Here is a 71,603-nt window from a genome sequence, read left to right on the forward strand (position 1 = left end):
TGATCCATTGTGCATTAATAGCATTTAGGAGCTGCACAAGCGGAATTAAGTGATTTTCTTATTTTTCGTGTGTTAGCCTATGAATATTTTTGTGAACTAACTTCCAGTAAAAAAAAATTCTAAAATCTTCATGGGACCCTCCGTAATTACCCAAGGAATCATTATGTATAGCCTCAGCACGATCCACGGAGCATTCGTAGCATTCAGAGACTGCACAAGCAAGATTAGGCGATTTTCTCATTTTTCGTGCATATTAGGGCATGAATATTTTAATGAACTGACATCCGGTCAATTTTTTTCTGAAATATTTATGGGACCCTTTGTAAGTACCCGATAGATCAGTACATGTAGCCTCGACACAATCCACAGCATTTTGGGGCCACACAAGCATAATTAGATGATTTTTTCATTTTTCGTGTATGTTAAACTATGAATATTTTGGTGAACTGGTTTTAGGTCAATTTTTTTTTAATCATTTATAGGACCCTCTGTAAGTACCTAAATGATCAGTATGTATAGCCTCGGCACGATTCACGATGCATCCACAACAGAATTATGCGATTTTCTCATTTTTCATATGTTAGGCTATAAATACTTTGGTGAAGTGATTTGAGATCAATTTTTTTTGAAATCTATATGAGACCCTTCGTAAATATCTAGGGGATCAATATGTGCAGCCTTGACATGATCCATGGTGCATTCATAGAATTTAGGGTCGCACAAGCAAAATTTTCTCATTTTTCTCGTATGTGTTAGTTCATTAATATTTTGGTGAACTGGTTTTCTGTCAATTTTTTTTCTAAATCCTATGTGGGATCCTCCATAAGTACTCGAGGGGTCAATATGTGTATTTTTGGGATGATCCACAACGCATTCATGGCATTTAGTGACCGCACAAGCGGAATTAGGCGATTTTCTAATATTTCGTATGTGTTAACCTATTAATATTTAGGTGAACTGACTTCTTCTCAATTTTTTCCTGAAACCTTAATGGGACCCTCTGTAATTACTCGGATGATCAGTACATGTAGCTTCGATATGATCTATAGTGCATTTATAATATTTAGGGACGGTATAAGTGAAATTAGCCGGCTTTCTCATTTTTCGTGTGTATCCGATGAATATTTTGGTGAACTGACTTCGAATTAATTTTTTTCAAAATTTTTATGGGAACCTCCTAAGTAACTAGGGTATTAGTACGTGTAGCTTCGACATGATCCACGATGCATTCATAGCGTTTAGGGGCCGCACAAGCGGAATTAGGCAATTTTTCTCATTTTTCGTGTGTATTAGCCTATTAATATTTTGATGAATTAGCTTCCGATCAAATTATTTTCAAAAACTTTATGGTACCCTCTATAAATATCCGACGGATCAGTACATGTACTATCGACACGATCAACGATGTATTCATAATATTTAGGGCCACATAAGCGAAATTTGACGATTTTCTCATTTTTCGTGTGTGTTAGCTCATGAATATTTTGGTAAATTAGATTTCGGTCAATTTTTTTAAATCTTTATGAGACCCTCTGTAAGTATCCGGGGGATCACTATGTGTAGCCTCGGCACTATCCATGGTGCATTCATAGCATTTAGGGGGCTCATAAACATAATTAGGCGATTTTCTCATTTTTCATGTGTGTTAGCCTATGAATACTTTGGTAAACTGACTTTCGATCAATTATTTTCGAAAACCTTTATAGGACTCTTTGTATGTATCCGAGGGATAAATATGTGTTGTCTCGTATGATCCACAACGAATTCATAGTATTTAGGGGTCGCACATGCAAAATTACGCAATTTTCTTCTTTTTTTGTGTGTGTTAGCCAATGAATATTTTTGTGTACTAGCTTTCGATCAATTTTTTTTGAAACATTTATGAGACCCTTCGTAAGTACCCTAGGTATCAATAAATATAACATCAGCACGATCCACGATGCGTTTATACCATTTAGGGGCCGCAGAATCAGAATTAAATTATTTTCTCATTTTTCGTGTGTGTTAGCCAATGAATATTTTTGTGATTTTGCTTTTATTCAATTTTTTTCCAAAACCTTTATGAAACCTTCCGTAAGTAACCGAAAGATCAGTACGTGTAGTCTCGACACTATTTACGGTGCATTCATATCATTTAGGGACCGCACAAGCGAAATTATGCGTTTTCTCTTTTTTTTTGTGTGTGTGTGTTAGCCCATTATAATTTTGGTGAAGCGATTTTCGATTAATTTTTTCTGAAATCTTTATGGGACACTCCGTGAATATTCGGGGGACCAGTCCTTGTTGCCTCGGCACGATCCACGACGCATTCATAGCATTTAGGGGTCGCACAAGCGGAATTAGGTAATTTTTTTATTTTTCGTGTCTGTTAGCCCATGAATATTTTAGTGAGTTGGCTTCTGATGGGACTCTCCGTAAGTATCCGGAAAATCAATACGTGTTGCCTCAGCACGATCCATGGTGCATTCATACATTTAGTGGCCGCATGAGCGGATCTAGACGATTTTCTCATTTTTCATGTGTGTTAGCCCATGAATATTTCGGTGAACTGGCTTCCGGTCAATTTTTTTCGAACATTTTTTATATAACTCTTTTTGGTTTTAGCCCAGTAGTGTTTCTGACTAACAATATTACACGTTTAATGAATTGAATTGCAAACTATTCCTTTCTTTATTTGTGAATATTCACAAATTTACCATATAATCATTAATGATTCTACTACTTAAAACTACAGAGAAATTAAAGTCATTTTATCCTTTCTTTTTTACATCACAAAATGTATTTGAATTATTGCACTGAAATAAACAGGGAAAAAAAAAACTAAGTTGGTTAAGATGTAAAATCAAAAGGCAGAAAAAGAAGCAATAAAAACATCATGGGTCCTAAAGTTGTGAAAGTTGAAAAGATTGGTCTATGTCTACTATAATTCGACATATTCATCAAAAATATTCTCCAATCTTATTTGCTATTAAGAGTAACCCATTTTGATTTTATTTTTTCATATTTTTTTTTTGTAGGTTTGATGTGAAAATGCATTATTAATATGTGGAAGAACTATACAACATAGTACAATCCACAATAATACATTGCATCTAGAGAGCCAAATTTTAAAGTTTCTAGCACATAAAGGCTATTTTCTTAGAACAATGTTTAAAAACTCGATTTGCAATATTATACATTTAATATACAACATTATACAAATTAATATGTGTAAAACATAGAATAGCTAGCAGTGTTTCTGAAGAGGTGCACATGATATTTTAGATTAATCACATATCGGAATGAGAGAAAAAAATAAAGAATTTAATAAAATCGTTAAACATAATTCCATATGATACACGAGGTCACATAGGCCAAACGATAATATGTGCCATGGGCTTAGGCTTGAGTTGTGACTAGAGCGGAGGTAGAAGCATAGATACGGATTTGGCCAAACCTTATAGCTTTGACAAGTATTTCTATCTTTCAACAACACGATTGACAAATTTTATATGCGATAATATTAAGAATAAAGTTTGATATATTTTCAAAATTAAAATATTTAAAAGTAAAAAAGCGTTTTAAAGTATATATTAAAAATATTTAAAAACATGGCATGTTGATGATCTAGCATGATCTTTTTTTTTCTTTTGCTTTGTGGTTTGGCGGATTGAGACGTTATCCCAACTTTCATATGGAATTTTTTTTTAAAAAAAAAATCTCTTTTTCTTTTTCTTCTGAAAAAAGGAATAAAGTTAAATTCTTTTGGTTATATTCCTCTAGAGAATAATTACGTAATACTGTTTTCTTTGGTAGTATCAAATAATCAACTATATAGTAAGAAGGCTTCTAAGTAATCCTTGTCACCAAAAATAAATAAATAAAAAATTAACCTAAATATCCATCCCTGATCCACCCAACTAAAATTAAAAATAGTCTACAAATGTATTATGTATAATATGTGTGTGATCGTGTATAATCAATACAACAACAACAACGATTCAGTGAAATCCCACAACGTGGGGTTTGGGGAGGGTATAGTATACGCAGACCTGACTCCTACCAAGGTAGGACGGCTGTTTACGAGAGACCCTCGGCTCAATCGTGTATAATCAATACCGACTAAAAAATAAAGGAAAAATTACCAGGGATAAAACTTTTTAATAAATAATTACTGATTTTACCGATATTTTTTATTTATTACAATCTATGGCAGTACATACCAATATTACGGTATATCTGTCATGTATTAAAAGTGAATTATGCATGCAATATAAATGTATTATAAGTGTATTAAAGTCTGTGATAAATTTATTCTCCATTAATAAACTTGTATTATATGAGTTTTATAAATTATTCTCGCTAATATGTATTAAAATTATATTAAAATTGTATTATAAGTGTCCAGTAAAAAAATATATTATTGTTATAAATGATAAATATTTTCTTAATATAATATATTTATGTAAGTTTTCCAAAAATAAATAGTAAATGTGCTCGACTATTTGTGTGAAAATCCCCGACCGGAAAAAAGGCCCAAACCAAAACATGAAATTAAGTCTATGTTTTTCATGGGCCATGTTTATATTGGCCCATTATTGGAAGTCTAAGAAGTGGTTTTTGAACGAGAATTTTTTCCATTGAATTCTTTTGGTTAAACTCGTAACAAACTATTCGAATTGTGACATGTTGATTATTGCGTCATTTTTCAAATAATAGAATCTGAGTATGTATCTTGATAACCCCAAAGACATTTATATATTGTACAAGCCTAACTAGATCATGACTATTATACCATATGTTATTTATCCTTTGAGCTATGCCATCATCGAATCTAAAAGTTCATGTACCATAAAAACTTCTTTTTTGATTTATACAATTCTTTACTTTCCTCTCTCATGAGATTCGTCTATGTGTCTCACATATATCCGTTCTTCAAAAAGATTATCAGCCTATAAGAATGTCAGTCCTTTTTCCGTAAGCCCACTCTTATCAACCTGCGATTCGCCGACATGGGCATCACCCTAACTAAATAGAAAAAACAAAAGGTTGATACTTATATTCAAGTGGCATCAAGTTTCACACATGACAAATTCCTTTAATTTGGAAAATGTCCTTCATTGTTGAATAAAGGAGGCAATTTTTGCAGAAGAGTTTTCTTGAATAAAGTAGACAACACCTAAAACAAACTCAACTTTTTTTTTTTACCTTTTCTCTGTTATTTTTCAGTTTTTGTTCCCCCAACATTCTCAATGCTCTCTGACTATATAACAACTCCAAAATTTTGTCACTTGCCACAACAATAATTGCTCCTTCATGCTCCTTTGGATGTGTAGAGTCTAAACTCAAATTTAATTTATATATACTCATTGATAGATGTCGTTTGATACATGGGATAGTGATAATAATTTCGAAATAAAATTTGGAGTTAAGTTTATTCCAATAATTTCTCCTTCATGCTCCCTTTGGATGTGTAAAGTCTAAATTCAATTTGAGTTTAAATTATATATACTGATAGAAGTCGTTTGATATGTGGCATAGTGATAATAATTTCAAAATAAAATTTGGAGTTAAGTTTTTTCCATGTTTAATTTGAGTATTAGCTTTAATTCCGGAATTCTTATTTCACTATTTGTAATAAAATGATAGAATTACTATCCTATATAGAAGATGAGATAAAATAATCTCGTGATATATCCCAACTCGTGGTACATCTATGAGCATCTCATCCGGCATATCAAACAAATTGATAAAATATGCATTGTATATACATAGTATATATCCCTAAAATATATTATATCGATAAGCATGAGTCATAAATAAACATAGATAACTCTTGCTCGCCATAACATATATATATATATGTATATCATATTTTATATGGAACAGACAATTTCATAATTATGGTATTATCCTAAATTTTACTAATATCCTCAATAAAACACGGAATAGATATAATCCTAAATTCTATACCCAAATAACCTACTTAATCCCATTTTATGTCAAGTGTATATAAACTAAACATAAATTCTTGGATTTGGCATGAAACATAGATGAGTAAATTTCACAAATAACTACTATAAAAATCTTAATAGGTCGAAATAATTATAGTTTAGGTAATTACATTCCGTAACTATAATTATAGCTTCGCGTACCCATATGTATAATTCAATGCGAATATACAAATCTATTTGTATAATTCGCTCAAATAGGGTTAATATATACAAATTATGTATTTATATATTTTAATTTTTTTAGAACTTATACAAATCAAAGGTATCAATATTATAATTATATACATGGTATGGTAAGCATATAAAAAATATGAATTTATTCAATTAGGAAATTCTGAATTTATACAATTGGAAACTTCATTATACAAATTATAGATAACTATAGCTATGTATATTAATTACTATAAAAGATTTGCTGCGATTGAAAATTAACTTAAACTATAGCTATGTATATTAATAAACTAATATATATTTGTTAATTCGTGTCATTTTCCCAACATAGAAAGACTCATTGATTAATTGGCCCAATATTTAAGCCCAAAAGAAATTCATTTCATCCAAGAAGCACTTTACATTTGTTGAAGGATTAATTTCACAGTAAAGCAACAGGTGGTAATACAACACAGAGAACAAAATGAACAACGCTATTACTAAATAATACTATTAATAAGGACTAAGGAGAAGCATAGAGGAGGCTATCCTTCTGCCTCTCCCTAACAAAGTACAACAACACCCGACTACCTACTAACGTTTCTAGACTAATCCTCAACATCTACCCTTTCGTATTTAGGATCATGTTCTCGGTAAGCTGGAGTTGTGTCATCTCATGTCTAATCATCTCCCCAATTCTTTTTCTGCCCCAACGTCTACCTCTCCTAACTACTATTACAACCAACCTCTCACACCTCTTCTCCACATGTTCAAATCATCTTTATCTTGCTTCCCTCATCTAATTATACGTCACGGGGGCCCTAGCTCCAACCTGGCCCCGCGGCGGATCGGACAAGGTGGGGGTGCTAAACCTCAACCGAGTTTAACCGAATCTTACACCATTAAGACAATAATCGGACAAACTTCAACGAAGATATCAAGTGTCGAATTAAAGAGAGCGTACATGTACATGCGTGACATCCTATGCAAAATCCGAAAGCTTAGTCTTATGCCTGATTCAAAGCGGACAATATCACATATGATTTGAAACTGTTACATATGTTGCTATCTCAGTCAATTCAATTGAACATTTGCATTGACTCTGTGCCATGAGAAAATGACACTACTTACTTCAACGAAGATATCAAATGTCTAATTAAGGAGAGAGCGTACATGTACATGCGTGACATCCTATGCAAAATCCGAAAGCTTAGTCTTATGCCTGATTCAAAGTGGACAATATCACATATGATTTGAAACTGTTACATATGTTGCTATCTCAGTCAATTCAATTGAACATTTGCATTGACTCTGTGCCATGAGAAAATGACACTACATGTACGTACCCTAAGGCAAAGTTATTAGGACTATAATGTAGAAGTCATATTATAAGTTCAAATTCAGACCTAACTTTAATTGGACAAACTAAAATACATAGTATCTGTATTCTATAACTAGACAGCTAATAATTAATACATCAATATTTTCAAAGATAACAACTTTTTTTTTTTTTATAGTTTGATGTTGCTTATAATATCCTCTCCCCCCCCCCCCCCCCAATCATTATGAAAGATGTGTATTCGTACAAAAATAATCTAAAAGAATTGGGTCTTTAAAATTGGGTGTGAGTCATTTGATCGTGCAGTGGCGGAGCCACCTTAATTTCAGGGGTTCAGTCAAATTCCTGCGGCGGAAAATTATACTATTTATTCATAGTTAAAATAATTTTTTATATATATATAGTAAATGTCGAACCCGTTCGATTAGTTTGTATGCCTACTCTTTAGATTTTGAACTCCCTTAATAAAAAATCTGGCTCTTCTACTGGTCACGTGTCCCTTTATCAAAATTAAGGATAAATTTGTGTCAAAGTATAATAAGAGGTTATATTTAAACTAAAAGTATAATGAAAGGGTATATATTTCAACCAAAAATATAATTATAGATATATTTAAACTATTTTTAATAGTACAAAAATATATTTAATCCTTTCCCGATTAATAAATAAGACAGGAATCGCCAGTGAATATTACTTTGATGAATACTTTAAGGGATTCCCTACTTTTAAATATCTCTTAGATAATCAGTAATAGTATCAATCTTATCTTCTTCTTTTTTATTTGGGTCCAATTAAATTCACATCCGTGCATTGAAATTCACATTTTTAGATGGCACTTTCAAAAAAAATTCATTCTTAAAAGTTCTTCGAACTCAAAACATCTAATTAAGGGTAGAGAAATCTCAAATTATTCCACCATAACCCGTAATAATTTATCATCAACAATTCTAACATGGATTAGACTAAGAATTATGTTGCATTGACTCTAAAGCCTAATTAAAGGAGAAGTCGTAAACCAACAGCTAGCTCAAAAAGGGCATTCCGCCCTTTGTTTTTTGGTTATTGATGACGGTTATGGTGGAACAGATAAAAAAAAATTATTTTTAATTAAAAATTTTAGATTTGAACCTTGTGAATACAAAAATATTTTGGATCAAAGAGCGTTTTTTTTATTTAATTGGTGCTATGTTATGCAGATCAGATTAGTTATAGCTCCAAAGCGTATATTGAAACCAAATAAAAATAAGATGGCTACTACCAAGTGTTGCACTTGACATAAGCGGATATATGATTTAAAGTTTATAAATTCTTAAAATGATTTCACGTGAATATACAATAAGAACATGATATGTGGTTAAGTATTCACAAATATTTAATAAATTTATTAATACAAATATAGAATTAAGCAAAAGTTAATGAATTCATGTGAATCTAATGCTTTAAAGGTAGATCCGCTTCTAAAGTCTACAATAGATATAATGCAATCACCCTTAATCAAAGATCTCGAGTTTATCACAATAAATATCAAACACCAAATGACGAAAACTTTCAACCATGCTTTTGGGAAAAGGAAAAAAATTGCGGAATACTTTTAGGTATATGTAATGATTATTTAACTCCACGTTATCATTTTTTATAAGTTATCATAATTGAACTTCAAAAATAATATTTTTGAGTTTTACTTGTCAAAGTTACATTCTTCTTTTGAGTTTACCTATTCTGCGTGTGGAATCTACTGATCTAATTAATTATATCTGCATCTCATAAAATTTATCAAAGGAAAAAAAATACTATTTACCAAGAGATCTTCACTTCTAGAATTTGAATTCGATATTTGATTAATGATAGAGAAATCTCATTCATCTACTATTATATTCATGTGGCAATAATATATGTGTAGTTGCTAATATTCAACTTAATTAGATGGTCTCTCATAATATAAAATTAGACTAGCACTATCAAAAAAAATCCTATAAATACAAAAAAAATTATTTGATTTACAATAAGCACCTTTTGACCTTTTTAAATCCACTAGAGAAGACATTCTTAGAAAAAAACTTTTTTCCCATAAAGATTACTTAAGTCACATAATATTTCTTTAATAAAATAATTTAACTTTTCTCATAGCTGGCAACTTCCAATAAATTATTCTCCTTTTTATATTATTATGCACACAAGAAAACAAAAATGGGTGAAGAAGTCAATGCATTCACCTCTCAAGAATCAAGATCTCCCCCCAAAAAATTATCCTTATTTTAATTATATATTATATTTAAAGATTTTTTTCCACTTTTGATTTAGTAGTATTAGAATATAAAGGAGTAAATTCACGAAAAAATAAAAAAATAAAAATAATTTTCTGATAAATGGTTATCAATCGATTGACACTTTTTAAATACATGCGACTCCACTAATACTGATCAATAAATTTAAATAATATTTATTGTTTATCTCAAGCCTTGGAAACGGTCTTTGGCAGAAATGCAAGCTAAGACTGCGTACAATAGACCTTTATGGTCAGGCCCTTCCTCGGACTCCGTTGCATAACGAGAGTTTTAATGCACCGAACTGCTTTTTTTTTATTGTTTACCTATAATTATCTAATTATATAAAATCAATTAAATAGTCAGGACATAATGAACCTAAATTATTCAACTTGTTTTCTAACATAAACAACAAAGACATCACAACTTTTTTGGATTTTCTTGGATTGTTTCCTTATGAGGATTCTCTTTACATCTTGCCTGCAAAACATGACTTGATTTCCACTTTTTATAATTATGTCTTTTGTTCCCCACTAGTGGCATATTTATTTAATCACAAATAAATTATTCATCATTTAGTACTAATTAATCAAGACTAAATATTTACATTTGTCCTTATCAATTGGAGTAATCGGTGATAGAAATATGAGGTAAATTAGAGGCGGATTTAAAATTGAAAATCTCTAAGTTAATGTGCAATATAATTGAATTCACAGTTAATTAATATTTATAATCTAGATAAAAATTAGAAAATTCTTGCGAAATCATATATTGTATTCTAAATTTGCCTATAGATGGTTATAAATTTTAGGCAAAATTGTTAATATAATTATTAATTTTTTAGAAATAATCTATTTATCTCTAGGAGGTCATTCAAGGCAAGGTTAAGATTTACATACACGTCATTTTTTTTCAGATTTGAGATTATAAAAAAATCGATGACGCTATTAAATATTAATTTTATTTTTAAATTGATCGATGCAAATTGTGCTTATTTTCTAATCAAATGTCCTAATCAGTAGGGTCTGACAAATTTAATTTGTAGGAAAAAACTCGTGATTTGAATCACAACTTTCCTTTCATTATTAATAATGTTTTCAAATCTTCTAGTAAAGAAAAAAGATATTTACATTTATTGCTTAGATTTAATTATCTTTTTTTCCAATTTAGGAGCCTTTCAATTCATTGATCAAGACATTTTTAAAAAAAATAATTAGACCATAAAAATCCAAGATTATATATACTCGACCAATTTCAGATTTTTCTTATAAAAAAGGAGAAGGATACAACACATGACAACACAAGAAGTTATATTTTAATAAATAAATTATTAAAAAAAACAAAAACAAAGAAGAAGAAATAAATTAAACTGTGCATGTTTCATCATTGAAGTTTGAAAACATAATGGCTCCTCTAGTTTCCAAGAGACTAGTAAGATATTTACAGAGAAAAAAATATAGTTTATATATATCAACAATAATAATATTATGAATTTTATGAGTTCAATATAATTTAATCTATTATAACATGTTATTTGGGTTACTAACTAACATTACTAAATAGAATTTAATTATTTGCAGTAATTTTTGAACGATTTAATTGAATAAAATACTTTTTATATCATCGATACTATACGTAAATTCATATCTGAATAATTTTAGCTAAGATGACTAATAGATAAAGATTATATAACAATCACGATCCAAACTTTAACATTTACATAAAATATTGCAGTAAGTGAGTTTTTTTCTAATCTATTATAAGTTTGGATAGACAAATTATTCAGTATTTATCTTGTTGAAAAGTAATCATGTCCATGGACGATGAAATAATTAATGTACGATCAAATCATTACATGAAAAAATTATCAATAATCGCCATGATGTGATTAATAAAATGGATGAAAAAGATACAAGGATCACGATCCAAATTTTAAAGATATATAAAATATTCTAGTAAATTAAGTCTTTGATGAATAAAATTATCCAATATCTATCTTGTTGAAAAGTAATATATATGGAGTGATGAAATAGTCAAATGTGCAAATTTAAACATAACCTTTATATATTTTAAAAAAAGGAAAGTACTAACACATTTTTTCCCAAAAAGAAATGCACCAAGGAAACTTTTTACTTTTTCCAATTGTACTTTAAAAAAAAAACTACTTTTCCCAAATTGAAAATTATCCTGATATTTGTACATCAATAGTACATCATGACTTCTTCTTTCTTGATCTCGTGATCAAGCAAAAAGCTATTGTTATTACAAGAAACGTGATTAGTGCTAATTAGATCCTTAATCTCCTCCAAGCTACTATAATCTAATGGGTTTTGTTGTTCATCAACATAACAACCACCATCATTACTTCCACTAATTAATTTTCCTCTTCCGCCTTCGTTAATCAAGAACTTTGAATTACTGATGTGGTCTTCTTCTCCTTCACCAATAACACTGTTGTTATATATATAGCTATGAAAATCCAAATTTGAAACGCCATAACTCTCGTCAGAAGAAGTAGCGGGACCCACAAAATTACCTTCTTGGAAAGTACTAGCGGTAATGCCTGAGGTACAACTAGTCGATGCACCCGTGCTTAAGAAACTTGTACTTGATGGGATTGTACTAGGAATACTGGTTTCATAGCATGGGAAAGTTGTGGTGTTGTTATAATTTGATGAGAGTAATAAAGACGAAGCTTGAAGAAGTGAAATTTGTGAGGAATAATCATTGTAACAATTAGTGGGAATTTGGTGTTGATAATTATGATGATTAAGAGTCCTAATCTTGTGAGATGAAGAGACAAATCCCATTAATTTCTTTTTGAGCTTTGTGTTCCAATAGTTCTTGATATCATTATCCGTCCTTCCTGGTAATTGAGCTGCTATTATTGACCACCTACATTTATTTTTTTGATATTGAGATTAGTTTAAATTAATTTCCATGACCATAAACATAAAATTTACTACTAATTAACTAGAATTAAATTCTTGAAAGTAATACTCATGCATGCAAAGTATATTTCTAGGATAATGCTAGCTCAGTGAGAAGCAGAAGTTGATTCAAGATTTAAACTTTACCAGTTCAAATTTGAAATTTTACCGCATTTCATCTAGGTATGGAGTTGGAGGGGCGAAAAAGGGTTCATTTGAATTTTCTTTTGCTAAAATTACACTAGATAAACAAATGATGAATCTCTTGATGAAAATTCTATCTCGACCTCATTTAATTTATTCAGTCTGAGGTAAAACTATCTATAACTTGTTCTCAAAATCCGCATCTACTCAAAAGTCAATACATAATTTAAAGTTAATGTGTTTGAATTTTTAAGATTCTTAAAAGCGAACCCATCGTATTTTTAAAATTATGTAACAATTTAAAAATAATTGAAATCTTAGTAGAAGAAATATGTATGTACCTGCTTCCAATGTTAGCATAAAGGTTGCAAATGACTCTATCTTCTTCATCTGAAAATTCTCCATGTTTAATATTAGGCCTAAGATAATTTAGCCATCTTAATCTGCAGCTTTTCCCACATCTTCTTAGCCCTAATCACAAATAAATAATTCAACAAAATCAGAATTAACTAACAAAAATCAATTAAAAAGAAACAAAACAAGAAAAAGACCAACAAATCCAAGTATCTTGACTATACAACAAATTAGAGAGCAAAAAAATGAAACAAAACTAGAAAAAGACCAACATATCAAAAGAGGGGCGGAGCTACAGTTCTACTTATAAATTCGACAAAACTCAATAAAAAGACCAACAAATCAAGTATGTGAGTTAAATAATTTGTCTAGAATCTTGACTATACAACAAATTAGAGAGCAGAGGGGCGGAACTACAGTTCTGCTTACAAATTCAACAAAACTCAATACTTTCAATTCAAGCAATTATATTAATACAAAATTGAGAACACGTAAACTCAAAATCCCAACTCTACAATACAAGATACTCAATTAAATAAAACATACCAGCTTTTTGTGGCAGAGCAATCCAATTTCCACCAGTGCCAAATTTGTCAATATACTCTTTTAATTTTGCATCTTCTTCTGGCGACCATGGTCCTTTCTTCACATTTGCTTTATCACAACATGGAGCTCTTCCCATAATTCTTGATCTTAATAATAATTAAAAAATAATAATCTCTTTCAAGGATTTTGAAATACTGGACTAAGAAGGTGGCATAGAAAGAGTGAATTTGGACACCAATATATACATATAAATATTTATTGAGATAGAAAGATATCTTACACAAGTCAAAGAACACACATTAATTTTCAATTTTTATAAAGTTGTCCAACACTAGTTGAGTGATTAGATGATAGACTTAATTAATTATACATAAGGAGACACAAGTTTCCACCATAAAATATTTTACTATACTATACTCTTCATATTTCAATTTATTTATTTAATTTTAATTAGACAGAGAGTTTAAAATAATAAAGACGATATCTGAATCTTGTGGTCTTAAAATAAAGATATGTCCTAGTTTTGTGATATGTAATATGTCACGTGGAAAATTAGAATCAAAGAAATGAACTGATCTTTATTTATCAATATATGTTGTGGTGGGATGGTACCTTTGTGATTACTATACTCTTAATCAGCGATCTTAAATTCGAGGCCCTCGGAATAGAAAAAAGCTTGTTGGAATCGTCACTCTCAAAAATGAATTCTACAAGCACAAATTCAAATTTAGTCGGATTTCATTATGAATATTGAAAAATAATAATAATCACTGTATTTACTTGGTCTTTTTTCTAATTTTATATTAATGTTACAGTAAAAGGATCCAAAGTCTGCCTAAATAATGGCGTACAATTCAGCAATTGATTATGATTGGTCGTAGCCATATATAGGCTAATTATAAAATTTTGAACCACCAAAAACAAGTACAACAAAATTTCAAAATAGAAGTAAGATTCGATTTTAACTTTATGAGTAATTCAGAGTTTTATTGCAACTTGCTTTTTTCGTTTCAAATTAACTATTATTTTAGCTTAAAAAAATTATGCCAAATAATGGTCACACTAGAAATTTAAGATTAAAATTAATAGTTATTTTTAACTATATTCTTAATGACTTACTATTTAAGAAAAGAAATTAATTGACTTTTATTAAATCAAAATAATTTTGTAAATTATATCACATAAAATGGGATGAAGGAAATATCTGATTTAGTTAATAGCTGTAATACATGTGGGTGAACTTGCTAATCCAAGATTTGTGGCAGAATTTGATATAGATTAGACATACTATATTTATATAATTGAATTAAGATATAATTTTTTTTCTAAAATTAGTATCTTATCTATATAATAACTCATGTTTCTATGGAAATTTTTTTGCTACGAACGCCACCTCCGAATGAACTCTACAGTGTATGATCTGGAATTAGTCAGATTCTGCGTATTTTCGACACCGCACAAAAAAAAGAAACTCATGTTTCTTAATTATAGACCTTCCTCAAAATAATGAAACAAAGACCCTAGCTAGTTGGGTTTATTGACAACATGTTAATCATTACAAGTAATTAACTAGTACTTTGATCCTATCCAATAAAGGTTGTTTCATATTTGAATGACTATTAGATTGACTGTTCAAATAACAGTAGCAACAAGATTTACAAAAATAAATGAAGTTGATAAAGTAATTGAATTTTACTCATTTTCTATCAGTAATAATGTCACAGAATAATATAGTTGGTCATACAAATTAATTGAACTTTATCCACTATATATATACATAACAATGAAGTCACATTTTTATCTACTCTATTATAGCAAAATTACTTTTATGGATAGGTTTTGTTGTTATAATGTGTGAAGTTCAATTATAAATGAGAGAAAATAATTTTGTGGCTTTACTATATAAAGAGTAAAATATAATATATATTTTTTATCGTGAAAAAACTTTAATTGATCAAAAATACTTTTGTGACTATAACATGGAGTAAATACTAAATAAAATTGGTCAAAAATATGCTAATAGGGTAGAAATTATTTAAAAATAAGTCAAGTCCTACAAATATTATTGGCTAAATTTTCTTGTAGAGATAGTGACGTACAAAGATAGGTAGCCACGTGCTAATTAATTGTTCCTCTTATCTCAAAAGCCATTTATGATGATGTTGAATTTATCTCCAATAGTAACAACCCCCCCCCCCCCCCCCCCAAAAAAAAAAATGTCAATTACCCAACAAAAGAAATGAGAAAAAATAGTGTAATTATTGTTAATTAATGAGTTGTGAATTTATCATAAATAATTTTTCAATTCAAATATACTATTCTTAATTTTAAAATGTCAAAATTGAACCAAGAAAAATTCATGATGTTCCACACTAATTAGAAGTTTTATTGTGTATGCCAAATCATGTGAATATATAGTAGTAGCATGGTACAAAAACCTAGCAGCTTAAAAATATTAACAACAATCATTAATCATCTTCTAATTATTTCTTTAATTTTTAGTAAGTCAATATATAGCTAAAGAGGATGTTAAATTCCTATTTCATTTTTTTTTCAAAAAAGGGAAATTGGTGTAATTATTGTTAATTAATGATACAAGAATCAGTCAAAATTGAACCAAGAAAAAGTCACAATGGTCCACATTAGAAGTTTTATTGTGTACCACAAATCATGTGAATATATAGTACAAAAAACCTAGCCTCTTATATAATATTAATTAATTATCTTCGAATGGTCTTTTTTTCCTTCTTGTATAATCAATGTACAATAGGAAATGAAAGGATTAAACGTCAACAAAAAATAATTAAACATCTTCAATTTTGAATTAATTAAAATGTGCAATTTTGATCAAAGGTGCTAGCTACAATCAACGTACAGTAGGAAACGAACTGACCAAACGTGAATACTAAAAGAATATGATTAGCTACGAAACTTCGTCGCTATTGTTTGTAGCTAACAAAAATTTATCGTTAAATAATAACTGTGAATTTTTTTATTATTTAGCTACAAAATTTATCATAATGTAATTTTTTTAGTAGTGTAAAAAGCATTTTCTATTTGGACATCTGTGACAGACAAGATGAGAGAAGCGAAACTGAGATAATTTGGGCATGAACAAAAAAGGTGTGTCGACGCCGTAGTTAGAATGTGTGAGTGGTTGGATTTAGGGGTTACGCGGAGGGGTAGGGTAGACCGAAAAAGTATTGGGAAGAGGTGATTAGACAGGATATGGCGCAACTTCATATCACCGAGGACATAATCTTAGATAGAAAGGAGTGGAGGTCGCGTATTAGGATAGAAGGCTAGTAGAGAGAATGTTGTCTTGCCTCGTGACAGTTTAAGATTGGTCATAGGTCCAGTCATGCCATTAGGTCTAGTCGTGCCATTATAGATGTGTTGTTATTGCTTTTTGATTATCACATTATTTTGTTATTGATATTGTTTTTGTCTTGTAGATTTTACATTGCTCTTCATCTTAGCCGCTATGCTATATTTATTATTTTTTTCTCTTACTTAGGATTGATACATTTGAGTTGAGGGTCTTTTCGAAGCAACATCTCTATCTCAATGAGATAGTGATAAGTTCAATGTACACTCTACCTTCCACAGACCCATATATGGAACGCTAAATATGAAATTAACAATATAAGATTTGAATTAATTGATGTCTCATTTTTCCACCCTCCCCCACTATATAGTGTGTAATTATAGAAACGTTGATGACTTTTCCTCCCTATAGTCAAAGACTTCAAATAAAAAGTAAAACAAACACAAGTGAAAATTTAAAAAATAATTTGATTAGTCTAATTTGAATATTTTATTAAAATGTGTTATAATGTAGCCATCAATCAATTTATAATATGTCATAATATTATAAACCTCAAGGTTCTATAATACGTTTACTATAGTATAATTACAATAATATTTTTTTTATTTAACTTCTTATGAGCCATATTAGAATAGCTCTATCTATAAGATTCGAATCATTCAATTAAAACCATAGATTAAAGTTAATGTCGTTATTATGTGATTAATTTTAATTAAAAAAGTAAAGTATGTCGTGTATTTATTAATTTGATATGCATTAAACTATATTTCATATTATATTGACTTGGTAATTTATTTTTTTGAGATATGCGTAAATTTGATTTTTATTGACTTAGATGAGACTATTAAGAAGATGATTGTCATTATGGGACCATTAGATTTGAATTATAAACCAATTAAGATTATATTAAAATAAAATAATGTCAATGATATTTTTATGAATACTCAAAACCAATAAAATATGCATGATTGCCAGATTAAAAAAAAGGAGGATGATATTAGCACTTTTAGCCCTTAAATATTAACAAATTCTAATTTTATTCATTATAATTAATTTCTGGTTAAACACGTTTAATTTTCAATTAATTCATATGTGGACTTTTGGTTCCTCTAACTATGAATCTTAACAAATTTAACGAATTAGTAAATATTAAATCATTTAATTATTGATGTATTATGTTAAATTTGTTCTGTTACGTTATATTTTAGGGTGATATAGTTCTAAGAATATCATATATTTACTATTTAAAGAGATTAAAAATATCGCACATTAAAATTTTGAAATTTGAAGGATAAATGTGCTTTCAAATATTATAGGGCTTAAAATTAAAATTCATCAATAACAGAGGTATCAAAGTTATAATTATCCCTAAAGAAAATTTAAAATTGTTTCCAGAGTAATGACTTTTTCTATATTATAGTGTGGTCCAACTATAATATGAGTAGATCACAAATTTAGAAAAACAAGCTTATTTGGGAGGGGTCCATCTATAATATAAGTAATAAAAATAACCATCAGAAAGATGTGGTGCGGTGGAATTGGGGCGACGCTTGACTTAATTTTGTATTTTGTTTTTTTTTTAATTAAAAATCTCGAATTCAAGTTCTGAATATGAAAAAAAATTAATAGGAAGTGTTCTCTTCTGAGTGGGGCCCTATACGACACAATTTCGAAATAGTATGACTCCAATATGAGTAACGGACATCAGATTAAAAGAAAAGAAGAAGATATTTATAACTATTGGAGCTTAATTTTGACCTCCACCTTTTGTACTACTAATATTTTTTATTAGCTGTTGCTACTATTATTGGACCATTATGAAAAGCTTCCTAAACATGATTTATTTTTTAATTAATCAAACCTTTCATGTGATAAAGATAGATTGATAATATAAAATAGTCAATAATTAATCGGTGGAGGAGGTCAAAATATTTTGGTCTGTTTTGTCTTTTTCTTTCCAAATATTTTTTTAAAAAAATATTTCGAGTAAAATTAAATATATTTTGGTTTGATTAAGAAAGGACAAATTTATTAAGCAACGATGTTTTTTCTAGAGTAATAGATGGTTATAGTTACTACTCTACTATGATAAATTATTCATTTCATTATTTATTTTTTTTCAAAATGTTTGAAATAATTTTTAGATTATTCTTTTTTGGGGGGTTGTTAGTAAATGACCTTTTTTCAATTTTTTTTAAATTATTGACTTTTTAGATTACCGTCAAAAAAAAAATTAAGTAAATTGAATTTTTTATGAGAAAATATTAGACCATGATCTAAAATTTTATAAACATTAGAAAATATTCTAATGCTTTATTTTAGATGTCTTTTTTTTTTTTTTTTTTTTTGCTTTTCATCTAATGTCTGGTGCCCAAATTAGGATCCAATGAAATTCGAATTTGCGATCAAAATCTCACATCATGATTAAACACTCTCTCTAATAGAAGTGACTCCATACCTAACCGAAGCGACTCCATACCCGAGGCAATCTGTTAATGATATGTAATTAATTTAATGAGAATGCATGAAAAAATTTGCTCAATGACAGGGAATTTCTTTTTGTTCATACAAGATTTCATATTATTCTTAATTATATTAACTTCAAATAGGGTGGTTGAAAGTTATATATCCAAAACCACCTATAATTGCAGCTAATTATAACGATTAACAGAATAAAAGACAAAAAACTATTAAAATATTTATAAATATATTCCTTGATAATAATTGGACTTTGAACATGTTAGTTAAAGTTACTTTACCTAACAAAATATTTATAGTGTATTTGTTTAAAAAAAAATCTGATGATTGTTTTGCACTCCTAAATTAAACCAACTTACACCAACTTTTAGTTTACGTACATCTTTTTCATTCATAACGGATCTTATGAACTACTCAATTTTTTTATGAATTTTTTTGCCACTTATGAATCTTTAAGATAGCAGTTTAAAGATTATATTTGAACAAATTGAAAATTTTTATGAGAAACGCTTGACCATTGTCTAAAATTTTACAAACACTAAAGGATAGTCAAATGTTTTATCTATAACGTTGAGCAATATTTCAGAAAATAATATTAAATACGTGAATATAACGTTGTCTGAAAGGATAATTTTGTTGACATATTTGTATGTGTATGGGTTTTTTTAGTAAAAAATGGTAAAAGAATACTCCATTGGAAAATTAAGGTTAATTTTTTTTAATTAAGTTGAGAGACATTGGTCAAATTAAAAATTTATAAACAATGAAGCTAATTAGCTCATAAAAATCTTGGTGATGAATGCAAAATCATGGTGTTATCTATCACACACGCATAATACACGTAAATCAGAGATGAATATAGTGTTACAATATTGGATTCATCTGAATCTAATATAAATTTATTAAAATAGCAATGAATAGCAGACCTCGAACGCATAATTTTTTTTTGAAAAAGAACAATGAATTCAATTATTAGAACCTTAAAAAGACTGAACTCGTTATACTTAAATCTTGAATTTATCTCTGTTTGCAACCCAAGTTCAACCACAATAATAATTAAAAATCTTGAATTCGTATCTGATTTATTGTCTCCGATTCAAACATAATTCATATTATATCTAAATCTTAGATTTTATGTCATGAAAATCAAAATCATGTAAAAATTCTTATTAGTGAAGTTGGACAAGTTTGGTTTTCATGAATGTGACTCTTTCTTTTCTTATTATCATGGGGGTGGGGTGGGGGTGGGTGGAATGGGGTGGGGTGGGGTGGGGGTGTCTTTCTTCTTTGGCTATGGAATCTTGAATTGAAAAATGATGAATGAAACAAAAAACAACAAACTACATGTTACGTGTGGAGGTACGTTAAGATTAACATATACTATACAATATAACTAATGTTTGAAGTATATCAAATTTGACTTTGGTTCTTTTACTTTATTGATCATTTTATGACTAATTTTTTTAATGTGTCAATCATATTATTTATGCACTTAGGTTATATTAATTGGTTGTGTTCATAGGTATTAACTAAATATATATTTTAAACCATAGAAAAATTTGTAGGACAAATTTTGGTGGAAGGTAGTTGACATTTAGATATAGGAGAAAACTATATGTGAATTAAATAAATAATATTACCAAATTGAATAAATGTGTGAATTCTAGCTACTTATGCTTGAAAATTGTGTCCTTAGAAGAAGAAAAAAAATTGCGCAAATACACACATAGGAGAAAATATCTATAGTGAAGTCAGAAATTTTGTTAAAATTGTTCGATATTGTTCAAGATTTAATATGTATGTAAAAAAATCGTTAAAGGTCCCAAATTTGAGTCCTAATAAAGAGCATTTTTTATTTAATAAATTTATGTGGCACGAATTCAGATTAATCAGACTATTCAGACAATTACGTTCATCAAACAAAAGTCTTCTCTTCGGAAAATTACGTTAATCTTTCAATATTATTTATTACTTTTGGTTTCATTCAAAATTCAAAGGACATTGACTTTATATTTAGTTTCTAGAACATTTTCCATAATTGTGTGTAAATAATATTTTATTAGACCAACAACTTTTAGGTATATTTTTTATAAATATGAGCTAAAGATTGAATATAATTGTTCAAACCAATATCTTATCTTTAAGCAAATATTTTGTTTCTAGAGATTCAAATTACGTAAACTTTAATCTATATTTTTTATCGTATTGATATAAAAATAAACATAACTTATAATACTTTTTATATAATTTTTAAATATTTATATTTTAATTTTAAAATATTAAATTGATCTAATTAATTTAACTTTGAAAATTAGTTAAATTGAGGATAAATGCTGAAGCTTTATGCACAAACTAGCCCAATTGCATATCGGCCCAATATATCTGACCTATATCTGGGCCCGGGCTATTACCAGCTTGTGTTTAAAGGGAAGTTACACAAAATGGACCATTTAATCAAACTATTTACCCTCCATACCCCTTCCCTAAATAATTCCTTTATATACCCCTTCGGCCAAATTAATTACCTCTATACTCTTTTTAAATATTTTTAAATTCGCATGCTGATGTCATGCTGACATTAGCGTCCACCCTTCATGATACCGATAAGGTATCATATACCGATGGAGTATCACAGAGGATTAAGCTAAGTTCTATATGATATCGATATGGTATCAACATACCGACGAAGTATCACAAATAATATATTTACTAATTAGTTTAATAAATAAGATTGTGATTTTAATAATTTTTTCTTAATTGTTTTATTTTTATTTCTTAAAAAAATAGTTCAATCATATATGATACCGATAAGGTATCAATATATTGTTATGGTATCATTAAAGATTTTAAAAGTATCTCACTAAGAATTTTCAATATCATTATAATATACGAATAAACTGTGGTAGTATCATTCACATAAATATCGAATGACTTAGAAAAATCTTTATGATACCATCACAGTATATATATACTTCGATAGTATCATTCAACATTTATATGAAACGATCCTTAATGATTATATGAAATGATCCTTAATGATACCATGCCAGTATATGATGGTTTTCATGGAGATATAGATAAAGGATTGAAGTAGACATCAATGATACCATGACAATATATAGATATACTGTGGTGGTATCGTTAAGGACTGAAGCAGCCTTAATGATACCATGTCAGTATATTGATACTGCGATGGTATCTTGCTCGCGAATCTCATTCCGTATGAATTGTAAAGAAACATTTATTTATAATTACTTTATTTTTATGGTGCATGAGGTTAGTTTTCCCTTCTTTAAACGTAGCTAAAATTAAGTTGGTAGCCAGTATCGCCCCTACTATTTAATATATAGCCAATTCGTTTTGAAATTATCTAACTTGTGGCCAATATAAGTAGAACAAAGAAAGGATACTAATATTACGGGTGAAGTGCACGGATAATCGATTTTGAAATCACAATTTAAGTCATATTTTTTTAACGTGTAAAAATTTACAAGTTTATCACTTCAAAATAACTTCAGATATGCGATATTTAAAATTTTATATGACTGAAATTTAGACAATATATATAATTAAATTCGGTTATTTTTTCCTAAAATTCAGGTGCATATGGATGAAATTTAGTTATTTTTGCTTGACTTTTCATATGTGGCTAAATTTAATCGATGTGACTGAATTCAAGTAGGTATGATTAAAGTTTAGTTAAACATTTTTGCTTAACTTTAGCAATATGTGGTTTAAGTCAGTTATTTTGGCTTGAATAACTGAACTTCAATAACAATCAATTTAGTCATTTTCTACTACATCCTCGATTTAAGGTAAAAATAATCTAAAACGATCTTAAAAAAAGAAGTAATAGAAGTAGAAGAAATAGCATAATAAACAATAACTAGTATTAGAACAGTATATACAACAAAATAATATGATAATTGAAGTACAAATCGAATGACAGAAGCCATACTACAACTACTAGTATGAGAATATAACTTATGAAATATTATGATACAAAAACATAAACTTGCTACTAACACGAAATAGAAACAAAAGTACAAATGACCCTTCAAATTTAGTAGCATCTCAATACGAGTAGCGGACTGCGGAAAGGATAACAAAACCATTTTCACACAATTGACAACCACATTCTTTGGGGGAAAAAAATGCAGCATTCCAAAGAGGAAAATAACTTATCTTCTTCTAACAATTTTGTTGTTCTTGAATAGTGAAGCTTCTTCTTCAATTTTGCTTGACTTTTGGTTAATCGGCCTTATGGTGAACAATCCCTTTTCCAATACCCAACCTTTGATCATCGCCTGAGAATTCACTGCCTCGTCGGTAGGCACAAGATGCCCTGCGTTCATTACCACAACATGGGTCAAATTCTCCCACTTCTGCATATATCCAACAAGTTCTTTTCCTTTTCATATGCTGACTTGTTTGGTCATGCCCAGTGGCGGAGCCACATGCATGCATTTCAACGGGTGTATATTATGCATATTATATCATATATTGACTCCCCTTGGCTTCTTCTTGGGTTTATTCCTTTATATTTTGACGAATATTCTAGCTTCACCACTAGTCATGGCTATCACAAAACTTGGAAAATCTTATCCTTGTTACGTGCAAAACTCAAACCCAACCCCCCCAAAAAAGGACATCATATCAATGTATCCACAATGTGATGGCATGATCGAGTTGTCTTCTCTTATCTTAGGTATAGTATAACTACATGAAGAAAGGTTTAAACAGGGAAATAACAAATAAACAAAAGAACCACCGAGAAAAATTGCCAACAAACCTGAGGATATTTTTCAGCTGCTTCTTTCAAATCTGCAATAGCTCCCTCCCAATCTTCTGTTAGAAGCTTGGATTCATCCCTCTGTAAAAAAATATGTCCGACTCAATGATTCAAGATATTTTTATAGTGTAAACTAGGTATTGCTAAGAAACAACTTAGTCTAATAGAATTCGGTCATCCTAATGTCATCGACTGTATCTGTTTAAAGGTTGAAAACAGTAGAAAGCGGATAAAGTTAGAACCTGCACAAGAGCATCAATAAGCTCTCCATCAAGCTCAAGGGCTTCTGAACAGCTTGATATAGCATCCTTCCCCCTACCAAGCTTCACCAAGACTTTACACAAACCAAGATGAAGATTTACATTATGTGCAGAATGGTTGGGGTCCAACGACAGGGCTGCTTTGTACTCCTCCATAGCAAGACGAAACTTACCCTTACATTAGCTTCTGCCTTCACAAAAGTTAATGGTTTGAGAAGCTCACATTGTAACATACTTTGGTGATATAGCAACAGGATCCGGTTGTTACCTATTGTATTGTATTGTTAGTATAAATACAACATTTTAGTTCAAAGACAACTCCATATCTAGGAGTTGACTCTGATCGAGGTCTCTAATTAAGAATTAAAGAATACTTACCACTCGATCAATAATCGTTTTTGGTTAATTTGTCTATTGTGATTTCTGCTAGGGTGCAATCCTCAACAAGAATCTTTCTAGTTGGAATATGAAGTCAAGCACTAAAGAATTATAGGAGGATAATCATAAATGATACAAATGGTGAAACAAGAGGGCTAATTTAGCTGCAACATCATTGGTCACAATCAAAAATATATTAGAACAGCAACTGATAATGTAAATGCAATATAACAGAGATTATATATCAACTAGTTGGTTATTAGGATTAGGTATGGCTTTTGCAATAACAATGCATGATAAGATAGCACAACCAAAATTTAGCAGCTAAAGGTGGAAATATTCAGAAGTTTGTCACTCTGACAGTGAGACATTACAACTACGGCTCGATTCCAAACAAATTCCTACTCTGCTACTGCCAGAATTCCCGCCTGAAGCCCCATCAGTGTTACAACATATCCCAAGGATCAACTGGGAGATTGAGTCCATTGCACTTTTGTGTACCTCAACCTTGGCACATAGGACTCGAGGAAACATTGACATCTTTCCGGATTGTAGGCATATCATTAAGCATAGGAGGAAATCTCAAGTTAAGGAGATTACAGAGAGTAGAATTAACCTATAAAATGATGCGTTGTGCAAAACATGTTAATAAACTGTATTGAAAAATATTAAAACAGTAGCAACAACTAAAAGTAATAAAACACAGAATCTGGAAAATTAATGCAAGAACAAAATCGAGCCCACTGACTGCACAGTGTGTCCTTAAGGAAATTATTCCACTCAAAGTACCCGAGGTTTTGGAATCTTTCCTCCCAAGATAGAACGATTTACTCACCAAAGTAGAGGTACTGCAAATTTTTGGTGACTGCGAACTACTCGAAAGCTGTATATCACACGAATTTAGGAAGTGCAGAAAGAAGAAGAAAAAGATGTTGTTTCAGAATTTTCGTATGGAATATTCAGGTCAGGATTTTCACTTAATTAATTAAATAAATAAATAATATTAATTAATTAAAATTTAAAGGAAATTTGATCCAAAAAAATTATCAATCAATCATATCAATTGTCCAAATCCAAATCGAGCCAAGCGAGCGACGACGACGACGGCGCGAGGGGAGACCCTCTTCTTGACCATTTAGCAACATGAAGGAGTCCTTCTACTTTTAAGTAGGAGACTTTTCATTTCCACCACCTATGTGGGACCAAAACTTATTTAATAAAGCAAGAGAAAACATATTATTTTCCTCTCCACTTCTTTTTCCCTCAATTTCCCATTCAAACTATCAATTAAACCCAACAATCCCCCATATGAATGGGGAATGTCTACAAGATAAAGGAATGCACGGATAAGTGTGTGATATACAAACGAAGATTAATTGCATCTGGATAAGTAGGTTTCCCTTTGAACTTTCCATAGTGAACTTATATAGGATATACTCGATCAATCGGTAGATGCGATATCTTTGAACCGTCGAACTTTATTGTATAACTAGACAACATAAGTCACACAATTAATCATCAACCATCTATGGTTCTCACGGTTGTGTTCGTTTCAGCCATGAACACCGCCTGATTTCGTGAATGCATAGAGAATGGGCCTTTACCGTCATTCCCCTTGAAGCGGCTTATACTTCACATTCATATAGGTAATTTCTAAATGTGTAGTCCTATAGACACACTATCTAGTCATTTTCCGCCAAATTTAGATAATCATTAAAAAACCTTTAATGCTTTATTAACTCATTAAAAAGCCTTAAGATTTTATCATTTATTTATGAACATTGTCATCATCATGAGAATGGGTTGTGTTATTTGACAATGTTGAACCGCTAATCATAACTTTGTTTGATCTCTTTGAACCTAGTTCATGGGATCTCCAGTCTACTAGGTAGAGTTACCGCCATGATGACTTGTCCTAGGCCTTAACCCCATTCCCCTCGATGATCTTTCAATAGTCTCTCTAGATAAGCCTTTTGTTAGTGGATCCGATACATTATCTCTTGACTTTACGTAGTCAATAGTGATAACACCACTAGAGAGTAGTTGTCTAACAGTATTGTGTCGCCGTCGAATGTGACGCGATTTTCCATTATACATAACGCTTCCTGCCCTCCCTATTGCCACTTGGCTATCACAATGTATACATATGGGTGCCAAAGGTTTGGGCCAAAATGGAATATCTTCCAAAAAATTTCGAAGCCATTCAGCTTCTTCACCAGCCTTGTCTAAAGCTATAAATTCAGACTCCATTGTAGAGCGGGCGATGTATGTCTGTTTTGATGATTTCCAAGACACTGCTCCTCCACCAAAGGTGAAAACATATCCACTTGTGGATTTAACTTCAGATGATCCGGTGATCCAGTTTGCATCACTATATCCCTCAATTACTAAGGGATATTTATTATAATGCAAAGCATAGTTTTGGGTGTGTTTCAAATACCCCAAGACTCGTTTTTATTGCCATCCAATGAGTTTGAATGGGATTATTCGTGAATCGACTCAACTTGCTAATAGCACATGCTATATCTGGTGGTGTACAATTCATAATATACATCAAACTTCCCAAAACTCATGCATAGTCCAATTGTGACTCACTTTTACCTTCATTCTTTTGAAGTGCAAAACTTACATCAATTGGAGTTTTTGCAACATTAAAATTTAAATACTTGAACTTATCAAGAATGGTTTCAATATAATGTGACTGTGATCATGCTAGACCTTGTGGAGTTTTATGGATCCTAATTCCTAAAATTAAGTCAGCAACCCCTAAGTCTTTCATGTCAAATTTGCTAGCAAGCATACGCTTCGTAGCATTTACATCGGCAATGTCTTTACTCATTATCAATATGTCATCAACATATAAACAAACAATGACTTCATGATTTGGAGTATTTTTAATGTAAACACATTTGTCACACTCATTAATCCTAAATCCATTTGTCAACATTGTTTGGTCAAATTTTGCATGCCATTGTTTAGGTGCTTGTTTAAGTCCATAAAGTGACTTAACAAGTTTGCACACTTTCCTTTCTTTACTTGGAACTACGAAACCCTCAGGTTGTTCCATGTAAATTTCTTCCTCCAATTCTCCATTTAAGAAAGCCGTCTTAACATCCATTTGATGAATTTCAAGACCATATACAGCTGCAAGTGCCACTAACACCCGAATAGATGTTATTCTTGTTACCGGCGAGTATGTGTCAAAGTAATCAAGACCTTCTTTTTGTCTATAACCTTTGACCACAAGTCTTGCCTTATATTTATCAATAGTGCCATCAGCTTTCATTTTCCTTTTAAATATCCATTTTGATCCTAAAGATTTATTTCCAGGAGGAAGATCAACCAATTCCCATGTGTGGTTATTCAAAATTGATTGAATCTCACTATTGATTGCCTCTTTCCAAAATGCTGAATCAGAAGAAGACATTGCAGCTTTAAATGTTTGAGGCTCATTTTCAAGCAAGAAAGTCACAAAATCTGGTCCAAAGGAAGTAGATATCCTTTGACGTTTGCTACGCCTTGGATCCTCTTCAGTTGATTTACTTTCCTTTGGTTCTTCTCGTGGTCGTTTAGATCTTTCACTTGAGGACTCACATTTAGTTTTATACGGATAAATATTTTCAAAGAATTCAGCATTATCTGATTCAATTACCGTATTAATATTAATTTCAGGATTGTCCGATTTATGAACCAAAAATCGACAAGCTTTGCTGTTTGTAGCATAGCCAATAAAAATACAATCCACGGTCTTTGGTCAGATTTTTACCCTTTTGGGCAAAGGAACTTGGACCTTTGCTAAACACCCCCACACTTTGAAATATTTCAAGTTGGGTTTTCTTCCTTTCCATAATTCATACGGAATAGTTTGTGTTTTGCTGTGGGACACTCTGTTGAGCATTCGATTAGCTGTAAGGATAGCTTCCCCCCACAAGTTCTGCGGTAAACCGGAACTTATTAATAAAGCATTCATTATTTCTTTTAATGTTCGGTTTTTCCTTTCCGCAATTCCATTTGATTGTGGTGTGTAGGAGGCAGTAGTTTGATGAATAATTCCATATTCTAAACATATCTTTTCAAAAGGAGATTCGTATTCTCCACCCCTATCACTTCTAATCATTTTTATCTTTTTATTCAATTGATTTTTCACTTAGTTCTTGTATTGCTTAAATGCATCAATTGCTTCATCCTTACTATTAAGCAAATATACATAACAATATCGAATGCAATCGTCAATAAAAGTTATAAAATACTTCTTTTCACCACGAGTTGGTATAGACTTCATATCACAAATGTCTGTGTGAATCAATTCTAAGGGACTAGAATTCCTTTCAATAGATTTATAAGGATGCTTAGCATACTTAGATTCAACACATACTTGACATTTTGATTTATTGCAATTAAAGTTAGGCAATATATTTAAGTTAATTAGTTTTCGCAAGGTTTTATGATTGACATGTCCTAAACGTGAATGCCATAAATTATTTGACTCAAGTAAGTAAGAAGAAGCTTGAACTTTATTATCATCAACAACCATTACATTTAGTTTGAAAAGACCCTCAGTGAGGTAGCCTTTTCCTAGATACATTTCATTCTTACTAACAACTACTTTGTCTAAAACTAGAACACACTTGAATCCATTTTTGATAAGAAGGCCGGCAGACACCAAATTCTTTCGCATTTCTGGAACATGATACACTTTGTTCAGCGTCACCACCTTGTCGGATGTCATTTTCAGAAATACTCTCCCATATCCTTCAATCTTAGCAGTTGCAGAATTTCTCATATAGATCGTTGCATCAGGTGCTGCAGGGGAATAAGTAGAGAAGGCTTCTCGGACTGCACACACATGCGAAGTAGCTCCCGAATCAAGCCACCATTCTTTGGGATTACCTACTAGGTTGCATTCTGATAGCATTGCACACAGATCATCAATACCTTCTTTATTTTCCACCATATTGGCTTGTCCCTTTCTCTTGTCCTTTTTTGGAAGACGACAATCTGGAGCTTTGTGTCCAACTTTCCCACAATTATAACAATTGCCCTTGAACTTTTTCTTGTTCTGCTCCTGATTCTTTCCAAAAGGTTGCTTCCTTTTCTTATTCTTTGGAGCAGCATCTTCAACGATGTTCGCTCCCATAATTGTTGAATTTCCACGCAACTTCTTTTCTGCTGTTTTGTTATCTTCCTCAATCTTGAGACGAATCACAAGATCTTCCAACTTCATTTCCTTACGCTTGTGCTTTAGCTAATTTTTGAAATCTCTACACGAAGGAGGCAACTTTTCTATCATCGCATCCACTTGAAATGCTTCATTAACTACCATACCTTCAGCAATAAGGTCATAAAAAATAAGTTGTAGTTCTTGAACTTGGGTTCCAACAGTTCTTCTATCTATCATTTTATAGTCTAGGAACTTAGCAACCACAAATTTTTTCAAGCATGCGTCTTCAGTCTTGTACTTCTTCTCAAGTGCATCCCATAATTCTTTAGAAGTTTTCACAGCACTGTAGACATTGTACAAATCATCATCTAAAGCACTTAGGATGTAACCCTTGCATAGAAAATCTGCCTGTGTGTATGCCTCAGCAATCATAAATTTTTCATTGGCCGGCATATCAGCAGCGGGCATAGGAGGATCTTTGTTAGTGAACTTCTGCATACCAAGAGTGGTAAGCCAAAAGAACACCCTTTGCTGCCATCCTTTGAAGTTGGCTCCAGAATCGTTGTACAAGTATGAACTTTTCAAATCGTTGTACAAGTATGAACTTTAATATTCCAACAAAGTTTTTATACTCTTCAAGTCAGAATATTTATTTCATACGGAGTAGAAAACCACACAGGTTTTAGTCTCCAAAAACAGAATACAGTTTAATAAAAAAAAACAAAATAACAATAATTTCCTTAAGATTGTTAATAAACTGTATTGGAAAATATTAAAACAGTAACAACAACTAAAAGTAATAAAACACAGAATCTGGAAAATTAATGCAAGAACAAAATCGAGCCCACTGACTGCACAGTGTGTCCTTAAGGAAATTATTCCCCTCAAAGTACCCGAGGTTTTGGAATCTTTCCTCTCAGGATAGAACGATTTACTCACCAAAGTAGAGGTACTGCAAATTTTTGGTGACTGCGAACCACTCGAAGGCTGTATATCACACGAATTTAAGAAGTGCAGAAAGAAGAAGAAGAAGATGTTGTTTCAGAATTTTCGTATGGAACATTCGGGTCAGGATTTTCACTTAATTAATTAAATAAATAAATAATATTAATTAATTAAAATTTAAAGGAAATTTGGTCCAAAAAGATTATCAATCAATCAAATCAATTGACCGAAGCCGAAGCCGAAGCCGAGCGAGTGACGACGACGACGGCGCGAGGGGAGACCCTCTTCTTGACCCTTTAGCAACATGAAGGAGTCCTTCTACTTTTAAGTAGGAGACTTTTCATTTCCACCACCTATGTGAGACCAAAACTTATTTAATAAAGCAAGAGAAAACATATTATTTTCCTCTCCACTTCTTTTTCCCTCAATTTCCCATTCAAACTATCAATTAAACCCAACAAAACAATCATCTGGACCAGCTCACATAAATCAAGCTAGGAGTCGTTCCACCGATCTACAGCTGAAGAATAAACAGTGCACTAGTTGTAGGCTTGTCGTAGTTGCTATGTACGATTAGACGAACAACAATAGGTAATCAATCAGTTGTTAGCAAAGAAATGGCTCCAGTTGGACATGAAATAAATAAACTGACAGCTTTGATAAATACATTCATGGTATCACATTGAGGGCATAATACAGATGGTCCTCTAGATGTCGTGAATTTAGAACTAACACATCCGATACGTTTGCAGTGTAGTAACACTTCACAATCCGCAAACATATATTTTGGTCTGGCTGAATAAAAAAGATCAGTATCTCGTAATTTAATCAATTTAGTCCAAGATTCCCTGACACCATAGTCTTTCATTACCAACAACTTAAAAGTGCCCTCCATCCCATAATTACATGTAGAATAAAAGCAAAGCATTCCTCTCAATACTGAAACACCATGGTCTATGAAGACAGAGAGGGTGAATACATCATACATTTGCTCCAATAACGGTACCTCTCCATACTCCTCATTTGAAATATTAAACGAAACGGTAGTATAATAACCAGAGACTGACATAACAAGCCAATGAAATGCTCCATGTATAAATGCCAAATAATACATACCACAATCCCTAAAATCCCTAACACGCTGAATGCTAGTAGGATAACCAATTTTTCTCCAAGAACCACTTTTTAGAGAGAGGAGTTCAATCGAATCATCGAAACTACTACCTGCATTCAGGTTAATTGCAAGGATCTTATAGTCTTCACTAGTTGCATCATATCCCAATCCACATACACAATGTATCACTCGAAAGTCTGGATAGGGAAGTAGTATTGATTCTCTTGTGGACGGGTTCCACAACAAAATTTCCTCATAGTTTCTTCCAGAAGAAACAAGAATAAGAACCAATCCATCACAAGTAGAGTTAGTTAATTGAACTGACAAGTCACCTGATCAATCTCCCTCTGGTCTGTATTATAATTTGACGGGCTCTTCCCTGAAATTCGGCCATTAAAAAAATCAAAACACACACATTGCAGAAAGAAAGAAAGAAAAAGGGGATACCTTTGCAAATTTGATAGGGAAGTACTGATTTCTTCTTCTTCTTGTGTTGGCATCTGGAAAAATTGAATTTTTGGGTAGCTTCTTCCTCTTCTCCATTGCTAATCTGATCAACATTTTCTGTGTTGCTGATAATAATTTGGTTGGAAAGATTAGCTTCTTTTTTTTTTACAATGGATTTCTTCTTCTCTACCTTTGAAGCTTTTGTAATTGCTAAATTTCCATGCACACTTCTTTTTCTTTTGTGCCATCTTTGGAAAATGCTAGGATTTTTAAGTGTTAAAGTTTGTTTTTAGTGACTTTGACTTAATTAAAGGGATTAAATCAAAACTACATTTGATTAAAATAATTTAAAATTTTGGGTATATATTAATATTTCGAAAATTTAGAAAAAAAATTCTTCATTATTTTTTAAATATTTCCTACTCTTTCCCTTTTTTTTTCTTTTTTAGATTTATCTCTTCCTCATCTTTATTTTTTTTCTTTTCCTCTATTTTTTATGGTCTTTTGTTGCCGTTATCATTATCACCGATATTAATTATTTTTTTATTACTCTCTTCTTCTTTTTAGAGATAATTATTCATGATAGTGTCATGAAGAGAAAAGCATTGCTCAATTATTTCTTGATACTATCATCGTATATATATACTCTGACAGTATCATGAATGTATCAAGATCTGAATAACACTGCAGTGAAAATGCTTAACTGTCCTTGATACCTTCTGAATATATATATACTGTGTTGTTATCAAAGAGCAAAAAATAACTAATCACTGAATAAACTGTCCAATTACTTTTTGATACTATCAGAGTATATATGAATGCATATATAATTTGATAGTATCATAAAGAGAAAACAAAACACTATAGTAAAAACATTGCTTAATTATTTTTTGATACCATTAGAGTATATATATACTCTAATAGTATCATGAAGGTCACGCTAAAACAGACATGAGCCTGTTCAAGCGAAGAAGGGGTAGGGCAGTGCTGTAATTTCTTTGGGTCTTTGATTCAATCGGGATAAATAAGTTGGGATAGGTCTAGTTTAAGTAAATAGTTTACTCTCTTGATTTATTTTGCGTAGTTTTCCCTTATTTTCATAACCTGTTGCAACATATATGTAATATGTTGCAATAGTTGCTTGTTGGCCCAATTTGCTTATGGGCCCAATATATATGACCTATATCCGGGCCCGGGCTATACTATCTTTGTGTTTGCACGTAGGAAAAATTGAGTTGGTGGCTAGTTTTCTCCCTACTATTTAAGATATAACCAATTCTTTTTAAAATTATCTAACTTGAGGTCAATATAAGTAAAACAAAGAAAGATAATATTAATATCATAGACGAAGTGCACGAATAAAAGATTTGGAAACCTTAAGTTAAGTATTTATTTTTAGTGAGTAAAATTTACAAGTCTATTCACTTCACAACTTCATATGGGATGTTTAAAGTTTATGTTTAAAGTTTTTGTATGACTGAAATTAAAACAATATATATGATTAAGTTCATTTATTCTTTCCTAAAATTCAGGTGCATATAAATGAAATTTAACTATTTTTCTTGACTTTTTCATAAATGGTTTAATTTAGAGCCCGTTTGGATTGACTTATAAGTTATTTATACGTTGTTTTCAGTTTTTTTGAGTATTTGATTGGTTAATTTAAAATTATTTTGATGGACTTAAAATAAGACCCAATAAATAGTTGTTTTTGTTTGGATGAACTTACTTTAAATAACTTATAAGTTAAAAACAGTTTATAAGTTAAAAAATATAAGTTGGGCAGCACCTACTTATTTTTTTAACTTATAAATAATTTTCAACTTATAAATTATTTAAAATAAATTCATTCAAACAAGCTCTTTGTCAATGAGACTAATTCAAGAAGGTATGATTAAAATTAAGTTAAACATTTTTACCTTTAGCAATATGTGGTTACTTTTGCATGAATAACTTATCTCCAGTAACAATCAATCTAGTCATTTTCTAATGAATCTTAGACTCAAAGAAAATATAATCTAAAAAATGAAATAGCAGAAGTATGAGAAATAGCATAATAAATAATAACTAATATTAGAATAATATCTACAATAAAATAATATAATAATTGAATTACAGAAGTAATACTACAACTAATAGTATAAAAATATAAGATATTATGATACAAAAATATAAATATACTACTAACACGAAATAGAAACAAAATTACAAATCACTCATTTAAATTTAATCGCGTGTCAATACGAGTAACAAACCATTTTCACACAATTGGCAACCACATTCTTTGGAAAAAAGAAGAGTAAAAATGCAGCATTCCAAAAGAGGAAAAAACACTTGTCTTCTTCTCATAATTTTGTTCTTCTTGAATAGTGAAGCTTCTTCTTCAATTTTGCTTCAAAAAAAATCCCCCAAATTCTCAAATGCTGCAAAACCCATCTCGACAATTGCTTTCTCTGCTCTCCAATGGCGTCTCTTTTCCATTTTCCCACTTCCCATAAACTCTTTTTTTCTTCTCCGACTCCTAGCCCTTCTATCTGTACACGCCACAATCATCATTTCTTTCTAATTTGTCGTTCAAAATCACAAATTTGTGCTTCGATTAAAAAACCAAGGTTCGTTTTCGTTACCCTTTTGGGTTTATTATGGTTTTATCTACGTTTTTGTACTATATTTGTGGTCCTTGATACTGAATTGCTTGTAAGTTTTGTTCTTGATACTGATATTTTTTAGCTATGATTGTCTTTTAATGTGCTAATGTGAGTGTTTTTTTCCTTCAATTTTGTTTTTTTTAATGTTTCAATAGGAAATAGAGAATGTATTAAAATCCCCCCTGAACCATCCATGTTTTGCCGCTTTGTGCTCAAACTATTGAGTGCTGTGATTACCCTTGAGCTACAATACAATGTTTGTGGTTCTTGATACTGAATTTTTAGCTGTAAGAGTCTATGAATGCACTAATATGAGTGTTTTTTCTTCAAAGTTTGGTTTTTTTGTTTTTGCTTCAATAGGGAAATAGAGAATGCATTAAAATCCCCCCTGAACTATCCATGTTTTGCAGCTTTGTGCTTAAATTATGGAGTGTTGTGATTACCCTTGAGCTACAATACAATGTTTGTGGTTGTTGATACTGATATTGTGTTTGTGGTTTGGTTCTTGATACTGACCTTTTAGATATAACAACGCCGAGGGGTTTCATCCGTACCCCTTCAACGGAAAATTACCATGTTTATACATGGTTAAAAATACTTTTTTTATGTATATATAGTAGATGTTGGACCCTGTTTGACTTCGTTGTGTGTTTACGACTTCTTTGTGTGTTTACTTCTTCATATTTTGAAACCTGGCTCCTCCACTGGCTATAAGAGTCTTTGGATGCACTAATGTAAGTGATTCTTCTTCAATTTTTGGTTATTTTTTATTCAATAAAGAAAGAGAGAATACATAACAGTGACCTCTGAACTTTCAAGTTTGCAACTTTGTACTTAAAATTATTGAATATTGCTATTATCCTTGAGCTACAATACAATGTTTGTGGTTCTTGATACTGGTACTGTATTTATAGTTTGGTTATTGATACTAACTTTTTAGCTATAAGAGTCTCTGAATGCACTAATGTGAGTGACTTTAAACAGTAACATTATAGTTGGGGGGTAATAGCAACACCCATAGTCTGTTTAAGTATGAAAGTTGCAAAATTCAGGTTAATTTTAATCACACATCCAAGAGTATTTTGGTTTTATCTACGTTTTGTTGTTTGTGCTGTTTTGTGGCTTGGTTCTTGAGAGTGACTTTTTAGCTATGAATATCATTGAATGCACTGATATGAGTGGTTTTCTTTAAATTGCGCTTCAATAATAAATTCAGATTCTTTCATATCATCCATTTGACTGTATTTTAGTTTTACCTAACTGTCTCAGTACTGTGTTTACAGGTAGGTTCTCGATACTGACTAATTAGCTATGAAAATCTTGGTTGCACTAATGCCAGTATTTTTCTCGAAATATATCTTGATCTTACTGAGATGGGTGTTTGACGTTCTTTTTCTTGTTTTGGGTGGATCTAGGGCAAGCCAGAAGGTGAAAAGCAATGATGATCTCTGCAAAGACATCAGAGAATTTTTATCTTCTGTCGGACTTCCGGAGGATCACGTACCCACCATGAAAGAGCTGTCACAGCACGGAAGGTGAATTTGAATGCCATTCATGTTCTTGGTTTTCATTTTCCATCCCCTCTATTTTGCACTAACATTGGTACAATTAAAGGATCTGAATCTATTTAAAAGCTGTATGTATAGATGGCTGCACCTAATTCATGTCAAACTGCAACTAATATTAGCGATGAAAAAGAATTTCTCCTACTGCAAGGTCAAATGAAATAGGACAAATGGAGTTATTTGTATGGTAGCTAGTAGTTAGTTCTAGCTTGATCCTTTTTTTGTTTCCTGTAACATGCCCAATATTTGGTTGGAACACAGGAGAAAGAAGGAAGCAACTGGTTTTTCCTTTAGGATAGGTCTTCTCTAATACAGTTGGGAGGTGATGGTTATCCTTTTTTGGAGATGAATGGATTTGAAGGAACTCATTCTTTTTGTTTGTGATAAGTTGATGGTCAATATTAATAAGACTTCTAACATGAAGTTGATAGCTTATGCTTTTGCCATGTGCTGGGCATATAAAAGGTGCTACGACAAAGGCATGGAAAGTTACTTGTTCTCTGAACTGTGTTGGTTGGGGTGGTTTCTTGAACTTGTGCTTTATTATTTGTCTCTTTAGTGCTTGATTCTATTTCTCTGAACTGTTATACAGTCACCCGAGACAACCATATTTCTTACATCAATGTTACTCCAAAAACTTCTGCTGAAGTGTAAACACTTACAAGAAATAGTCTTTAAGAGACAGATCATTAGTGACATTTTTGCAAGCTGTGTGATTGTCTCATACATTCTACAGGCAAGACCTTGCAAACATCGTTCGAAGAAGAGGATACAAACTTGTCAAGGAGCTTCTCTCAACATCCAAACAACCAACCTATGAATGCATTGGAGAGGATGGCCTTGTTGAGAAAAGTGAAGATGAATTGTTAGGTCAGCACCTCTTGTCCCTGTGTATTATAGGTTGTAACAACATGGCCAATTTTGGATTTTTCTGATTGACAACCTGCTATAAAAGGTCAGATGGGAAGATAACAGACATGGCTGATGATGTTTCCTTACCTAGTGAAGCTTCTGCAGTAGATGACTACACAAATGATATAATTCCTAATTCTGATGAGCAAAATGCTGGTGATCAAGAACCCTTGGGTTATTCTTCCTTGGAGGAAAAGGTGTCCAATGTTATTCAGAATGGAGAACTGGATAGGACAGATGGTAAGTGATGCTACTTCAGGGTGCTTATGTTAAATGACATGAATTGTCTACCTGGGTGACAATACTTGGCACCGTACTTGCACCATAAAGTTTATCGAAATTTGCTCTTTCTAGCAGCTCAATCTAAGCTGTGTTCGTTTTTTTTATAAGGTTTTTTTTTTTGATGTATGGGCAAAACCTCAGCATGCAAGAGTTTATAGATGGTTGGGAATCCGTGTGTTCTTATTTAATTTTCTGCAAAAAGCTACCCTGGAGACATTGAGACTTGCATCTTCCCCTTGCCAAATGTGAGGACGTTGACCTAATAATTATATCTCTACTAATGTTGCCTTTCTCAAAAATAATAATAATTATATCTCTACTAATATTAGATACAATGATCTTCTTTAAAAAAAAATATAAGTTGTGATGCATATTGGATCTGCTGTTCATACTTTTCAAAAAATAATTGTATCTCCTGTTCATTCTGTCCTCCAAAACTAGTTTCCAGTGACCAATATTTGCAACTGGCTAAGGCCTTGGGAAAACTTCCAAGTTCTGGTAATGTGAGCTTGAGTAAATCTATTGGATTCCAAAATGAGATCCAAAGTGTTTGAGTAAATCTAACTGCTCTGTTTTTGCTTGATTTTTCAGATAGTGGCTTTGGAATTTCTCAAGGAGGTGAACAAGTGGAGGGATCTGTTGGAGGACAGAATGTTGTAGAAGCAGAATCTATTACGCCTAAGGAGCATACAGATCTTGTTTGTAAAGATGATGGCGCTGAGATATTTAGCGGAAATTCCATGGCACAATCAACCCGGCATGTTGAACATCCTAGTAGGCAGAGTTCTCCGATGAGGTATGCATTTCTTGCAATATTTAAGCTTCCATCTGAGTAGATTCTTCATTATCCACTGGGCCTTCAGTAAACCATCTTTGGTTCTTCATTGACCCTGCTTCATTTTTTGCAATTGTGTTTACCTATAGACAGATCATACTTTATTAAAGTTGATGCAGGATGAATGTGGAATAATCAGTATACATAAAACCATCGAAGTTCTTTTCGTGTCTCATTCTTGTTGATTTAATAAATCTTCCTTTTGCGTCTCATTCGTGTTGATTCAATAAATCAATCTTTGGCCAAAACATCCCTCAACTATGTTCCGAACCTAAACTTATATCCTTAAACTATTCTTCTGAAAATAAAACATCCTTGGAGTATCCAGAACTTAGCAGCTTTCATCCTGCCGTTAGTTTCTTTAAAAAGGTTAACGGCTCTAACAGAAAAAGGTGAAGAGGACATGACTTCCTCAAAGATATCCTAATTCTGGAACTTTTTTTTCCGGCAACAGCAAAGATGGTTTGGTTGGGAAAGGAGGTTAAAGACATTGGAAATCCTTGAGAGTATATGGTAGTGATAGCGGTGATACAAATGCGAAATGTTTGACTAGGAATTAAAAGTAAAGAGGGAAAGGAAAAAAAGACAGATTTTAATTTTAAGAGTAGTTGGAGTCTTTGTGAGTGAAACACGATCTGAACATGATAGGTTGGTGATTATCTCGTTTTTTCTTTTTCAAGAAATAACTGACGAACTAAACCCTGGTTCACATGAACGCAGGGATGATGCGCAGATTTTGCTTCATACAGAAATAACTAGGTTCCCCAATTTACACCAAGTACTAATTTAGGGCACCAAGAAATGTTTAAATTTAAAAGAGGATAATTGGTGTAAGGCAGAAGCGAAAAATAAACTGTAAAATAACAAGGATTCAAATAAATCCCTTCAGTATACTTCTATAGTCATCTTCTCTGTTCACCAAAAACCCAGTGAAGTTCTTCTTTGTCCCAGAGTTTTGCAGAATCATTCACCTCTTGGTGATCACCTTCACCGGTGGACGAGGCATGTTCTCAGTTTTATCAATCTGGAAGAAAGAGCGTCGAGGAGAGAGAAATAGTTGAAAGCTCAAAAGCTGCTTTCCTTGGTATTTGCTTCTCCATTATGCTACTACTCCACCTAAGTTGGGGGAGGCTCTATGGGAGGAGTCACAGCCGTTAGTTTGTTAAACTAACGGCAGGATGAAACATGATAGTTAAGATGTCGTTTGGATTTGAGGTATATTTAGATGTTTTTGGCTAAAAACTCCATCAAATCCAACTCTATGATTTTCCACGTTCTCTCAACTAGTTGATGACTTTTTCTTCTTTGAAGAGTTTAGATTTCCTGTCCTCTTCTTGTCTATGAACTGTGTTTTCTTACTAGCTCTAAGATAACAGATCAGATATTAATGTAAATATGTTTTTATTCAGGTTATTTCCATCTTTCTGTTATCTGAATGAACCTTGATTTTTGTAGGAATGATAGCCTGTCAACTGAATACTTAACCATGGCTGAAATTAGTGCTGATTCTGAGGTGAGAAAATTCTTCGTTCTGATTGTTTGCTTTTTATTTGATTCCATTCTTGACTTGGAATTTCCTCTGCCTTCATATTTTATCTGTTAGCCCCACAATATGGAGATTCAAGCTGAAATTAATCATCTCAAGTTCATGCTGGTACCGCTCTTTGGACCGTTTTATGTTGAAATTTTTCTTACCTTACTCGGCTTCAATTTTCTTTGTTCAGAGATTTTTTATATACATTTTTCCATAAGAATATCAATGCCTTAAATGGTTTGTTGCTGTTCTTAGCATCAGAAGGAGCTGGAGTTAACTCACTTGAAGCAGCGGATTGAAGAGGAAAAGGTACAATTTCCTTCTTACTCTTCCCCTTCTCCAGGAAAAGAAAAAAAGATAAAAATACGAAGACCTAACTCCCTTTTTGTCTTGCGATAGTAGTTGATATTTTCCTTTTTTCAACTGATAGAAAAAGACACATTTGTTTGCGCTGCAGACATGTTGCCACTTATTTGACATCCTCCTATGTCATCTTAACTATTGGCTTATGATCTCTCATGTTCAGTTTCTTCAATATATCTTGTAATATACTGAGTGTGACTTGACTTTTTGATGACACAATCCTGTACACAATAACACAACTCAACAAAGGACCAGTGGATAAGGGGAACTGGAGTGTTCTTTCTTGGGAACTTGCTCTGGCATTTGAATTGAACTAGTTTATTCATGCTATTGCTATGATCATTAATATTATATTTTGGGATTCACTTCAGCTATTCTGGTCGTGTAATACTGTGATTGTGAGAATTTTACCATAAATTTTGATACATGTAACATGTTACTCAAACGAATAATTGGTTCTTCATGAAGGGGAGAAGTGTAATTTTCTTATATTTTTACTTTCAGCACTTACTGTCTATTATGCAAATCAAAGCTGAAACAGAAATTAGAGAAGCACAAAGACTTATTTCAGAAAAAGATGCAGAGCTAAATGCTGCTGAAGATAGCCTTTCAGGACTGAAGGAGGTATTCAAGCAACCTCTTGTATTAACATTTCCTGAATTTTCAAGATTCTTGGCTACTGCAACTAAAGTATAACATGGAAGAATAATTGGGAAATTACTCCATATAGATGTTGGCTTCATTAAAGGTAATATCATTTAAATAATGAAAAAACACACGATATTCTGTTGCTGAAGCGTGCTTAGGCTGATCAGGGTAGTATATTTGACATAGCAGAAGCAGTAAAAACTTGTGATTTCTCGGAAAAAAGAAAATTAAGAGAAAATTCATAGTGAACTTGAACTATTATATAATGTCTGTAAGTTTGAGTGAAACAAAGGAAACAAGAGATCCTAACTAGAATTTGTGGTCGTCATCAATACAAAAAAGAACAGATAATAAATAAAATAGAAAGAGATCCTAAATAACTAGGAAACTGAAGCCCCACCTCCAACTTTCTGTCCCAAACCAGTGTATCTGGTTCTACTGGTGTAGCCATGGCTTGTTGATGTAGCACATTTGTTTCTATTAGGTTGAAATCCAATATTGGGCAGATGGGGAAAATGTTGAGGTGGCTGGCAGCTTCAATGGATGGCATCATAAAATAAAAATGGATCCACAAGAATCATCAGATCCCATCGGCGAAGATATACAAGCATCATCAGATATCATAGATCCCATTGGCATGAGGTTATTATTCTGTCTATTTCTTTATCTTTGGGGTGATTTTTAACTAGCGGTTTGTCGTTATGTAATTACAGACTTCCTTAGATATGGTATTGTATTTAGGTTTTTCCTATTCATCTCTTACTATCGTTTTGTACTACTTCAAATCTTCAATAACACATTGTTGTTGCGTATCCTTTTCCAGAACAGGAACTCTGTCCAATCAATAATTTGGGTGGCCTGCCGAGTTTTAGGATTAGTAGTGTCTTTCTCTGATCCTGAAGGCTTAAGATATTTGGTGTTCTCTATATGTGTAGTTAATTCTAATCTGGTGTTTTGAAATTTATAGTTCTCCACTGCTAAAACCAACTTTGAGACAATTGGGTAGTGTATATTCGTGCTAAAGTGGAAACTTAGCTACATTTGCACAATAGTAGCAAGGGCATAGCCAACAGGAGATGAGACACTCGCTTTAGTACCATAGTGCCGTCACCAAAGTGCTACTTAAGCGAAGCGAAGCACACAACCTGGTTTTAGCTGAGCACAGGACTAAATTGTCTCTAAGAAGCCTTTAGTAGCTCTGTTGTATACACTTGTACATGTATTACATTCAAGTTTAGTCTATTTACGCACTCTTATCTATTATTTTAAAAAACAAGGATTTCTCCTAAAATTTGAAGTACTATGTAACAGTATTAGTTTATAATAGTTTTAAAGTATGGAGGGGGGAATATCTTGCTACTTTGAAGGATGTTGTTTTGAGATGGAATAAAATAGAAAGCTCAAACAAATGGGTGGAGGAAGTAGGTAAGATTACTTGGTCTGTTGGTCTGTTGAGTGGACCCAACCTCCATTAAATACAACAAAACTTACGCCTATTGATTTGTTAGTCAATTCCTCATCAAATTAGAGCACTATGTAGGGGAATAAGGGAGTTACTCTTTTTATTTTTTTATTTATTTATTTTATGTAAAACAAATTCGATGTATTATTTGTCTGCACTGATGGTGCTGTAAGATATATTGTTGAACTGGGAATCATTAATCATATTGTTTGAACCTTTATCCTCTTCAGTGTTGTTCAGCTTCTGCGTAATGTATGGTGGGGATCCAACAAACCATTTCCTTTTTGAAGTTGTGCCTCTACTGGGTGTTAATCTGTAGTTGGCTTCTTTCCCTGATAGATTTGAACTACTCTTATCTTTTGAGTTGTCATATATTTTCATTTGTTTACAGTAGTCATTTATATGTAAATGCAGCAGAAGAGATCTATGGACTGCCCGCTGACTCAGTTATTATGTATATCTATTGGCCTCAGCCTCCTTTCTGAAAGTCATTGTAATATTATGAATAACATGATAAACTATGCTTTCCAGGAAACCTCGACTTTGGAAAACCGTGTTATGGCTGTATCCAGGGATATATGAGGTACATCATCTACAAACTACTGTACGATAGAGCAATAAAAGCTGGCTGTGTGGTCACTTCTCGCCTCATAGTTGTATTTGGAATAAGTAACTTGGCTTTTGCTTGACATGTATTTGTGTAGTCCATAGACAATGCTATTAGGAGTAAATCTCACTTAAGAAGGACTTCTTAAATTAGAACGTCCTACCACGAGTGCGCAAGTTTAGTCCTTTGATGAGTTTCTATTTATATTATTATTCAATCTTACCTCTGCTTAATAGCTTTTTTGTTCTCCTGCATTAAAGATGTTTGAATGTGTCTTACATTGTTCAAGGACTTTGTTTCGTACAGATAAAATTCGTTGTTGATGATCACTGGACAACTGATCCTCAAAGAGAGTCTGTTACGAGAGGTTCATTACACAATAATGTCCTACGAGTTGATAGATGACTTGGGTATTGCATTCCCAGTTGCACATACAGAGGTAGCTTAGTAGTCTCTTCTGACAACTATGACTTAGAGCCAGCATTCCATTACTTTGTTTTTCTTTGTTTACAACTCTCCCTCCCCCAACCGACTGGAATGCCACCTTCTCCTTTTCTATCTTTTTGGCATCTTTCTTATTGCTCGGCTTCTGAAATGATAACCAAAGAACATAGCTACTGGCTTAGCATTTCTTAGATCCTTTATTGTCGACATTGCTTGCTAATTGCTTAAAGATGATAGTAACCTTGCTCAAATTGATGCAGAAGGCTTGTGTCAGTTACTTGAGTTTGTTAAATTACTTTGCCAAACTATTATTCTCTTTAATAGATTATTATTTACTCGTTAGTAGTATCGATTGAGGTTGAATTTCTCCCTATTTTCTTGCGAAGAAGATATCCTAGTTGCCTTGCGAATTTAGAGAATCTTTTTCGCTTTCTTTAAATGACTTTAACATTCTTACACCTATCTCAGTAATCAAATACTGTTCATGACTGGTGCATCTTCGTTTGAGTGATATTACCTGTCAACATCGGAAGGGTTTTTGCTTACATAAACTGTCACATCAGAATTAATGTTATATCTTGACCATATATTCTTGTAGTTAATTCTGAACATCTTACAGCTCACATTTCAACCAATTTCTTGACTACAATTTGCTGTAACATGTTTGTTTTAGCGAATATAATTCAAAAATGCAGGTGTCAGTTGACATATATTTGCTCTTTTAATCCGTATGAACTTTGGTGTTCTTATTCGTCTTCCTAATATTTGCTAAAAAGTTTTATCCCTCCCCTCCCCAAAACGTGCCTTGACTTTTCCCTGCAGACAATTGCCAGCAACAGTAATGTTCTGGTGTGAAGTTCATTCATGAAAGCTCATGCCGCCGTTACATTGTTGCAAATGAATGAGCCGACACATGCAACTTGAAGATTTTATGTGCTGCTTCCACTTTCAATACATTTCGTCCTATTGAAGACCAAGGCAATGGACTACTGTCACAACTTAACAATCGCTTTTGAGAATGTGATGTGTACATACTTGAGCCATAGGGAGTAAAATAGTAGCCAGCAGGATGATTTTTATGGAATTGCCTGCAAATGGCTATATATTGGACGATGATTCCAGAGTTATTACCATTCTACAATGGTGAAATTCTTGTAAAGATTTTGATGGATTTGCCAGTTTTCACCCTTCAATTCCTTCAATCAAATTTCAGATATACGGTGTCTGAATATTGGGATTATCAAGCCAAACTTCAAATCAAGAAAATCTAACTTTAGACGTGTTTGAACTTCTGATTCCCGCAGTTGAAGTTGATTTTGCTTGAAGTTGATTTTGAAACGGTTAACAAAAAAAAGTTTTGTAATAAGTTCATGGCACTTATTGATTTCTTTGGGATTTTACATATTTGTCCCTTGAACTATGTCTTATCTCTTTTTTAGAAGTTTGTCAAAAACAAGAAATAAATAAATTCCAGAAAGTTTACCAATGTCAGTCCACAATTTATTTATTTTGATTTTTCATTTGGTGTCCGTATTTATATTGGAGTCCGATTAAATTTGAATTTGTCACTAGAAAGTTTCAAATTGGGTGTAAAGTGTTTTCTAACAATGATGATTTCTTATGCAGAGTAATTCGAATTCGAGACCTTTAATTAATAAAAAGGAGTACTTATTTATATCGAAACTCGATTAAATTTGAATTTGTCACAAAAAAATTCTACATTGAGGTGTAAAGTATTTTTCTAACAATGATAACTCTTTATTCGGGACAAGGATAAAAAGAAATATCACTGGGCCTCTTGGGATACACTTAGTTTTCCTTATGAGGAGGGTGGTATTGGAGTCAAAAATCTGGAAGATGTTTGCTTATCCCTTCAATACAAACAATGGTGGACTTTCAGGTCTAAAAGAACTCTACGGGGAGACTTCCTTAAAGCAAAATATTGTCAAAGAGCCCACCCAGTTATAAAGAAATGGAATACTTGGCAATCCCTCAAGTGGAAGCATATGATGATTAACAAAGCTAACATTGAACCTCATATTAAATGGTCCATCAACTCTGGTGACTGCAGCTTTTGGTGGGACAATTGATTATGGGATGGTCCTTTAGCTTATCATAATGAATATATTACAAGATTGAACAACACTACTGCGTCAAAATATTTGAACAATGGGGACTGGACTGAGGAGAAGGTCAGACAACATGCCCCTCAACAGCTTGTAGATAGAATTCTTAATGCAAATTTCATATACCAACCAAATAAGAAGGATCAAGCCTACTGGACCCCAAATACTCAGGGAAACTTCACTTGTGCCTCAGCCTGGGAGCTGGTCAGGAAGAAAAAAACAACAACAATGACTGCTAGTAATATTTGGCATAACCACATCCCCTTTAAAGTCTCCTTTTTGATGTGGAGGGCACTCAGATTCAAATTGCCAATCAATGACAAGCTTATCTCTTTGGATATGATCCTGTAGCTTGTTCTTGCTGTCACAGGGCTGGTTTGGATGATATTGATCACATATTTGTGTCTGGCAATTTTGCTAAGCACATATGGAAGCACTTTTTCAGTTTCTGGGGGATACAACACAACACTGCCCCCCTGAACAACTTACTGATTAAATGGTGGATTACCAAGACCAACAATGACATTCACATGTTGATGTTTCAGGCTACCCCTATATTTGTCTGTTGGAACCTATGGAAAAATAGGTGTGCTAGTAAGTATGGAGGCAAGAAATCCAACATCTCCAGAGTCATATACTCCATCACCAAAGACTTGTATATGCTGGTTATTACAGCATATCCTCAAATCAATTGGCCTAGCACCTGGAAAGACTTGGTTCTTAAGGTGGAAAACTGCAGTCATGACATGAAGGTGATTCAAGTCAACTGGTACAAACCTCATCATACTATGGTTAAACTAAACACTGATGGGAGTACTTTAGATAACCCCGATAAAATTGGAGTAGGTGGGATCTTAAGGGATCACAAAGGCAATTTGATCTATGCCTTTGCTACTCCCTTAGGGGTGGGCTTTAACAACCAGGCAGAGATGCAAGCTGCAGTGATAGGTTTGACTTGGTGTATCCAACATGGTTGTAGTAGAATCATTCTTGAAACTGACTCAGAGATGCTGCTAACATGGCTGAAGCAAGATAGCACACCACCTTAGAGCATCATACAGTACATTAAAGAACTGCAGGAGCTTATCAAATTGATTGATCAGTTCCAATGCAATCATATATATAGTGAGGCAAATTTTCTAGATGACACTCTTTCAAAATACAGTCACAGCATTGACACTACTCATCAATTTTATAGCTTCCAGTAGCTGCCACAAGAAACCAAAGGGTACTTCAAGCTTGACAAGATGGGAATGACATATTTTAGAAGAAGGAAACTTAGGAGGATCAAACAACCACCTTGATTTGGTATACTTGGTTTTCTGATATGGAAGTCTCTATGTCTAATGTTGGATGCTCTTTCCTATTCAATTTAGCTATTTCTTATTTTAAGTTAAAGCTCCTTTGAATAGGCTTAGGTTTATGATTTTCTTCTTCTTTTATTGTAAGGGGAGAGTCACCCTCATTTAATGCTTTTCTAGATATTTGTATCGAGAGGAGTCCTCTCTTTTAGATGCTTAGTATCTAGGTTTACATTTTGATTGTATTGGGGATGAGTCGACTAACCTTAGTAGGTATTACCTTATGAACCACCTATTATCGGAGGTAAGGTTTATGTTCCCCTCCTTTGTATTTTTGTATTTGATTTATGTTAAGATTTGGAGGTGTTTGACTCAACCCCTGATCGCTACAAGGGATAAAATCTTTGAATTAGGTCTGTTAATTAAAAAAATAAATAACATTTTATTCAAAAAAATTCAAATTCGAGACCCCAAACTAAAAATGAGTTACTTTATCACGACTTCTTGGTTCTTAGTCCACAATTGTGCCATCCCATTTATACTGAAGAAGAACCAAACAACTTTTGTAAAGTAGCTAGTGCTTATGGTCACCACGTGTAATAATATCTTAGCATATTTCATTTTATATGTATAGTCGTGTCACTTTCTTTGCCTTTCCCAATTATTCTTATCTCCAACAACTACTACTTCATAAATAGTCCAACAAACCAATTGTTTCTTGAAAATTAATCACTTTTTTTTTGGCACCAATGGCTAATATGGTGAATGCTTCACCAATTGCATTCACAAAATACCCTTCTTTTTCTTTACTTAATTATCAACCAATTATTTCTTCTAAAAATTCCAGTAGATCTTTGAAAAATGAAACAAAAAGGTGGTGTTTTTTAGCTCCTCCTTTAGCTTACAAGAAGTTGAATTGTGAAGATATTGTTGATGTAAAAATAGTTGAATTAGAAAAAGAAGAAAATGAAGTGGAAGAAAAGTCTTTTACTAATGAGACATTTTTGTATTCATTCAATCCTTTGCCATTGATGTATGTTGCTGCTCTTCCTGCAGGTAAATGCTCTTTCTCTACTGCTTTTATCTTTACTTACAACAACAACATATCGGATAGCGACGAATTCAGAATTTTCGTTAAAGTAGTTTGAAAAATAAAAATATAGTGATTGTGATTTTAATTTAGAATCTCGAGGTAAATTTTCAATCCCAAACAAGTGCGCCAACCTCTAGTGTTGTATTTAAGGAATTTAAAATATTTATATAAATAAAAAACTAAAAAAATTATATTATTTATATAATGTAGTTTTCGTAAGGGGGTTCGGGTGAACATCCTCGGACCCCCTAGATCCGCTCCTATCCGGGACGGCGAAAAGTAGGCCGGATCTTACCTCTACCTTTGTGGTATATAAAAAGATTGTTGTCGATAAACTCTTGACTGAATATATGTATATATATTGTTTTGGAACAATTTGAAAGAAATGCAAGAGTAATCTTATACACGTGATGCTAATTTGAATTGGCTGGAACAACAACATGACTAGTATAATTCCACAAGTGGAGTTTGGGGAGGGTAGAGTGTACGGAGACTTGCCCTACTTCGTAGAGATGTGTAGAGATAGGGATGTTGTTTCACGAGAAAACCTCTCTCAAGTAAAGCATCTCAAAGTTGTTTGAAAAAGAGAATACAGAAATAAAAGCAATAACAACAACGAAATACAAAAAAAGGACAGTAGCAACAATGAACTAATGCGAGATAATTGAAGCACAATAAACACAAATGTTAACAACAATCGACGAATAAGAAACTACGAGAATAGTGCTAATACTACTGGTAAGAGAGTAGGTCAGATGCGACCACCTATCCTACTCGAAAATAGTTATAATACGAGTCTGTTTGGTATGGGAAAAGTCATTTTTCTGGTTTTTAGTGACTTCCTTTACTTATATATAGGGCCTCTGTGTATTTTGACAACAAAAAATATCGATTATATGACTTAGGACCAAACTGATCACTTTTTGGAATACATTAAGGACTATTTCCGTCATGTTTATACATTAACGATCAAATGGAACGAACATTAAGGATCATTTTCTAAACACTTAAGACATTGTTATTAATAACTCAAAATGTTTGTTATTTTGATTCAGCTGGAACTATAAGGTCTCTGTTTGGGCCATTTGTTGAGCTTGTAAAGTCATGGAATCTACCTGATTGGCTTGTACATTGGGGACATCCTGGTAACATGGTATGTTTTCTTTCTCTCTCGATCGGAAAAGAATCAAGAGAAAAAAAGAAAGAATCGGAATTGATGATAGATTTCTCGAAGCAAACAAACGCTAAATAGAACAAATTTTCATTTTTTCAGGCTGTTGTGCTCTTTGCTATGGGTGGTTATGGAACTTACCTTGGTTTTCGGATACGATTTTCCGATGATGTGGTAAGAATTGAGAAACGTCGTTATCATCCTATTCCCTTCGTCCAACTATTATGCCCCTTTATGACGAGTCATATAGCTTTTTATGCATCTGTTATGGTTACCTCATATATTCCTCCTTTTCTTTTGGTATGATTTTGCTTACTATACTTGTGGTTGTATTGTATTGTTAATTACTCTTGTTGCCATTCGGTCTTTATTCAATGGTTATTCGTAGGAGGAAAAGGCAAAAGCCAAAGATTTGCATCCAAAACTTCTAGGAGGAATGTTCTTCTTCTTTGCTCTCGGAGCTACCGGTGGAATAACATCCCTGCTTACTTCTAATAAGCCTATTCTTGAAAGGTAATACCTTATTTAGGCATGTGTTCGAAAAAATTTCATGATTTGTTGGTCAAAATGTTTCAAACAACATTTTGTTTAGGAAAACCAAGTTCCTTAAAAATCAATGAAAACGACTTCCTCAGTAAAAGTAGGGAAAACAAGTTATGTAATTAGTATGTCACGCGCTGATTTTCTGTTTTTGTTGCAGTCCTCACGCTGTCACAGGTTTTATTGGCCTTACCCTTTTGACTGTACAAACCATTTTGCCTACACTATTCGAGGTAAATCCGCTCAATTTGTTCAAATTTTAACACTTATATCATCAAGAAAACGACTTCTTCTCTATTTTCTATCGTATAAGTACCTAATTCGGGATTGAGACGTAGTTGACTGATCGTTATTAATATTATGTTATCCTGAATTGTTCAGGGAAATCCCGGATTGAGGAATGTTCATGGGATATTGGGAAGTGGTATAATGACATTGTTTCTTGTGCACGCGTTCCTTGGACTTCAGCTAGGTTTAAGTTACTAAAACTAGTCGATTCATGATGAACGATCAAGAAATAGCCTGTTGGGATATACTCGTTTTTTGTTTCGATAAACGTTTTATTTAGAGCTGAGAAAAAAATACTATTATTTGGCAATTATAGAGAAAGAATTGTTATTGAAGTGTAGTTCAAATTTGATATAAAGGTTATAAATTCAGAAAGAATAAGTCAGATTGGTGATGAAAAATGAGATAGCAAGTCATGTTATGTTTCTGTAGTCAATTTGTTACTATTAAGTCTCAATTTTTTTAAAATTACAGATGTGTCAATAAGAAAATCCAAATCTTGACACAATTTTAAATTTAAAGCTCCTTATACTTGTTAAGTTTAAAATTATTAATGATAATTTAAGTCAAGATTTCTTGTTAATTTGTTGATACATTCATGTTAACTATTCTATTATAATAGTAATAAAATAAGCTTATCCATGCTTAAAATTATTCGAACATATAGTTAACCAACTATGTCCTACAATTTTGAATGTGCACAAGTAGGCACTTTAATTTATATTTATATAAAATTGAATAAGTAGATACACATTTTTTATATGGCATAATACACGTAAGACGTCACATAGGACACAAAATTGTCATGTAGGATGTCATGTAGGAGAGCATAGATGTCAGATGAAATCAAGTTAAAGAGCATATTCATGTATTATGCCTTTATTATATTTGTACATTTTACATGCAATGCAATATCCCTTTTAAACTTTATTAGTGCAATCATCCTTTTATATAAATATTATTAGGGGTCTTATATGACTCAAAAATTGATGACCTATCCAAAATCTTATCGATTGGCACAAGATAACTTTATATTGGCTTGATTTTAGCTCAAGCCAACTTAACTCATTTTTCAAGTGGTCTCCAATTTAGCTTAATTATATATACTAACTCATCTTAAGGATTTACTTTAATTTGTAATACTTTTTTTTTATGGCTCAGAATTAGGTCTCAGATCTTGGTCAAGGCTTGGGTCATGAGTCTAATTAGGTCACGGGTGATGGTTAGAGTTTGGGTCACGGGTCATGATTAGATTTAAAGTCCTCAATCAAGATCGAATTTCAAATTAGGAATGAGTCTCAAATTAAGATTGGGTCGAGGTCATGTCTCATGTCAAGGTCAGGGTTAGGATTCGGTCTCATGTAAGGGTTGATTTTCTAATCAAGATTGGAATCAGATTTTGAGTTTCGAGTCAGAATCAAGTCTTGTTGGAAAAAGTAGGCCTTTCAAATTTTATTGGATTAAGTTGAGCGCATGCCATGACTTCAATCATATTTTTAGCCCATTAATATCAAATTAATGATTACGATATATATATATATATATATATATATATATATATATATATATATCAGAAAATGAAATATAAATTTAACTCAACTTTAAGTTGCTCGTGATCAGATGAAATTTATTCAAGATCATATAAAAAAAATCAAGTCTTTTATCCCATCATCGATATGAGACTCAACACCTCTCATACCACTCAGTCCTGTCAATTAGAGAGTGGTTGAATCTCAATACTGATAAACCAAAGAATTGAAATGAAAATAACTAATACTATAATAAAATAAATGGAAAAGGATAAAAAACGACCTTAAACTATTTAAAATGAACAAAAATGTCTTTCATTTATAGTTTGCTCCAAAAATACCCCTATTGTTACAAAATGTGTCAAAATGCCATTTTTTGAATAAATAAATTTATCTTTTAAAAAATAAATAAATCTTGTTCCTTATAAAAATATTACGTATTTTTAAGTAACTCTATTCTTGTTTTCTTTCTTTTTAAACCACTTTAAGTAATAAAAATGTAGGGATATTTTTTTCTTTTTAATCTCATTTTATCAATTAAAATAGAATAATTTCATGCACTTTAAGTTTTAATGGATAATATATGTCATATATATAAGATCATAATAAATCCATCATTAATTTTTATTCAAATAACGATAAAAATAATTATAATAAAATAAGAAATATTTTTAATTTTTTATTTTTTTTCTAATTGAAGTAGAATAAACATTTGCTAATAAAAGAAATATTATTAGGGAAAAAATGTGTTCAAAAAGAAAATAAATAATATATTTATTTTAAAAAGTGCTTTTTTGACCCATTAAATAATAATAAGAACATTTTTGGATCAAAAATATTGACGGCAAGGGTATTTTTGAACAAACAATAAACGGAAGATATTTTTATTCATTTCACATAATTTAAGAGTATTTTTAACCCTTTTCCGTTAAATTTCACTAACTTACCCTCAAGAATAGTACATGATAAGACGAGGATCATCTAAAACAATATAAAGAAATCAAGTCTTCTATTTCGATAACCTAGGTAAAGATTAACAAACTTTTTACTATTGAAAATAGTATAAATACACAGTACGAGCAAATTTATATCATAATTGTATTTATAATGACATTAGTCCAGATTGATTGTTTTGAAGTGAAGGGCTTTTTCCTACCAATGAGTATAAATATCTAGTCTTACGGAACCATTTTTTTAGTAATAATAAAATTATTATAAGTTTATTTTAAAGAAAATATTATATAATACATTTTAATTTATTTGTCTTACTTTTTTTTTAGTTTGCTTTGAAAATGTTTCTTTTTTTTTGTCAATTTTTAAATTTAACTTTTCACTTTACATGTTTAAGACTAAAAGATTAAAATACATTTTGGTATATATATATCTTTAGTTTAAGATCATGAGATTTGGAACTCTTATTTACTTTTTTTTTAATTTAGTGTCAAGTAAAAATCGGACAAAATATTAAAAGGAATATTTGCTAAAAAGTTTTATCCCTCCCCTCCCGAAAACGTGCCTTGACTTTTCCCTGCAAACAATTGCCAGCAACAGTAATGTTGTGGTTCATTCATGAAAGCTCGTGCAGTCCGTGGATCATGTAGCTGTTATATTGTTGCAAATTAATGAGCCGAGCCATGCAACTTGAAGATTTTATGTGCTTCTTCCACTCTCAACGCGATTCGTCCTATTGAATACCAAGGCAATTGACTACTGGTATAACTTAACAATTGCTGTTGAAAATGTGATATGCATATAACTGATGAGAATGGAATGTTGATTTGGGATGGAGAATGTGTGATGGATGATGTAGAGCTTACCAGGCAAGATTCAGCCGTAGATTACATCGGAGATTCGACCCGGCAAGATTCAGCCGTCGGAGATTCTGCCAGGCAAGATTCAGCAGTAGATCACACCGGAGATTCTGCCAGGCAAGATTCAGCCTAGATCACAATGAAGTGTCTTAGTCTTGACCAAGATTTTGGAGTCAAGAAGCAAATGTGTTCAAGGCACTCGATTAGAATTGCCCGCAAATGGCTATATATATATAGGATGATGATTCCAAAGTTATTACTATTCTACAATGTAAAGATTTTGATGGATTGACCAGTTTTCACCCTTCAATTCTTTAAATTAAATTTCAGATATATGGTGTCTAAATATTGAGATTTGAGATTGTCAAGACAGACTTCAAACAAAGAAAATCTAACTTTAGACGTGTTTGAACTTTTGATTCACGAAGTTGATGTTTATTTTGAAATGGTTGAACTTGCAAAAAGTTTTGTAAAATAAGTTCATGGAACTTATTGTTTTCTTTGGGATTTTACATATTTGTCCCTTGGGCTATATATGTCTATCTCGTTTTCAGAAGTTTGTCAACTTACAAGTTTTAGTCGATATTTTTTTTTTCATCTGGTGTACGATATTTATATCGGAGCACGATTAAATTCGAATATCCTATGGGTGGTTATGGAACTTACCTTGGTTTTCGGATAAGATTTTATGATGATGTGGTAAGAATTAAGAAACGTTGGTTTCGTCCTCTTCCCTTCGTCTAACTATTATGCACCTTTATAACGAGTCATATAGTTTTTAATGTATCTGTTATGGTTATCTCATATATTTCTCCTTTTCTTCTTGTATGATTTTGTTTACTATACTTGTGGTTGTATTGTATTTTAATTACTCTTGTTGCCATTGAGATAAATCGGTCTTTATTCAATGGTTATTCGTAGGAGGAAAAGGCAAAAGCCAAAGATTTGCATCCAAAACTTCTAGGAGGAATATAATGTTCTTCTTCTTTGCTATCGGAGTTACTGGTGGAATAACATCCCTGCTTACTTCCGAGAAGCCTATTCTTGAAAAGTAATACCTTATTTAGGTGTGTGTCCGTTACATATCGAAAAAATTTCATGTTTGGTTGGTCAAAATGTTTCAAACAACATTTGTTTAGGAAAACCAAGTTCCTTAAAAATCAAAGAAAACAACTTCCTTAGGGAGAGTGGGGAAAACAAGTTATGTAATCAGTATGCTGCGCGTTGATTTTCTGTTTTTGTTGCGGTCCTCATGCTGTCACGGGTTTTATTGGCCTTACCCTTTTGACTATACAAACCATTTTACCTACACTATTCGAGGTAAATCCGTTAAACTTGTCCAAATTTATAACACTTATTTCATTAAGAAAACGAAATTTTATCTCTCTTTTGTTTATCTAATTCGCGATTGAAACATAGTTGATTGATCGCTTGTTCAGGAAAATCCCGGATTGAGGAATGTTCACGGCATATTGGGAAGTGGCATAATGACTTTGTTTCTCGTTCACGCTTTCTTGGACTTTAGCTTGGCTTGAATTACTAAAATTAGTCAATTCATGATGAACGAAGACGTGTACCTATTAGGATATACTTGTCTTCTTTCTTTTTTTGAGAAATGTTCTATTTAGATCTGAGAAAAATTTACTATTATTTGGCAATTATAGAGAAAGAATTGTTATTGAAGTGTAGTTCAAATTTGATATAAAGGTTATAAATACAGAAAAAATTTTAAGTCAGATTGTTGATAAAAAAATTGAGATAGTAAGTCATGTTTCTGCAGTCAATTTGTTACTATAAGTTATACAATTGTTTATTTTCCATTCAGTATTCGGTTATGGTACCAAGACTTAATTAAATTCAGAATCGTGCATTGCTGAATTCATTTCTGGAGGCAAAGCTCCCAACATAATTTTTTCATTCACAAGGCTCGAACCATCCCACCATAATCTAAATAGTCGGATCATTAGCAACAAATAAAAGAGTAATTTTGAGTAGGACAATATGGGGCTGTATAATTATTTCACTTTTCTAATTATTATAGGAGTAATTAAGTTCTCTTTTGATTCTCATTAAAACTGATTAAGTACAGTTTAATTTTCAATTAATAGAAATATGCATTTTTTGGTCTGTCCATTTTTTTTATAATAATTCATTTGCCTATCCAACTTTTTTCCTACTATTTAGAGAAAAATGCACTTAGTTAAATATCTTGATTATCAAAATTAGAATTTGTCAGCTTCTTTGAAGTTGAAGTGTGTAATTATATTATTGACCACTGCTAAATTTGACAATTGATGGGCAAATTCACATGCTAAATAAATAACTATTATTTCATTTCCCCCCCCCCCCCCCCTTTTTCTTGTCGGCTATGGCAAATTACAACAACAAAATATAGTATGTAATTTCACAAATAGGATCTGAGAAAAGTAGAATATACACGAGTCTGAAATAATTGAAGATTGCATTCTCATGTTTCTCTATTGACCATCTTTCGTAACCTTTGGCCCACTGACCATCTATCTGGTTTATACAAATAGTAAGAAACGAAGCTAGAAATAACTTTAACTATAATATAAATTCTATTTATTGATTTGAACAAGATATGATTTTTATGATGTTTATTATATTTGTACGTTTCAGATATAGCACAATATCTCTTTTAAACTTTATTTGTGCAGTCATCCTTTTGTATAAGTACTAATTAGGGGTGTCAAATATGACCCAAAAATTGATAACCCATCTAAAATCTTATCAGTTGGACACAAAAAAATTTCATATTGAATTAAGTTTTGCCCAAGCCAACATAAGTCATTTTCCAAGTGATCGCCAATTTAACCCAATACTAACCCATTTTAAAGATTTTTCTTTAATTTGGGTTTACTATTTAAAATTTACTTTTATTTTGTTTATGGATCAGGGCTCTGGTCGGTCAAATTTTGGGTCGAGGTCATGTCTCAGGTATCGGGTTATGTTCGAGGCTTGGTCACGTGTCTCACATCCCAGGTCATGGTCGAGGCTTGGGAGACAAGTCATAGTCAAGTCTCAGATCCTGAGTTAAGGTTGAATATCGGGTTAAGATCAGGTCTTGAATCATGGTCGAGGTTGAGGTCAGATCTCATGTCTTGAATATCGGTGCTAGAATTTGAATCTCGTGTAAGGGTTAATTCTCTAATCGGTATAGGGGTTGGGTCTCGAGTATTGGGTCAATATGGCCGGGTTCCAGGTCTCATGTCTTGGATCTCATGTCCTTGGTCAAGGTCGAAAGTTGGGTTTGGATCTCGAGTTTGTGATAGGTTGGATCTTGAGTCGAATTTGGGGTCTAGATTGGATCTTGAATTAGGGTTAGGTCCTAGATCTCATTTTTCAGTTTCTACGTTAGGAATTAGGTCCAAATGAAGGTTGAGTCTTAGATTTTTGGTTACGGCCGAGTCGAGGTTGAGGGGTCGGGAGTTGGACCTGAAGGCTTAAGCCTCGATGGATGGTTAAAAAAATTAAGTTAAGCTGGATGGGTAATTATTTTTGGACCAAAATTTAACTCAATTCTTTTTAATCTGTTCAAATTCAATTCAATCCGTCTATTTAACATTCCAAAATATTACTACTATTGTTTTGTTTACCATTAGTGTCAGTGCAGAATAGAGGACTAAAATCACCATATAATTTGGGATGGGTCTCCACTCCACTTGTCCAGCTGTGATTTAAACAAATTATTGACCGACACTTTTCTTTTTGGTTTATTCACATAAGTCAAATGTTAAAAATTTAGTTGTATTCAATTACGCGGAGTTTATCCAAGATCATATAAGAAAATCAAGTCTCTTACCCCATCATCAATATGGAATTCAACATCTATCGTATACTCAGTCCAGCTAATTAAAAAGTGAATAATATAATATTAAACCTTAACATCCGATAAACTAAAAATTAAGATAAATTTCTCTAATAAACCTTAAAACTATCTAACTTAATTCCGAAAAATATATTATTTCATTTAATATGAATACGAAATACGAGTATATCTATATCATAATTGTATTTATAATTGCATTGTAACTACAAAAGGAATTCCTTTTTTCAATTTTTTTTTTAATGTCAATTGATTACTATGTCACACCTGTTAGAAAGAAAAAAGAAAAAATTACTTGATTGAGTGCTTTTTAAAAATTAATTACTGATTTTAGCGATATTTTTTATTTATTACCATTTATAGCAATATATAGCAATATTATAATAAATCTACACTTGTATTAAAAGTGAATTATGTATACAATATAAATGTATTATAAGTGTTTTAAAATATATATTATGTTTATGTAGTAAAAAACTGACATAATGTATTATAAATCTATTAAAGTATGTGATAAATGTATTATCCATTTATAAAATTTGTATTATATATGTTTTATAAATAATTCTCTGCAATATATATTAAAACTCTATTATAAATATATTATAAGTGCTTACTAAATTATTATTTTTATTGCTATAAATAATAAATATTTTTTTAATATTATATATTTATGTAAGTTTCCCAAGAAAAAATATAACATGACCGACACTAAGCAAAATAGATGTATACAAATATAAATGCATGGTTTGACAACGAAATTGATGGTGTATAGAATAGGTTGCAACAGATCTAACTTCTTTTTCTCTTTTCTAGGTTGGCTGGATCTGCCCTAGGGATCAACACTATTTTCGTTATTTTCTCCGTCTCAAAATAAATATTTTTTTTTTAATTTGAGCATATCCTTTGAAAAAATAGTCATTTCTGTGAAGTAGGATATGTTTATTAACTTACTATTATTAAATATTTTATAAATGATGTAGTTTTTTTGATTATGTAAATTTCTCCGGTAAAATTGAAAGAACAACATTAACATTTTCTTAATTATGTGAAATATAACTTATTTTGAAAAAGACGAAGTATTTTCTCGCCTTGTTGTTTTCATTGGATTTGGTTTAATTCAAGAAAAATGTGTGTGATTTTTTTTTAAAAAAACAAACTTGATAGAAAATGTCTTCTATTTTAATAGATCTTACGTGACGTAAATTTGAATTATTAAAACTCCAAACTGAATGATGAATGTACTCTTTTAAAACAGATGGAGTATGAAACCAAAAGCCCAAAATAGTATTCTTTACACAAAAATTTCATTGGTTGTTTCTTTTTTGTTAGTTATTTAGTAAATGACTTTTTCTTAAAAAAAATTCCTCCAATTTATTAATTTTTCATACCATGACATAAAGATTCATTTTAAACAAATTGAAAATCTTATAAGAAAAACACTTGAATAATGATCTAAAATTTTACAGATTTTAAACGACAATCTAATTTTTAATCAAAGTATCAAGCGCTATATTTGCACAAATTATGACCTCAAAGAGAATAATATATATATATATATATGTAAATCAACCTTCTTTCAATATGTTAAATCAGCACTAGTAGAATATAGTGGGAAAACAAATGTCAAGATCACAATCAAAGTATGTAGCGCAGTGAATGAATTACTTTTTCTTTAATCAGAAATTTCGAATTTGAACATTAATCAGACTTCAATATCGACATCAAACACCAAATACCAAATGAAATCAAAAAGTCAAAGATGCAAAAGACAAGGGGTCAAAGGACTTTGTGAAAGGAATAAAAAGACAGATAAATTCCTTGAGTAATTGTGAAATACAGCCTATAATAGGCTCTTCAAGATATTTTGATCACCCAAAAGACCATATAACCTAGCTTTTGACATATGTTTGCAAGTTGCAATACACTCCATGTTACTCTTGACGTGCCAACGCCTAATAATGCTTTTTTGGTCTGATGAGAGGGTGGCACTTGCTGGAACCGATACGACGCAAAATTTAAAATTTATGAATTTTTGCACGATAATTTAAATTCGCAATTAAATATATCCAATACATATATATTGGATATATTGATGATAGGAACAAATTAGATTGATGCACAAGGACCATCGAAGAGTGTGATGGACACTCTTAATCAAATATCTCAAGTTTGAGATGGAGAAATCTCCAATACAAAGTATCTCCCTTTTTAAGTTTTAATGAGTCACACGGAGCGAAGAATATACATTTAATTAAATTGAAAAGGTGCTTCATATGTTATAACCTCAATATTTTCCCCCGGAAATTAAAACTTTTAAAATATGAACTTATAGTTTATTGAAATAAATATCTCATATGAAATATATGTCTTGTTTTATATAGCACAAGTCAAGTTCATCTCACTTTAAAATTTCATAGAATTGGAAATTGGGATTGGGGTGAGGTGGGAGTTAAGAATTTTGAATCTAAAACGAGATTCTAAGTAATTGATGGCTCTTTCAATACGATGGGATGAAAATGTTTTAGCGTGTAGTAGCCTAATTGAAAATTTGCTTCACATGCAAAGCTAGATATTGTTTGGTTCATGAAATATGGAAAGAGTAGAATATAAGTATATCTTTGTAAGATAGATGAAGTGTTTTCGATAGACTCTCTGTTCAAAAGGAATGTAACACAAAGTTATAAGAAAAAATAATAAAAAAGCAAGATACAACAACAAATTCAACAATATATGATAATACACATAAAAAAATATGAAACTACACGATAACTACTCAATAACACTCCTTAGTAAATCTTTTTTATTTATCAAAAACTTAAACCCACAATATTTTAAATTGAGAGATTTTATTCATCTACCACACATCCTTATTCTTACAAAACCTACCTAGCTACCAACTTTAGAAAATTAATCAGATCATAATTAAAAGTCAAAGAGCAGGTAAGTTCTCTTATGTGGTCAATGTTAAAAGTGACATCTACCAAACTCCGTTGTAGGTGAGTTAAAAAAGGCAACTACTTTATCAAATAATAATTCGACTACTAAACAAACAAATCAATGTCAAAAGAATAGTATGGTGCAACATGTAATACTGTTTCTTTCAATTTTAAATTATTTGTATAATTTGTTTTTTTGATAAAGAACGCTTTCCTCGAATAAATTTTACACGACACGACGAATACCAAACGCAAATAAAAATAAAACAAATCCATCCGTCGAGGCACAACTTACTGCTCCCTACAAATTCTCACCAACCAACTTATTTTTTTTTTAAAAATATAATCTTTCACCAACTTCAACCAATATAAAAACTACAAAATAGCTTAGTGGGAACATGTCACCCCACGCACACAAACAACAAATCCGATTTTTATAATTTATTATAAATGTTATTTTAGTTATAAAAACATTATTTTTCACATGAAAATAAGTAAATAATAAAACAATAAATATGAAAATAAAACACAAAAACCTTTTGGGGTTATTCATACCTCAATTGTGATATTATTTTTATTCACATTTCATGTAGAAGAATAAATTTAAAATTATTATTTCCGAGTTTAACATTAAAATGGTATATTTGCCCTTTTCCAAAACTCTTTTGGTAAAGGCTTTTTCAAAGAAATAAAGGTTAAATTTGAAAAGAAAATTTTATAATATTTTGTCTAAATTTTATACTATTTTATATAGTTTAATTTAAATCAAATACATATTTTATATTATATCTAGTATATCTCAATTTTATTATGATAAAGCAAATATATACTACTGTAATAAAAATATATTTACTAAGTAATTCCTTTATTATTAATCACAATATTTTAAGATCATAATTATAAATAATTTCAAAAAAACTTGACCACCAACCAAATGACCCCTTCGGACTATTTACTTCTAGTAAATGGATATTTAATGATGTAGAAATCTTAATAGCTCATTGAATTAACTAAAAATATTCACGTTGTTGTGTTGTGAGAGTTCGATTTTGATTTCTCACGTTGTAATTTCCTCCTTCGTTCTTCTTTCTCTGTCTCCAACTTTTAAAATTACTTCATTTGTTTAGTTTTACTTGTCAAATATTTTAAAAATAGATTTTCACATTTACTTGTTATTTTTAACATATCAAGAAAAGAAAATTAGTTTTTTCTGTTTTACCCTCAATATTTATTATTTGTTCTCCAAATTACTCACCCCGTTCTTTTTTAATTTGCTTTTCGAGAGTCAATTTGACAAAGTTTTAAAGCTAAATTAAATTACATTAATTCGATATTCTAAAATAAAAATTTAGATATTCAAAAACTTTACGAAAAGTATTATAAATTATATTTTTTTCAAATTAATATGATCAAAAATACATTTTAAAAGACCAGTCAAACTTTATATTGTTCGATTCTCAAAAAAGAAACTATGACTACTAAAAGGAACATAGTGAGTATTTCTCAAAATTTAGGATAGGAGTCTTCGCGGCAAAATCGATCCAAACAAAAATCAAACCAAATCGATCAAATAAATCATTTTTTTATTTGGTTTGGTTTGGTTTGGTTTTACATTTTTAAAAATCAATAATATTTTATTTGGTTTGGTTTTGTTCAAAAAAACTGAAGAAATAATCGAACTGAACCGATAAATATATACATATTTTTTTTATAATTATGAATATTTTTATGCAAAAAATACAACACACTAATTTAAAATGGTAAGGTTTAATACATCTTTTATTTGTACAATCATATCAATAACTTATGCATTATTAAATAAGTTTATGTTGTTTAGTACATTGGAATAGCTAACAATATAAACAAGAAGTTAAACATAATTAAATTTCTAGTATAAGAATTATAAGCTCCAAAATGACACGAAGATAATTTATTTTTATGAATGAATTATTATTATTTTTTCTTCTCTTTTGAATGAATCTTTTATTTTATTTTTGTGTATGGTTAATAAATGAATAACCGAACCAAACCAAATCAAAACCGATAACAACCAAATCAATGGATGTATATTTTAATTGGTTTGATTTGATTTTAATAATTTTAAAACTGATTAAATTAATTTGATTTTGATTTTGACTAATAACCAAACCAAACCAACCCGTGAACACCCATAAATTATGACTACACATCCATTAATATGAATATTATCATAAAATATTCATTTTAATTATTACTCCATCCATTCCTTTTTAATTGTCATATTTTGCTTTTTGAGAATCAATTTGACTAGATTTCTTAACTAAATTAGATTACATTAGTTTAATATTTCAAAATAAAAATTTAGATATTCAAAAACTATATAAAAAATACTATAAATTGTAAAAATTTGCAAATCAATGTGAATAAAAATCACATCTTAAAATATTAATCAAATTTGATATTATTTGACTCTAAAAAAATTATGATCATTAAAAAGGAATGAATAAAATATTTATCAAAATTTAAGACTATACATCAACTAAATTAAAGTTATGATAAAATATTTTTATATTAATCATTATTTCGCGAAGAACAATAGTAGGTAAGGAGTAAACAAAATAATAGATGCTAGGTACACTAAAATTTAGGAGATGATCACAACCGTTAAATAATAGATGATGGGTCCCACAAAGAGATGGGGTAAAATGCGTGTTAAATGTGGGTCCCACAGAAGGTAATTGTGGGCCATAGGTTGGTTGGTGGTGTATGAAAGACGTGAGAATAAAGCGAGTGAACTCTACGCGCCTTTCCCTTCAATTTCGCTTCTTATAAATACTGGACCAGAACTTCACCAATTTCGTCACCAAACTCAGATCCAAAAATCTCTTCTGTAGTTGTTCTTCTGCTCTCAAATTTCTTCGATCCGAAAAAAGTTTCTTCAAATTTTCAGAGGTATGTTTATCAAATCCATCCATGGAGGAATTTACAGTTTTTTTTTTCTGTATTTAGATTTTTTATTTTGTTTGTTGTTTTGATCCATTAGATCTGTTATGAATCATCTTCGAGCTTGTGTTTTGTGTGGATTTAGGATCTAGATCTCGGCATTTGTGCTGTAAATGAACACGTTATGGCATTTCATACTGTAAATTAGTGTTTTTTTAGCGACATTTTTCCAATATGCAATTGTTATGTGTTGTTATCAGAGGTATGTTTTCAAATCCATGGCGGAATTTACTGTTGTTTTTTCTGTATTTAGATTTTGATTTTGTTGTTGTTTTGCTCCATTAGATCTGTTGTGTATCATCTTCGAGCATGATCTAGGATCTAGATCTCAGCATTTCTACTGTGAATATTCTTTATCATGTCAGTTCATGCGTGTTGATTCGTTTCGAAAAGAGTTAAATGTATGTAAGTTAGTGTTTTTTAGCTCATTTTACAATATGCAAGTGCTACGTGTTGTTTTTTAGAGGTATGTTTCTCAAATACATGGAATTTATAGTTCTTTTTGTGATTTTGTTGTTGTTATACTCCATTAGATCTGTTATGAATCATCTTCGAGCATGTTTTAGGATCTAGATCTCAGCATTTCTACTCGTTATGTCATTTCGCACATGTTGATTGGTTTCGAAAACGTCAAATGTCTGTAAATTAGTGTTTTTTTTAGCAACATTTTTCAGTATGCAAGTGTTACTTGTTGTTTTTCAAAGCCATGGAGGACTTTACAGTTTTTTAATTATTAGATTTTGATTTTGTTGTTGTTTGCTCCATTAGATCTGTTGTGAATCATCTTCAACCATTTTTTAATTTTATATTTTGGATTTAGGATCTAGATCTCAGCATTTCTAGTGTAAATGAACTCGTTATGTAGTTTCATATATGTTAATTCGTATAAGATCTGTGTTATGAATCATTCTTCGTGCATATCGTTTTGTGGATTTAGGATCTAGATCTTGGAATTTCTACTGTGAATATTCTTCTTATGTCATTTCATACATGGTGATTCGTTGCCAAAAGCTTCAAATGTCTGTAAATTAGTGGTGATCTGACAACATTTTCCAATATGCTAACATTTTTCTTCCTTTTTTCTCTATTGGATTTTGATTTTGTTGCTTTTTTTTGCTCCATTAGTTTCGTTTTAGATCTGATATTGCTCTTTTTTGTCGATATACGGTCTATATCTCAGCATTTCTACTGTAGATATTCTCATTTACATGTTGATTCGTTTCGAAAGCGTCAACTGTTATAGCAACATTTTTTCAATATGCAATTGTTACATGTTTTTACTCCTTTGGTTTGTTCTTAGATCCCTTGTATTGCTTACATTAAGTAAAAGCACTTTGGAGTTCTCAAGCATTGTGGTTTATATGGGGCAGTTTATTGGGAATATGATATGTGCCTTATGGTGGTCTTATAGTATGATTTTTGTTGGCTAATAGCTGACATATAGTGGGGGAATGTTTTAGAAAATTCTTCTGGATGTCTTTTCTTTGGTTACCTTTGTTGCAGGGAATGGTTGTTGCCTGATTAGTTTCACTGTCTTATGTGTAGTACTAGCAGTTTTTGCTTGATTTACTCTGGTAGATTGACTATTTTAAGATAGGTTTTAACATGTTCTCTTAAATTTGGTCAGAGCAGACATGGAAACTTTCTTGTTCACCTCAGAGTCGGTCAACGAAGGCCACCCCGACAAGCTCTGTGACCAGGTCTCAGATGCCATTCTTGATGCTTGTCTAGAGCAGGATCCAGAAAGCAAGGTCGCATGTGAAACCTGCACAAAGACAAACATGGTTATGGTCTTTGGAGAGATCACAACCAAGGCCACCGTAGACTACGAGAAGATTGTTCGTGACACATGCAGAGGCATTGGGTTCATCTCAGCAGATGTTGGCCTTGATGCTGACAACTGCAAGGTCCTTGTTAACATTGAACAGCAGAGCCCTGACATTGCCCAAGGAGTTCACGGTCATCTTACCAAGAAACCAGAAGAAATTGGAGCTGGTGACCAAGGTCACATGTTTGGCTATGCCACAGATGAAACTCCAGAGCTCATGCCCCTCACCCATGTTTTGGCCACCAAGCTTGGTGCCAAGCTTACTGAAGTGAGGAAGAACAAAACCTGCCCATGGCTCAGGCCAGATGGCAAGACCCAAGTTACTGTTGAGTACAAGAACGACAATGGTGCCATGGTCCCTATTAGAGTTCACACTGTTCTCATCTCAACCCAGCATGACGAAACTGTCACAAACGACCAGATTGCCCAGGACTTGAAAGAGCATGTGATCAAGCCTGTGATCCCTGCTAAGTACCTTGATGAGAACACCATCTTCCACCTCAACCCATCAGGTCGCTTTGTCATTGGTGGTCCACATGGAGATGCTGGTCTCACTGGCAGGAAAATTATCATTGATACCTACGGAGGCTGGGGTGCTCACGGTGGAGGTGCCTTCTCAGGAAAGGATCCCACTAAGGTGGACAGGAGTGGTGCTTACATTGTTAGGCAGGCAGCAAAGAGTGTGGTCGCCTCAGGACTTGCTCGCCGCTGTATTGTGCAGGTTTCTTATGCTATCGGTGTGGCTGAACCACTTTCCGTGTTTGTTGACACTTACAAGACAGGAACAATTCCCGACAAGGATATTTTGGTTCTGATCAAGGAGAACTTTGACTTCAGACCTGGAATGATGTCAATCAATCTTGATTTGTTGAGAGGAGGTAACTTCAGGTACCAGAAGACTGCAGCTTACGGTCACTTTGGTCGTGATGACCCCGATTTCACCTGGGAGACTGTCAAGGTCCTCAAGCCAAAAGCTTGAGTGAGGTCTTGCATTACAATTTTTTGGCCAGTTAAATTTCTACTGGCCATTATTCTTGTTGCGGACCAATAAACAAGCTGCATTGGTGCTGGAAGAAGAGAACATGCGTTTCCATTCCGTGTCATCGAACATTTGTTATTTTCCTTTTTCTTTCTTCACCCTTTTTTGCAGTACCTTATTTCTATTTCGTTACGCTTATTGAGTAGCAGTGATTTAAGTTCTCCTTGTTTATCCAATTTATATATGATTCTATCATAGTATCTCCTGGGTGAAAAAACTTCCTGTTTAATGAAATTTTTTACTGTGATCATTTTATCTAATGAGAAATTTAGTCAGTTTATCAAATTGGTTTGCTTTCTTTTTCTGGAAACACATTGTATGCAAAATACAATCAGTAATAGTTTTGCTAATTGTAATCTTCCACGTGCATGGTAAATCTAGAAATGTGATAAAACTTGATGATACAAAAGTTTTGGACATCTTGTCATACAAAAGTTTGGTATTGAAAGCTTCATCTACGAATGCAGCCACAGACGGTCATGCAAGCGTTCTTCTCCGCCACCAAACATCTCATCAACCCTCTCACCATCTCTGTAGAAATGAAAAGTTGGTGTGTACCGAATGTTCAGTGTTGTCTCTGGACATTCATCAATATCAGCATACACGAAAGAGAGTTTTGGGAACATTTTGCTCAGGTCCCAAAACGTAGGAAGGATCTGGTTGCAGACACGACACCTGCAAATGCAAGAAAAGTTAAAATGCCAAAAACTTTTGAATAGTTTCTTGATCATTTGACGTCTTTCAGAATATAAAATGCATTTACATTGTCACAGTTTAATTTCCATATGTAAACAACGGGAAAAACATAAATACAGTGAGAAGATCCAAACAAGGAATTAGCGAGAATCCCAAATGACAACAATAAAAACATTCACCTTATGGATATCGACTTAGTTCACAGTTGAACATCCTTAGAACTAGTAAACGCTGGAAAGAGAACTTCAAGAAGAATTAGAGCCATGGCCTCGTGCGCTAGCAACTAACAATTTGACAGAGGAAGACAAACTAATTTCATATAGAGCTTTGAAACACAGGTGTTAAATTTAGAACTTTTGAATTGACCACTAATAGCCTGTTTGGATTGACTTATTTTTAAGCAGGTTATAAGTTGAAAACTGCTTATAAGTTTTTTTTAAAAAAAATAGGTGCAGGGCAACTTTTTTTTTTTGACTTATAAGCTGTTTTCAACTTATAAACTGCTTAACATAAGTTCATCAAAATAAACCCAACTATTTATTGGGGCTTATTTTAAGTACAAAATGACTTTAAGTTAGTCAGTCAAATACTCAAAAAAAGCTAAAAACAGCTTATAAGCCAATCCAAACAGCCTCTAAAACAGTTTTTGCAGCTTCAACTCATAAAAACATTTAAAGTAACCATCTCTAAAACTCAAGATACAATGAAAACCAAGAGAATTTAAAGATGATCTAGAGCCACAGCCTCGTTTACTAGCAAGTTACGAACTTGACAGAGGAAGATGAACTAATTTTAAACAGGATTTGGTAACACAGGTGCTCGCTGTGCACTTGAAAAAAAGCAGCAGCATTTATAGCAGTATTGCAGCTTCAAGCTCCTAACAACATCGAATAATATTTTAACTGCAGCCAACTTAGTCTTCAAAATCATATATAGGAGATTAGAGAATTATGTGAAATCTATCGGACACTCATTCGAGATCCTCGAGGGCTTTCACCTCAAGTCTAGATTGGAAAGCCTAAGTAATACCCCTTAAAGTTCCCTTTCAGACTTATAACTCTACATTCTGTAAAAATATCAAGCCTAAGTGATAATCACAAAAGATGCTGAAGAAATGTGTATATATCAAGGATAGAAAATTCAGAATCTAACAACCTTATTAGTAAAATGGATGTTCCGAGTTAAGATATATATCATGAGCAATACGGAAATAGACCAAAGTAATCTGTTTGTATAGCTACTTTCGGAGTAAATCTCATCAACTAGAACTAGTTTGATGAAACTGACCAACGGTATTTGTTTTACAAAAGAAATGGGATGGTAGATTAGGCTAGAAATATGCAAAATATCGAAGAATCCAGATAAGGAAAAGACCAAATAAAAGAGTTATAGCGATCCATTAACATACCAAGAAGCCCCATAATTGATTACAGCCTGCAAAACACAGTTTTCCCAAAGCAGAAGTCAGCAAAAGGTTTGGTTCATCGTTATGTATGAGTAGAAAAGCATGTTTCTTTCAACAAATAAGAATCTTTATACAGAAAATTTAAGCTAACCGGAGTTTTAGTTGTTCTGATAGTGTGAAAAATGTCCTTGAGATTTTCGTCACCGGTGGCTGTCATCAAGTTCCTCTGTTCATTCACTGGAAGTTTTCCTCTTTCTACTTTCTCACCCTCTTCACCCATTTTCACTTCTTCTTTTTCCCTAAATAATCATAATCCATTACTTGTCTTATCATAGATAGAAACAGTAGAATGCTGCAAAAGCCATATACTTGGAAGCAAAATTGAATACATTTCAAACAAATATTTCTTCAACAAAAGGATATACAAACCATAAATAACAACATACCCAGTGTAATACCACAAGTGGGATCTAGCCTCTACGGAGGTGATGTGTATGCAAATTTATCCCTACCTCGTAAAGGCAAAAAATACTATTTCTGATAGACCCTTGGCTCAGCTCAAGTAAAACATATAAAAAATCAAGCAAGTAAAGAAAATAAAGTAGCAAAGAAATCATGCTGAAAACAATGAAGTAGATAACAAAAGCAACAATAAATAATACAACCACTGAAGCAAAGGAAAAAACATGTAATACTAAAAAGGGGTAGCCTGGTGCACTAAGCTCCCGTTATGCATAGGGTCCGGAAAAGGGCCCGACCTAAAAAGATTTATTGTACGTAGCCTTACCTTGCATTTCTGTGAGAGACTATTTCCAAGTAAGATTGAAGAAAAGGATCCTAGGAGAGTAATAACAACAATACTACAATAACAACAACATACCCAGTGTAGTTCCACAAGTGTGGTCTGAGGAAGGTAGAGAGGTTATTTCCAATAACCCTCTGCTCAAGAGTAATAATAACAATACTACTACTACTACTACAACATACCTAGTGTAGTCCCACAAGTGGGATTTGGGAAGGACAAAAAGTACGCAGACATTACCCTTACCGCATAGGTATAGAGACTGTTTCCGAAATACCCTTGGCTCAAGAGTAACAATAATAATACTGATAGAAAAAATATTGTTAAATAATTCTATCTAGCTGAAGTAATATACCTTTAGGGTTGTTGAATGAGTAGATGTTTATGTTATATAATACCTGTAGAAGAAAAAAAACAATTGTTCAGTTGTTAGAGGCATTTCATCGAACACTTTTGCTACATAATGATATTCCTCTAATTTCTTAATAACTACTGTATTTTTTTGTTCCTAATGGCAATTCAGTTTGCTTCCATAGAATTTTTTTACAAAAAATAATCACATAAATGTATAAAATCTACCAAAAAAACATGAGGAAATAGATAAAAAAAATTCATATACATTGTACTGAATCAAACATTCACAAGGGCATCCAGAAAGAAGAGAGAAAACTAACCAGAGTTTACCAAATCCACACACAAACAGGAACCAATTTGGAGATAAGAGAGAAAAAATGAAGTAAGAGATACATATATGCTAAAATAAAAAATTGTCAGGTTCCAAAATAATAATTTATTTTAAAAATATTTTTAATCAATTTAATTTTATATTTTAAATTTTAACTTTAATAAATTAATTTATAACTACACAGTGTTAAAAGTACTTTTTTTCAAGGTAAAAATCTCTCGAGCCCATGTTCGAATATCACTAGTAACTAATGACACTTATAAGAAAAGCTCAATAACTTTGTGCAATATAAATGCATGAGTAGTTGAAGTATATTAGTGGTTTAAAGTTAAAATTGAATGAGCGCCTCATTTATTTATTTTTGCATAATTTAGCTTTTTAAAATGCAAAGTTGATAATATTTTTTTTATAATCGATCTATACAAGAATAAGGGTGATATCCAAAACGGTAATAATTACAGGGGTATCAAATTCCTAAGCTACAGTATGAAGATTTGGGAGAGAGTGGTGGAGATGAGGGTGAGCAGAGGAGTGTCAATCTCAGAGAACCAGTTTGGATTCATGTCGGGGCGGTCGACTACTGAAGCAATCCATCTTATGCGGAGACTGTGGAGAGATTTAGAGAAAGAAAAAGGGATCTCCATATGATGTTCATTGATCTTGAAAAGGCTTGTGACAAAGTTCCAATGGATGTTCTCTGGAGGTGTCTAGACGCTAAAGGTGTCCCGATGGTGTATATTAGGGCGATAAAGGACATGTATGCTGGAGCCAAGACTTGAGTTAGGACGGTGGGAGGTGACTCAGAGCATTTTCCTGTTGAGATGGTTAGGACAGTGGGAGATGACTCAGAGCATTTTCCTGTTGAGATGGAACCACATCAGGGATCTATGCTGAGTCATTTTCTTTTTCCCTTGGTGATGGATGAGCTGACGCGGTCTATTTAGGAGGAGGTTCCATGGTGTATACTTTGATTGATGAGACTCGGGACAGAGTTAATGATAGGTTGGAGGTTTGGAGACAAATGCTGGAGTCTAAAGGGTTCAGATTGAGCAGGACCAAAACAGAATATTTGGAGTGCAAATTTAGTGTTGTGGTGGATGAAGAGGGCAAGGAAGTGAAGCTTGCCACTCAACCTATCCCCAAGAAAGAAAGTTTTAAATATCTTGGATCTATCATCCAGAGTAGTGAGGACATCGATGATGATGTCACGCACCGCATTGGGGCAGCGTGGATTAAATGGAAGCTTGCCTCTGGAGTCCCGTATGATAAGAAAGAACCATATAAACTTAAAGGTAAGTTCTACAGAATGGTGGTTAGGCCAGCGTTGTTATATGGAGTGGAGTGCTGGCCAGTAAAAAACTCTCAAGTTCAGTTTATGCATGTTGCAGAGATGAGGATGCTGAGATGGATGTGTAGACACACTAGGAGTGATAAGAATAAGAATGAGGTTATTCGGGAGAAGGAGGGAGTGTCATCTGTGACAGACAAGATGAGAGAAGTGAGATTGAGATGGTTTGGGCATGTGCAGAAAAGGAGTGTCGATGCCCCAGTTAGGAGGTGCGAGCGGTTGAAGTTTGGGGTTATGCGGAGGGGAGGGG

At 32.1% G+C, this 71,603-nt stretch overlaps 7 protein-coding genes across 10 annotated transcripts; 3 read left to right on the forward strand and 4 right to left on the reverse strand.

The window, feature by feature from the left end:
* Positions 1-11,888: 11,888 nt before the first annotated feature.
* LOC129881391 (transcription factor MYB36) lies at positions 11,889-13,985 on the reverse strand. Its single transcript, XM_055955600.1, has 3 exons — positions 13,721-13,985; positions 13,162-13,291; positions 11,889-12,641 (listed from the first exon to the last, which is right to left on the reverse strand). Exons 1-3 carry the CDS (start codon positions 13,854-13,856, stop codon positions 11,948-11,950), a joined length of 960 nt encoding a protein of 319 aa, XP_055811575.1. The 5' UTR covers positions 13,857-13,985; the 3' UTR covers positions 11,889-11,947.
* Positions 13,986-24,246: 10,261 nt separating this feature from the next.
* On the reverse strand, positions 24,247-24,788 carry LOC129881392 (dnaJ protein P58IPK homolog B). Its single transcript, XM_055955601.1, has 2 exons — positions 24,561-24,788; positions 24,247-24,399 (listed from the first exon to the last, which is right to left on the reverse strand). The coding sequence occupies exons 1-2, from the start codon at positions 24,732-24,734 to the stop codon at positions 24,262-24,264; spliced, it is 312 nt and encodes a 103-aa protein (XP_055811576.1). The 5' UTR covers positions 24,735-24,788; the 3' UTR covers positions 24,247-24,261.
* A 6,869-nt stretch (positions 24,789-31,657) lies between these two features.
* LOC129881957 (F-box/kelch-repeat protein At3g23880-like) lies at positions 31,658-34,606 on the reverse strand. The gene is made up of 4 exons (XM_055956069.1): positions 34,563-34,606; positions 32,624-32,871; positions 32,509-32,555; positions 31,658-32,476 (listed from the first exon to the last, which is right to left on the reverse strand). Exons 1-4 carry the CDS (start codon positions 34,604-34,606, stop codon positions 31,658-31,660), a joined length of 1,158 nt encoding a protein of 385 aa, XP_055812044.1.
* A 305-nt stretch (positions 34,607-34,911) lies between these two features.
* LOC129882035 (protein PTST homolog 3, chloroplastic) lies at positions 34,912-45,137 on the forward strand. Of its 2 annotated transcripts, none has more exons than XM_055956153.1 (13): positions 34,912-35,235; positions 36,687-36,806; positions 37,573-37,706; positions 37,797-37,988; positions 38,622-38,826; positions 40,321-40,378; positions 40,469-40,519; positions 40,655-40,708; positions 41,267-41,386; positions 41,895-42,052; positions 43,404-43,455; positions 43,786-43,918; positions 44,746-45,137. In XM_055956153.1, exons 1-12 carry the CDS (start codon positions 35,087-35,089, stop codon positions 43,882-43,884), a joined length of 1,392 nt encoding a protein of 463 aa, XP_055812128.1. In that variant the 5' UTR covers positions 34,912-35,086; the 3' UTR covers positions 43,885-43,918; positions 44,746-45,137. The 2 variants fall into 2 exon arrangements, with proteins under 2 accessions (XP_055812128.1, XP_055812129.1); XM_055956154.1 differs by having other exon boundaries at positions 37,845-37,988.
* Positions 45,138-48,015: 2,878 nt separating this feature from the next.
* On the forward strand, positions 48,016-50,901 carry LOC129882036 (uncharacterized). The gene is made up of 6 exons (XM_055956155.1): positions 48,016-48,406; positions 49,499-49,596; positions 49,717-49,788; positions 50,003-50,127; positions 50,315-50,387; positions 50,536-50,901. Exons 1-6 carry the CDS (start codon positions 48,100-48,102, stop codon positions 50,638-50,640), a joined length of 780 nt encoding a protein of 259 aa, XP_055812130.1. The 5' UTR covers positions 48,016-48,099; the 3' UTR covers positions 50,641-50,901.
* Positions 50,902-63,367: 12,466 nt separating this feature from the next.
* LOC129882037 (S-adenosylmethionine synthase 3) lies at positions 63,368-66,617 on the forward strand. 2 transcript variants are annotated; one of them, XM_055956156.1, is made up of 2 exons: positions 63,368-63,499; positions 65,178-66,617. In XM_055956156.1, exon 2 carries the CDS (start codon positions 65,185-65,187, stop codon positions 66,355-66,357), a length of 1,173 nt encoding a protein of 390 aa, XP_055812131.1. In that variant the 5' UTR covers positions 63,368-63,499; positions 65,178-65,184; the 3' UTR covers positions 66,358-66,617. The 2 variants fall into 2 exon arrangements, with proteins under 2 accessions (XP_055812131.1, XP_055812132.1); XM_055956157.1 differs by having other exon boundaries at positions 63,393-63,499; positions 65,183-66,617.
* A 76-nt stretch (positions 66,618-66,693) lies between these two features.
* LOC129882038 (thioredoxin-like 3-3) lies at positions 66,694-70,248 on the reverse strand. Of its 2 annotated transcripts, none has more exons than XM_055956159.1 (5): positions 70,202-70,248; positions 69,676-69,718; positions 68,670-68,817; positions 68,522-68,547; positions 66,694-67,092 (listed from the first exon to the last, which is right to left on the reverse strand). In XM_055956159.1, exons 3-5 carry the CDS (start codon positions 68,796-68,798, stop codon positions 66,873-66,875), a joined length of 375 nt encoding a protein of 124 aa, XP_055812134.1. In that variant the 5' UTR covers positions 68,799-68,817; positions 69,676-69,718; positions 70,202-70,248; the 3' UTR covers positions 66,694-66,872. The 2 variants fall into 2 exon arrangements, with proteins under 2 accessions (XP_055812134.1, XP_055812133.1); XM_055956158.1 differs by lacking the exon at positions 70,202-70,248 and adding an exon at positions 69,995-70,083.
* Between the last annotated feature and the right edge of the window lie 1,355 nt (positions 70,249-71,603).

This window comes from Solanum dulcamara, chromosome 3 (assembly GCF_947179165.1).
Source record: "Solanum dulcamara chromosome 3, daSolDulc1.2, whole genome shotgun sequence".
Classification (NCBI taxonomy): domain Eukaryota; kingdom Viridiplantae; phylum Streptophyta; class Magnoliopsida; order Solanales; family Solanaceae; genus Solanum; species Solanum dulcamara.

What these genes read in the sequence shown, in the direction of transcription:
- LOC129882035 (XM_055956153.1), top strand. Translation starts at nt 35,087, where the DNA reads ATGGCGTCTCTTTTCCATTTTCCCACTTCCCATAAACTCTTTTTTTCT. An exon ending in AAATTAGTGCTGATTCTGAG is followed by an intron (nt 40,379 to 40,468) that starts GTGAGAAAATTC and finishes TTTATCTGTTAG; the next exon opens with CCCCACAATATGGAGATTCA. An exon ending in TGTATCCAGGGATATATGAG is followed by an intron (nt 43,456 to 43,785) that starts GTACATCATCTA and finishes TGTTTCGTACAG; the next exon opens with ATAAAATTCGTTGTTGATGA.
- LOC129881391 (XM_055955600.1), bottom strand. Translation starts at nt 13,856, where the DNA reads ATGGGAAGAGCTCCATGTTGTGATAAAGCAAATGTGAAGAAAGGACCA. An exon ending in TGCTCTGCCACAAAAAGCTG is followed by an intron (nt 13,292 to 13,720) that starts GTATGTTTTATT and finishes ATTTGTGATTAG; the next exon opens with GGCTAAGAAGATGTGGGAAA. An exon ending in TATGCTAACATTGGAAGCAG is followed by an intron (nt 12,642 to 13,161) that starts GTACATACATAT and finishes AAATAAATGTAG; the next exon opens with GTGGTCAATAATAGCAGCTC.
- LOC129881392 (XM_055955601.1), bottom strand. Translation starts at nt 24,734, where the DNA reads ATGGAGGAGTACAAAGCAGCCCTGTCGTTGGACCCCAACCATTCTGCA. An exon ending in TTATTGATGCTCTTGTGCAG is followed by an intron (nt 24,400 to 24,560) that starts GTTCTAACTTTA and finishes ATTTTTTTACAG; the next exon opens with AGGGATGAATCCAAGCTTCT.
- LOC129882036 (XM_055956155.1), top strand. Translation starts at nt 48,100, where the DNA reads ATGGCTAATATGGTGAATGCTTCACCAATTGCATTCACAAAATACCCT. An exon ending in TGTTGCTGCTCTTCCTGCAG is followed by an intron (nt 48,407 to 49,498) that starts GTAAATGCTCTT and finishes ATTTTGATTCAG; the next exon opens with CTGGAACTATAAGGTCTCTG. An exon ending in AATAAGCCTATTCTTGAAAG is followed by an intron (nt 50,128 to 50,314) that starts GTAATACCTTAT and finishes TTTTTGTTGCAG; the next exon opens with TCCTCACGCTGTCACAGGTT.
- LOC129881957 (XM_055956069.1), bottom strand. Translation starts at nt 34,606, where the DNA reads ATGACTAGATTGATTGTTACTGGAGATAAGTTATTCATGCAAAA. An exon ending in TCCCTATCAAATTTGCAAAG is followed by an intron (nt 32,556 to 32,623) that starts GTATCCCCTTTT and finishes GCCGAATTTCAG; the next exon opens with GGAAGAGCCCGTCAAATTAT. An exon ending in ACCAGAGGGAGATTGATCAG is followed by an intron (nt 32,477 to 32,508) that starts GTGACTTGTCAG and finishes ACTAACTCTACT; the next exon opens with TGTGATGGATTGGTTCTTAT.
- LOC129882037 (XM_055956156.1), top strand. Translation starts at nt 65,185, where the DNA reads ATGGAAACTTTCTTGTTCACCTCAGAGTCGGTCAACGAAGGCCACCCC.
- LOC129882038 (XM_055956159.1), bottom strand. Translation starts at nt 68,798, where the DNA reads ATGGGTGAAGAGGGTGAGAAAGTAGAAAGAGGAAAACTTCCAGTGAAT. An exon ending in TCAGAACAACTAAAACTCCG is followed by an intron (nt 68,548 to 68,669) that starts GTTAGCTTAAAT and finishes TGTGTTTTGCAG; the next exon opens with GCTGTAATCAATTATGGGGC. An exon ending in ATCAATTATGGGGCTTCTTG is followed by an intron (nt 67,093 to 68,521) that starts GTATGTTAATGG and finishes TTGCATTTGCAG; the next exon opens with GTGTCGTGTCTGCAACCAGA.